The following is a 72,089-nucleotide window of genomic DNA, read 5'->3' as shown; positions in this document are numbered from 1 at the left end:
AAGTGAATGAGGTGTTGCTTCTTATGGATGAGGAAAGAAAGTTGTTTCTTGAGATAAAATCTACTTCTGGTGAGATGCTATGAAGATTGTTGAAATGACAACAAAAGATTTAGAATATACATAAACTTACTTGATAAATCAGCGGCAGGGTTTGAGAGGAGTTACTCCAGTTTTTAAAATACTATCAAACAGCATTTCATGTGACAGAGAAATCATTTGGAAGAAGAGTCAATTGATGCAGCAAACTTTACTGTTGTCTCATTTTCAAAAAATTGCTACCGCTACCCCTGTCTTTAGCAACCAGCACCCTAATCAATCAGAAGCCAGCAACATCAAAGAAAGACTTTCCACCAGCAAAACCTTATGACTTGCTGAGGGTTCAGTTGATGGTTAGCACTTTTTAGCAATGAAGTATTTCTTAATCAGTGTATGTACATTGTTTTTTTAGATCTAACGCTATTGCACACTTAATAGACTACAGTATATGTAGTGTAAACATAACTTTCACATGCACAGGACCAAAAATTCATGTGAATCACTTTGTAGTGACATTCACTTTATTGCGATGGTCCGGAAACAAGCCTGTAATATCTCTGAAGTATGCCTGTATCAAATAACTAGGAATAAGCCTAACGAAGAACATAGAAACCTTTAGACTAAAAACTAAAAAATATTGGTTAAATAATTTTTATTTATTTATGAATAAATGGAAACACAAATAAATGGAGACTTTTAGCAATTTAACTGATTGGGAGATCAATTATTGTTAATGTATTGATTTTCCAAAATTAATTTAGGTTTATTGATTTCGATTCAATAAAATGAAAAACAAAATTACAGCAGAGTATAGATGATGTAATACAGAATTGTACACCTAAAATTATGTAATTTCATTAACAATTGTCACCCCAATAAAAAAAATCAAAAAAAAAAATTACAGCAGGGATTTTTATTAAAATAGGTAAGCTGATCTTTAAATGTATTTGGAAATGCAAAGCACTTAAATTATACAGCATAATCTTCAAAACAAACTATAGAACTTCAAGAGTCATGATAGACGGACAGTTATCATGGAAGTATGATATTGGCATAAAGGTAAATAAATAGACTAACAGAACAAAAAGCCAAAATATAGAGTAGCAAAATGAATTCCCTTGATTTGTGGCCCCCACATCAACACTATTTAAAGAGAAAGGATTTTTTTAACTCACTTAATCATGCTGAAACAATAGGATATTCATAAGGAAAAAAAGAAAACCTTGATCTCTACCTCACACATATAAAACTTAAATTGGAGATTAAACTTTTTAAAATGAATATCCTATTCCTAATTTAATACATAAAAATGATGTCTTGGTGATACTTGTATTTACATTTCTTTAAATACTAATATAATTTAACTTCTTAAATTTTTTATTTGTGTACATATTTTTTTTCTTTATGATATTTTTCTTTGAGGTTCTGCTTATTTTTCTATTAAGGCATTCATTAATTGTATAAAAGCACTCTAAGATTAAGAATATTAACCCTTTTTATTATATGTGTTACTAACTGATAGCTTCTGGTATTCTTATCTCTCTAAAATAATAGATACATTTTAGTTAGGGAAATGTATTAATGTTTTTCTTTTATGCCTAATGCTGTGAGTGCATACTTAGATATTCTTTCTCCAATGTAATGGAAAAAGTACATTTTCTTCCCATATTTTATATTTTCATTTTATGCATCTTAATCTAGTTAAAATATTAACTTATTGTTTTGTTAGAATTGTGGAAATAACTTTATGTTAAGCAATAATTAGCCAGTTATCTCAATATCATTAGTGATATTTCCAATTTTTTGAGATGTCATCTTCATCAACTTCTAAAACTGTATGTATTTTTTACATCTATTGATGGACTTCCTATTTTATTCCTTTGAGATTTGTATGTTTTTAACTATGACTATGCCTGTACATAAAATATTATTCATTGTATGAAAGGGACAGAGAGAATTGAATCTAGCATTAGTTAGAATTTAAAGAACAATGTTAATAAAATTGATAATAATGACATTTCTTCTATTGTGCCTGGCTAACGCTTCTGGAAATTATTAGAAGAATCATATTTCTAACTCATACAAGAGAGATACAGAATCCAAAGTCATGCTTCCTCTAGCACAGCTTTATGACAGCAACATGACCACAAGATAAAACAGTTAGCATATTAACAATACTTGACAAGTACAAAAGGTTTCCTGTGGGCTTTCTACAGTCTTGATTCATCCAAAAAATGTAGGTAAATATATGGTTGGAACTTTGTTATACAAACAAAATAAAACAGAAAACCATACCCCAAGTTTATTTCTTTTAATACCACAGATTTCACTATGATTCATAGAGCAATACAACATAGGCCATACATAGTGTAGACAGATATCTTCATGTCTCTATATGAACATAGGTAACATTTTAAAAACCAATGGCCTAGACTAATTCATGAATCTTTTGCTGCTGCTTTTCAAAACAGGCAGAAGGGAATAACAGAAAGGTAATTAAAATAATGGAAACTAAAGATACTCCCATATACATAATTGGAAATTTCAATTATGGTTTTAAACACGTGGAGGGTATAAAAGGATAAAAAGTAACTTAAGGAATATATTCTTAAATGGCAGAAAAATGAGGGAACACCTTCATCCTTGAAAGGGTTTGTTGTGATACTAACACAAGTACAATACATACTGAAAGGTAAATATATGTAATTTTAGTATTTCACGATGTGATTACAGGTACTAAATATACATGAGTTCTGACAGAGCTTTAGAAGTTCAAAAGTGAGATATAAAGAATAGATTTCGAAGTGGATTAAGAAATGTTATTCTAAGTCCTTTGAAACCAACAACTGGGGCAAGAAAATCTTTGCTTCCCTCAAAATATTCCCTGGATCCATCAGCAAAAGAGAGGACACTGAGATAAGAGGCACCTTTCGTGTTACAATCTAAGCACGTCCCCTCATTGTCCCATTTCTTTTTTTAATTTATTGCTTTTCATAGAACAAGAGAGCAGATGCTGCCCCGTTTGAATCCCATTTTAAACTGAAGACTTAGGTTTATATTCCCTACAGAAGGATAATAGGAAAGTATTCCAAGTAAGTTTTCTACAAAATGTTTATAAATTGGTGAAAAATAATAACCTTCTGGTTCTATGTACAATAATTCTTATTATACATGTTTATAGTTATTTCATTCATTCACCTATTCATTTATATATTAAAAATTGCTGTGGAATTCTCTGTATATAAACTTGGCAAGGCTTTGAGGTTATTAAATGTTTTTAGATTCAGACCTGTTCTGAAAGAGTGCATAGTCTAGTGAGTGTCTAGTGACCATCAAAAATGAAACTGTATGGAAACTAAAACAGTGGGCTGACTAAGCACGGGAGAGGGAATTATCAATGCTACCTAGAAAGGAAATAATCATAAATAGTCTTGGAAACAAAAAGATCAGGACTTGCATCCTTGCTGTGCCACTGTGGCAGGGGCACTCGTTATCAGCTTACTCATTTATAAAGTCTATCTTTACTGATAACTACCTCATAGAATTGTTGAAACTACATAGGAAATACAAAGTCCTTAACAAAATCCCCATTACATGATTTAAGTGAAAGCTATTTTTTTAATTAAAGTTTATTGGGGTAACAATTGCTAGTATAGTTACGTTGGTTTCAGCTGTATAATTCTGTAATACGTCATCTGTATATCACATTGTGTGTTCACCACCCAGAGCTATTTTTATCAATGGAGGCTGTCCTCAATTTCCATTTATTCAACTTTCATAACTATTTGACATTTTGCTTGTTTTACTCTGAAAACTCCAAATTGCATTTTAAGTATCCAAGTAAACCGTTCAAACCAAAGCTACCAGTGGGACAACAGATCAGCCAACCATTCCATTTCATCTTTGTCAATTCAACAGAGTTTGATACATTTCTGACTATTTAATTGTAACTTATCTTTAGTTTCTTATAAAAATGTGCTTAAAGTGGGAACAATGAAAATGCCAGGAAGTTACTAGTAATAAGAAGCCCAGTTCTCAGAAAATTATTGTAATTTAGGCATCTTTGGGAATCATTGTTTTACTTTTCTCTTTCTAACTTCATATTGCCAGAATAAAATTTAGTTTGATAATTTTGATAGTTGTGATATTAAGTGTTATTTTTTACTTAGCACTTATTTAGTTGTCACTATGTGCCAAATGCTAAACTAAAACAATAAAATCATTATCTACCAAAAAGGTAAATAATATCCCCATTACATAGAATAGGAAAATGAGGTATAGAGAAATTAAAATCTGCTCAATGTCACACAACTGTAAACAAAGAGATTTGAAGTCTGTACTCAAAACTAATATATTAAAGTAACTGCTGTTAATATTTGCTATTCTATACTCATCATGAACATTAATGGATCTGCTGCCTCTCACAGTCTCTAGAGATTAAAGCTTGTCTCCTAAATTTAGTTCATTCCTTATAATCAGAAATCATGTAGATAATATCCAGTCACTCATTGTTTCTTTACTAAATTTATTACCTGTCTGTATATACTCCCTGGAAAGTTTATTTAGTAAATAAGTCCAGTAAAGTAAAATAAATCTTATTTAGTAAAAAAAAGAAATTCCCATATGTTTATTTGTTCTGTTATTTCCAATTCATAAGATAATCTTATTATTAACATCCTCTCCACCAATAGTTTGTTGCTTTATGCCTACCAACTGATATGCTTATTGATTACCATATGAGTTAATACACATAAATATTACTCATTAATATCTCAATATACAGTAACCTTCTACTTTAAAAAAACCTGAAATAGTCCCTGGTCCAGGAGTTTTAAGCATTTAAGGGTTTAACTTAAAGTCCTACCACTTATGTTTTAGCATATACCAACGATGGTTTTTTATTTTCATCTTCTGTATTTCTAATCAAAAGTCTTTCCCAGATACTACCATTATTAAATGGCTAGGTACTTGTTTTGAACTTTTTTTGGATCTCATACACAATGCTGTTTTCTTAAGTTTAATTTCCTCTTAGTATTATTTGCAGAGTATATTCACCTATCAATTTTGATGTTCAAATTAAAGGAATGTTATCTTTCCATTTTTATTGGCTCAATAGGTCATATTCTCCATCATTTAGAAACATTTCCAGTTAATCTTTTTAATTTCCCATTTACTTTGTAGTTGCTTATAGACAATTAAGTCCAGTATGTTTATATTACTTGTCAGTTATCTTATATTTCACCTTTGTTAGTAGAACTCCCTCATCTCTCCATTGTGCATGTTGAGATTATTTGGCTAAGCAAAAGATCCTCCCTTAATATCCAATTTTAAGCCAACTTAATGAGCCCTGCCAGTTCTGAACACAACAGGGATTTTGGTATCCCATCTGGTTAAGTGGAGACTACAATAACTTCTATGATAATGACATCTGTTTAGAAAAATCAGAGTTCCATTAATCCAAACTCTCTTTCCTGTACCACTAACTCACTTGTCATGTGTTTTATCCTTATTCTCTTCATTCATAATAGCAAAGTCTTCAACAGGACTCCTTTTCTTCAATTTCCTTAACTAAATTCCTTGATAGACATAAAATAAAGCATAACATAGTTGAACTCATGTAACATCAAGTCCAGTTTTGCTCTTTTTGCTCTACTATGTTTATTTTTTGTCAAATATATTTAGAGAGTGATAACAATAACAACAAGCAACATTTGTACAGTGTTCTCTGTACCCACGTCTCTTAACTAGGTACTTATATGTATTATTTCCTTTACTCTTCACAATAATGTTAGCCTCTCTCATATCCATTCCACTCCTCACCCATTGTGTAGCAAATAAGGCCAAGTAGGGAAGACACACCATTAAAAAAAAATCCCAGAAAAACAAAAATCCCTGCCCTCATGAAGTTTAAATTCTCCCAATCCCTGAAGGTTGACCTACATGTGGACTGAGATATATGAGCCAAGAAATGTCTTCATATTATTTTGTTAAATGGTATGAGCACAATTTTACAGTGAAAACAGAATAAGGTTTGTACTTTATTTATACAGATATAGGAAAACAATGAATACCTTTCCTAACAAAAACAAAAATACTCTTTTATTCATGACAATTCAACTCAAAACTACTTTTAGGGCCTCTCACATGCCAGACATTGTGATAATTACTGAAAATACGAATACAGTGCAACAGATGTTCATGTTTTCAAAGAGAACACAGAAGGTAGCAGAAAGCAATAAAGGCCACTAAAGTAAGTAAAAGTAAATAAAAATATTTATCTCATGAACTAACACACAAATTTTTTTTACTATAACACATGAATATTATTCATTAGAAAAAAGCCTCGGTCTCTCTGATGTTATTTCCCTCTATGTTACACATTATTTTAACTGCAGAAGGGCAAAGTATCTTGTATAGAAGAAATTAGAATAATGATTTACTTATTTACTGATTTAATGATTTATTTACTTATCACTTACTAAAGTGAGTATAGAAACAGGAGAGAGACAATCTTTTCGAAGAAGACTTACAAAGTTAGAAAAAAAAAAGTAAATGGAGATAGAGACCGACAAGTTACAATAAATCCTATGGAAGCTACTATAACACATTGAATGACTAATGTTCAGAATTATTAATTTCAAGTCATAAAATAAAATGAAATTAGGACCAGTACATTACACTTAGAAGTCAGGAATGTATAAAGTACACTTTAAGTACATTTCCATTAAAATAAAACCTGACTTTTTAAAGGATTCAGCTTAAAGGTGTTAATCAGTCATGCAGTAAATATGACCATACTAAATATAAGATAGGCTTATTTCTAAAACTTAAATGATCTTAGTAATTGCAAGCATTCTCCTATAGCAGTATGTAACTTTGGAATCTTCACTCTAATTTCCTTTTACACTGATTTGCAGACATTTCCCAGGAAAGCCCCAAGAGCAACCTGGATCCCTTTTTGTGTGTGTGTATGTGTATATATATATATATATATATATATATATATATATATATATATATATATATATATATATATATATATATATATTCTTCCTCATAATCTTCTTTCTTTTACTGGCAAGTTTCTAGAAAGATTAGCTCTATTTGTTATTTCCAATTTTCTTTTTAATTTTATTATTATTATTATTATTTGTTGTTGTTAGTTCCAGGTGTACAAAACAATGCAATAGTTAGACACAAAGTGATAACTCCCCTCCCCCAGTCTACTACCGCTCTGACATCGTATATAGCTGTTACAATTACACTGACTCTGTTTCTTATGCTGTACTCCACATCCTGTGACTATATAGTTGACATTCAACATTATTTAGCTTCAACTTTATGTGTACACTGCAGTGGTCAGGCATCTACATCGTCTGTGAAGTCCATGAGACAAGTGCCCATTTGACACCCTACAAAATCTTTACAACAGGAGATTAGAAAGCACAAATTGGTAGCCACTGTTTCCAAATTCTAACCTACCTCTCCATTCTGAGCCTACCGCCCTCTGGATTCCAAACATCTTGTAAAAGGCATAAGTAGACTCCATATTTTTTTCTCACCACATTTCAACTTTCAGCAGCATTCCACATGGTTAACCATGTCTTCCCTAAAATAGGCTATTCCCTTAGTTTTTGAGATATAACACTCATGTTTTTGACTTGTCTCTCTTGCTACTCTCCTCCTTACCAGACTCATCCTCCTCTGCTTGTCTATTGCATGTTAGGTACCTTGAGCCTAGGCTCTAACCCATCTCTAGCTTTCATTTTATATTCTCTTCCCAGATGGTCTCATTGAACTATACAGAGATGATCCATAAACTTGAACTCCAGTCAGGCATCTCCTCTGAGTTTCTGACTCATAAGTTTTAACATTTCTTCTTGACAATCTCAAAAACATCACAAACTCAATATGACCAAGACTCTATTTATGATTTTTCCATTACCTCTAATAATTAATCACCTCACAATCCATCTAGTTATACTAGCCAAAAGATAGGACTATTTTCTGATATCACCTTTTCCCTCAACCCCCTAAACAATCCATCAGTGTAGTCTGTCAATTTACCTATTAAATATTTCTTGAATATTTCCATGTCCTTAGTCGTTCCACCACCAACTTAAGTCAAGCTATCTTCATCTCTGGCTCTTCTGCTATATCCTACTAATTTGTTTACTTCCATTTGCTCTGGCACCTTTCCCACTCATTCTCAAAAAAAACAACCAGAGCAATCTATTCTAGATTCTAGCAAATCAACTCCTATCATCTTCCTGCTTAAAATTCTCCATTACTTTCCATTGCTCATAAGTAATCACAACTCAGTATGATCTACTAGGACTTGCATGGCCTGGATTGCTATCCCTCTCCAGTCTTATCCTGAGGCATTATCACTCCTCTCCTTTCTGCTTCAGTCATATTGAGTTTTGTTCACTGCTATGTACACACACCATGGTTTGCTCTGTCACAGTGCTTTTGCCTATGCTGTTCTCTCAGACTGGCACACTAACTAACTAGCCAACTCCTATTTGACCTTCAGATCTCAACCTTCAGATCTCATTTTCTTGAGAAAAAGCTTACTGGACTTCTGAAATGATCAAATCCCATATGGTATAATATCACTGTATATTTTTAAATACTTGCCCTTGTTGCAATTTTACATTTGTTTGTGTGAGTATTTGATTAATATTTATGTCTCCCACTAGCATGTAGAGTACCCAAGGACAACTATTTTGGCTCACTGTATAATTTCAAGGCCCAATACAGTGCCTAGAGCAGAATTGCCATTCAAAAATAAATGAATAAATAAATGACTATCTCCTGCTTAGTCTGAATAAATAAATTCTTTCTTTGAGCTTCCACTAGCCCCCAATGTTCAACACTCTTTTCCATTTCAGATATTTTAAGTTACAGTATACCTTAAATAACTTTTAAGGAGCAATAACTTGAGAGAAAATGAATTTATTTGATTATGTATTCTTTATATTTGCTTTCACTTTTAATCTTGATTTTAGACATTTATACTTTCAGTAGTTTCTTCCCATGTATTGTCTCATATTTTAAAAAAAATAACACTTTTTGGTATATAAACAGTATCTCTTATGTGATTTACCTAAGAGTATACAACTAAAATATGGTACCGTACATACAGGTCTAGAATGCTAATTTCCTGACATCAAATTCAGTTCTGTTTCCTCTTACGGGAGTCTATCAATTATCCCACTAAAAGAGAGAATAGATCATAAGAACTGCAGATAATTCTAAAATATTATCTAGGTCAATTTACCCCTTTCAGGATCCACTCTTTTTCACTTAGGAGAGATATGAAGACAACCATTAGTCTACTTGGTTTAGCCCAGGTAAACTGCTCCCAACAGGTTTGGAAAGATACTTTTTGTGGCTTCATGAGAAATTATGTCCAGTATTCATGACTAGTCCTACCCCTCCCTATTCTAGTAGCACTGTGGGTTCTTCCATATTTTTAAGTGTAGGAGAAAAATAGAATATGGTGGTTTAGTGTATGACTTCTGAAAGGTTTCTGATTCTTTTCCTACACCAAACCTCATTTATCTGATTTCTTAAAGAAAAGATGTCCAAGATCAAAGTGGTTCAAATTCACTGATGCATCTCTCTTGAGCACAGATATTTTTAATTCAAATTTTATTTTTTATAGAAATCTTTCTAAAATATAGTTATACTTTATAGTTTTAATAAACTATATTTTTCTAAATGGAATGAAACTTTGGTGAATGTTATTATAAAAATCACAATGATTCTATACAATTTGCATAGCATTTTTTGATTTTCAATATTCTTCTGAATACATTTGTTACATCGTGATGTAGATCACAAGCTCTAAGATGGTATTACTATATAAAGGATATTTATCCCCGGAGGGTATACTCCTGGATTATTATGGACTTTTAGGCTATTATACTAATTATATTTATAACCCACCAGTCATGCATAATATTGGGAAGGGAATCTATATCTGGAGTAACACATGCAGAATTTCCAAACTTGTACCCATGCCTTTATTTCTTGTTTTCCTCTTAGTCACTATTTCTTCCATTCCTATTTTTGCTTCCCTCCACATTTGTTTTAGTATGTCAGCATGTGCTTTTTGTCTTTTAGTAGATAAAGAACAAAACTGAATGGTTCCATGGAAAACTAAATAGTCAAATCCTATGTTTTCCATTAACAATAATAATTTTTATAATGATAATATAGTTAGAAGCAAATTTCAAGCATCTAGAAAATTTATCCCCAATGACATCAGTCAAATGAGACATTATTATGGGATATATTTGCTCATACAACAAATATGTATTCAGTAGTGCTTCATGAATGCTTTAACTCATTACCTTTTGACAGCATATAAATTCTACATCAAATTTATTGTATTTGTTAAAATACTAGCGACTATATTTCATATGTAAACTGATATATCCACTGTATCTCTTTCCTCCAAAGCCTATTCCTTGAGAATCATTGATCACCAATAAACAAGGCTCTGCTCTCTTATGGAACTTACTATTTGGTTCAATAGTGAGACATTAGTAGGTGGACCTTTAAGAAAGGACAGGATTTCCAAAGGTGGAATGGTGGCAGACAAATATTCCTCACAATGGGATCAAGGTCCAAAGAAATAAAAAGTTGGCTGAGTTTATCAAATTGTTTGTAGAATGCAGGTTGCAAGAAAAATGATTTTATTATCTAAATGTTTCTCACTTTATTATCTAAGTTGTTTTGTTCTTCTTTGTTTTTATGAACAGTTTTAATAAGGTATAATTGACATTTAATAAAATTCACTTGTTTTAAATGTACAATGAAATGAATTTCAGTATAGTTATAGAGTACGATTGCCACTACAATGTAATTTTAGAACACTTTGAAGCTGTCTTATGAATACTTTATATTAAAGTGGTTTAAGATGGAATAAAAATTTTAAGGACAAAAACTTCTCCCTAACATTAATTGATTTCTAAATATATAACGTAGCACAGAAATATGGATCCAGAAAAAATTAATAGCAAATTATCTGTTTTTTTAAGAAAATCACTAAAATAGCACTTTGTATTTAAAGTATTTCAATATCAATCTCGTTAGACAGTATGCCTATGTTATCTAAATCATCATCCTACCATCCTTTTGCATAAATTATATGTGAATAATAAACTCTAAAATTGGTTTCCTTTAGATTTTAAGTTTGGAGTAAAAGCCAACCAATGATTTGAAACTGTCTTATGCCTGATAAGAGTGTCAGAGTATTTTCATGAGCAAAGTACTAGGAGTTGAAAAATTCCAGAAAAATGGTGGAAAAACTGCTGGTATACTTAAACCCACAAATGGGTAGGTTGATTTTAAAATGCGAGAATTATCAGAGATCTGGTAGTATTCGTCTTAAAGCTAAAACCCCAAGTCAGTGGCAGCATATTGATGGATTAGATTGCACGTCATGTACGTTTGCTCTTCCCAGGATCCAGCAACATTCTCATTTACCAAAATGGAAACAATCTCCCAAAAAGTGCATATTCAGGAGTCTTAAATTATATGAATCTCATTATGTCCAAATGACTATTATAAAAAGTTGAGTCATATTTTCTGAATGAGAAACTCTTTTACACATCAAATTCCAGTGTTTATCCTGGTAAGTTCCATATTACCCATTCTTTTACTCAACTCCTTGATATTAGTTCTATATCACTTTCTATATCCATTTTAAAGTCATTACAGGAATATGGATGCCTGTGTTTTGCACATCTGCACACATACGCATGTACTTGGTTGTGCCTTATAAATGCCCTAAATCATTGCTTCTCAAATTTTGCTGTGCATTGGAATCACCGGTGGAGCTTTAGCCACTACTGTGTCTAGGGTGTCATCCCTAGAAGATTCTGATTTAACTAACACTGAGATTTTTAATAGCTTCTGGTGATTCTGATAAGAAGCAAAGTTTGAGAACCACTGCTCTAAACTGCTTCTGAGGGAAAAAGTTTACATGTACTAGTTACAGGTACTAAGAACGAATTCTGCTCTGAATGCGATACTGAACACATGGAGGAATATATATTCTTAGTTTGAAAATGAGAGACAAGAGCTTTCTGAAGCAACAGCCGTCTTTGCCAACCTATAAGTCTTTGCCAGAGGGACTGATACACTTTCCATTTTCAAAATGTTTCTTCCTTGACCTTTTGCTGGAGACCAGATGCTTCATTATTTCTTATTATGAGTTTTACAGAGTCAGATGAGTGCTATTTGCATTGGCCTCCATCACTTCCTGGTTAGGGGTGGATTAAAATCCCTATACTACCTTTAGGAGAATTTCTCTGTTGGCACCAGCTATATTCAGGAGACCTTTTAAAAGTAAACAAGAAATCCCTTCTTAATACAATCTATTTTGGAAGATGGGATTTGTGATTGATTGCATTAATGTTATTATTTAAAATAAATGCAAAAGAGAGAAGAGGCACATAACATAAAGTACTAAGATAAGGTTTAAATTGATATTAAAATAAACATTTGAATTTCAGAATTCATTTATTTTGACTTATTGAACAATTTTATTTAAAAAAAAACAAACAAACACTTTTAAGCTACTAAATTTGAAGTTTTTCTGAGGCATCTTTTCTTTTTTTCCTGCCAACAGAATTGTCTGAGACAAACTGAGTGAACTATTTTGCTGGAGGGGATACTTTGCTTTCAAGAGGCATTCCTTTGCATCACGAAATATATCAAGGAAAGAAAAAGAATCAAAGACAATGCTAAAATTTGTGGCAGTCAAAAAAATTAGAATTAATATGGTCATGAGATCTCGTAACTATCCTAAAGCTTAAATCATGATTTTAAAAATAGTCTGTAAGTATTCAAATGTTAAAACATACAACCATGTAGTTTTCACTTTTTTTCCTTTAAATATTCATTGTTTTTCCCTTTGATGACATGTCAGGGGAAGAGAATGCCCTTTGCTGCTAAAGAACCATTGGTTAATTATCCTGACACATCTAACCTATGAGGTTTCTTTTTTTTTCTTTTCTTTTTTTTTTTTTTTTCAATAAGCTGGAAACCAAAAGGTAAAAAAGAAAATAAAAAATGAACTACATATAGGTCATTCCCTAATTAATGATATACATAAGTCATTTCCCCATTATTAACTTGTTTCATTTTTATACATTCGTAGTCGCTTTAACAATTTAAGGTCTAAATATTCAGAACATGCTTTCCAAGCAATTGTGAGGCAAGAAAAATATATCAAATATATGAATGTTCTTTTTCTGTTTGAGGCTCTCCACCTAATAGGTTATGTATGTGGGGGTTTTTTTGTTTGTTTTTGACATGGTATCTTATACCCTTAATAGTGTTTTGAATCGTTATTCTTAAGGAGGTTCTTGCCTGAAGGAAAAAAGAAGATTTATTCCTATGAGATTTTTTAAAGATATTGTATGGATTGTAGATGGCATAGTTTTACATTTATTGAAATTGTCTTTCCCCTTGGGTCTTGAGAAAATGTGCCTAAAGCTATTATCACATCTATCGACTCTGTGGGATTTCATGGATGTGGCTCTTTGTCCCAAGTGGCTCAAAAATGACCTTTATGAGTCAAAGTTCAAGCTGAGTGAAGGTTCTGAGATGGAGATTAGAGACCTGTCAGTTGCCTGAAAGAATAAAAGTGTAAAATCATATGTGACACTCAGTTCAATCACATCAAACACTAAGAAATGTTTACTGAATGAACTACACCATCCCTAATCACACTTTTCCCTTAAGTATCCACATTATCATGGCCCCAAACACTGAAAGAGGTTGCAAACGAAGAGCTGCTAATAAGTATGCACCAATTACAGCAGGCATGTGCTTGCACCTTAATTTCTTACAGCAATTATTTTTACTGTTCAAATAAATTTGACTTGTTGTTAGAAGCTCTCCATCCCATTCCTCCACTTCTTTTAATTAACTTTTCAAAATTAGGAGAGAAAATTCTAAGACATCATAGAACTTACTAAATATGATGGGAAAAGCAAAAGCAAAAAGAACGTTTACAAGAGGAGGATATAAAAATTTTCTTAACCACAGTGCTTTTAAAGATTAAGTTCCTTTTGTGCACAGTCCTAGATCTAATTTATAGCAGTGAAAAAAGAGGAGCTTAAGTGGCAAATGCACAGTAGGCAACTGTGAATATACCACTTATAATTTCTGGCCAGCGGATAACTATTCTGCTGCTGCAGACACCCCTCCCAGTGAAAATGAATTAAACTGGAGTAGAAATCCACAGTAGAAATACATCTCTTCCCCCTTCCTACCCCCCATGATGCTGCCACAGTTTTTTAATTTGCCATATCTTGGTTGTATATTTTTATTCTCTGAACAGCTGAACACATACTACATGCCTGATTGATGCATCATTTGGAAAAAATTAATGCTTATCGGCTTGTTATATTTACATGATGCAATATTGTATACATTTGGCTATTTGAGACTGATCTTTGATGGGAAAGAATAAATTAAGCTAATGAACTCTTTGAGATAGTAATCAAACTACTGAAAAAAACAATACTAAGATAAAATACTGAGAAAAAAGTACTAAAAACATAAATCTGGACCTTGGAAGTCCTGTTATCTGAACAGCTGCATAGTTTTACTAGCTACTCAAAACTAATTTTACTGTGGTAGTGTACACCCAAATATTTTCATGCATTGTTTTCCCCATGAAATAACTGTCAGATTATAATTGGATTCAGTATTGCCTGAAAGCACATGTGTTTCCTTTAACATTTATCTTTAAACAGATAAGGTAGAAACCTTATTTTTAGTTTATTTATTTATTTATTTTTTTTAATGCTTACACAGACAATAGATTTCCCTAAGTTATAATTTAAATAACTCTTGGTCTTCACTAATTCCAAATTGTGTAACATCATAAAATAATCTAATTAAAAAAGCAAAGGCCTCTACTTTACATAATGTATTCAACAACCAACAACTAAAAACTCCTGTGATTTCTTTTTTTTTTCTCTGTGAGGGAATTATATAGACAAGAGCTTAATTAAAGTTGATCTCTTTCTATTTTATATCTTTATAGATAGAGACCTGGAAAAATAAAGCTTAAAAAATTTATACTAATATATCAATCTCCACCACCTTGAAATGGTTCTATTTTTAAATGGAGGAAAGACTGTCTAAAATTGTCCTTTGTTCTCAAACTAAATTATGAACATCAATTAAATGATATCTAAAATGCTTAAATTATTTAGAGCATCAAAGTGTAATGCTCTTTGCAAAGTATAATGACTTTCTCATCAAAGTGTAAATTCATGATTATGCTTTCTTCTCTTTCAAAAAGTTCATGAATTTAAATAAAATATGTATTTTCCACCTAACAGTCAAGAGAATTACCATCAAAGGCAAAATTTAAAAATATGCGATAAATAAAATTATTTCTGCTTTATCAAATTATCAAGTTAAAACTTGAGAAATGTTATAAATCCTTACAACCTAAAGATTAGAGAAAAATCCCCTCCTACCTAAGCAGGCGGAGGGGAAAAGTAACCATTTTGAAATATGTCCAGAACTCTCTGTTTTCCTTTACAAGGCTTGCCCTCAAGGGAAACTGTTTTACCAGAGTGCAACTTACTGGGGTTTTACCAAATCCTAACTGCTCTGGGGAAAGACTGATACCCAACTCCAGCTTCTCTAGCTTTCAGTGTGGAACAAAGGAAACAACCAACTGAGTCTCCCTAAAAGACTGAGCCTAATCATAGGATCATAGAATGCCTCCCCGACCCCACACCTCACTACCACAACAATAGGGCTCCTGTGTAATCACAGAGGATTAAAGCTAAAAGAACTGCAAGCCTTAGCCCTTGACATGTCTCTAAGGAGTCTCTAGGCAAACCCAAAGACAGGAAGGAAGGCAAAAACAAGGACAGTAGAGGAAATTTCAGCTGTGACACTACAACAGCAAACAGTAAACACAGCCTAACTACTAGCTATATAACCATAAACCATACACTAAGGTCTATTTATGTCAGATCCTTTTGCCTGACACCCCATATCCAACTTTCAATTTAAAAAATCACAAGTTATGACAAAAGGCAGAAAACACAGAAAAGGCAAAGCAAGCATCAGAACTAGATCCATATATAGCAGAGATTTGGAAATTATCAGACCGGGAATTTAAAACAACTATTGACATGCTAAGAGTACTAATGGAAAAAGCAGACAGCATGTAAGAGCATGTGGGTAATATAAGCAGAAGATGGAATCTTTAATTATGAACCAAAAGGAAAAGCTAGATATCAAAATCCAGAAATGAAGAATGCCTTTAACAGGTCTCATTAGTAGACTGGACACGGCTGAAGAAAGAGTCAATTATTTTGAAGATATGCCAACAGAAACTTCCCAAATTGAAAAACAAAGAGAAAGAAGAATGGAAAGAAATGGAATAATATACCCCCAAACTGTGGGGAATATTACAAAATATGTAATGTATATCTAATGGGGAATACTAGAAGAAAGAGAGAAATAAGCAGAAGATATATTTGAAGTAATAATGATGGAGAATTTTTCAAAATTAATATCAGACACCGAACCACAGATCAAGATGTCTCAGAGAACACAAGTGGGATAAAAAAAAATTAAAAAATTAAAAAATCTATGCGTAGGCAGATCATTTAAACTGCAGAAAGACAAAGACAAAGAGAGGATATTGGAAGCCAGAGAAAAGAACATCATATCTATAAAAGAAACAGGATGAGAATTATACTGGAATTCTTTTCAGAAACCATGCAAGCACAAAGAAAGTAGACTAAAATATTTAAAATACGGATATGAATAACATCAATTTACAGTCATGTATTTAGTGGAATTATATTTTAAATATGAGATAGCAATGAAGGCTTTCTCAAACAAATAAAAATGCAGGAAATTTGTTGCCAGTAGACCTGCCTTGCAAGAAATGTTAAAAGAAGTTCTTCAGAGAAAAGGAAAATTATATACATAGATCAGAAGCTTTGATCTACATTAAAAAAAGAAGAAATAATATTAGAGAAGTAAATAAATACAAAGCTAAAAAAAGACATAAGATTTAAATAGAAAGAAAACATCCAACATCACAAAAGAAAACATCCAACTAGTCAGTAAACATAAGAAAATGTTAACAAAGATCTAAAACTATGCAGCGAGATACCATTACATTACTTCCCATCGAGCCAGCCACCCATTGAAAAAGCTAAAAGATGGAAATCACCAAATGGTAGTAAGGATGTGGAGCAACTGGAACTCTACACATAGCCAGGGGTGTATAAAGTGGTATACCCACTTTGAAAAACTGTCTGGCAGCGTCTATAAAAGCTAACTATATCCACTACAATCTAGGACCCTGTAACTCCCCACATAAGAATGTTTCCAACAAAATGCAAACATCAATTCACAATAAGGCATGTTCAAGAATTTTGATTTCAGCACTGTTTGCACTATCCAAAGTCTAGAAATTATCCAAGTGCCAATCATAACAGATTAGGTAAAGAAATTGTGGAATAGTCACACAATGGAATATAATGAAACAACAATAACACTTACTAATCAGGATGTCTAGGGTCACAGTGGAGGCTACATTGTCTATGTTTCTAATCAACAGTCCTGATCATTTTTATGCAGAGACAAGTTTGGCAAATGATGCTCTGGAAGCTGTCTTAGGGCAATGGTTCTCAAACTTCAATGGGCAGAATCATTGATGCTCATTTAAAGGGATAAGTTTAGATCTCCATCCCAGAAAATGTAATTCAGTATCTGTGGGGTTGAGTCCAGGAGTATGGCTTTTTATTTTCTTTACTTTGGGAAACATGCCTTAGAAATTGTATAATTACAGCCAAGGAAGGTCCAATCCAATAAGTAAGGAACCGGGTGAGGTTATAAAGTCATGGTAGGACCAAGAATGGAACATACAAGTCTCCTAACTCATAGTTTGAGGCTCCTTGTACAACACCCCTCTCTGTCCATGGCCACTCATTTGTAGTCCTTTATTCAGAGACTGCACACATGCCACATGTTCTCCATTTTATTTTATCAGTCAAAATCAAACATCACAATCCAGCTCTTTTGACACACGGAGACACAGAACTGAGAAATAGTAAAACCCTTTGGACAATTAGAAAATCTATTACTTTCAGAGGCACTCCATGTTTATTCATTTTCCTCTCTCTCCTAATAAGTGGAGTAGCTTCTGTGTGGTATTCTGCTTTCCGTGTTATGAGAAAACAATAAATAAAGTTTATAAACTCACTGGGGCTCAAGTCAAAGGTGAACTGAGAGAGCTCATTAGTGACCATAGTACTTAATTTATTTTCAAAAAAGGAAATCCAGAAAAGAAACTTCTCTATTAATTCCAACAGGGAATTTTAGTCCCACTAAAATTAATCATGGAGTTTATACCAACTGAAATGATTTGCAAAAATTTTTGTTACATTAGAATTCTGTGACATAAGATAATTAAGTCATCATTTTTACAGTATAAGGTCTTTTAAAAATATTTATCAAGATACAGAGTAATTAGGATAAAAATATTCTATCAAAACTAATATGAAAATTTAAGAAAAATACCAAATGTTGGTGGGATATAGAGGAACCGGAGCTCTCATGCTTTCCAGGTGGGAGTATAAATTGATACAAGCAATCTGTAAAACTGTACAATTAGTTTTAAACACATGTGTACCTTATGATGCACAAAGTCTGCTCTAGATATATACCCAGTAGAAATGTATATACACACACACATATGTATACATATATATACATATGTATATACACATATACATATATATATATATATATATATATCAAAATGCATGAATATTATATTCATAGTAATGCTATTCCTAATAGCTCCAAACTGGAAATGGTACAAATGTCTATCAATAAATTGGATAAATATTCTGTTTTATGTTGTGTCAAGAGATATAAGCAGCAATGAGGATGAGCTAACTACAACTAAAAATAATAAAATAGGTGAAACAAAAATTGAGTATAAATTGTCTGTCATGAAAAAATACATAACTTATGATTCCATTGCATTAAATTAAAGAACATTCAAAATTAATCTAGAGTTCAAAGTCAGGATAGGGTCTACCCTCGGGAGAATAATGACTGCAGGGAGGCCCACCGACTTCTGAATGCTGGTAATGTTCTATTTCTTCATTTGAGTGCTGGTTACATGTGTGTTCAATTTGTGAAAATTTAAGATGTTGTCATATACTAACGACATGCATTTTTATGTATGCATAGCATACTTTGATAAGTTGCTTTTAAAAACCGATAATACACATATACCATTACAAACAAAAGTCTTATAAATACATTACTGCAATAACTGGTCCTACACAATCTAAGATATCTGGGACTTAATTCCACCTGAATGCCTATTAGTCACTGGTTGATCAGTCGGGGGTATAGATCCACATTTATAATCGCAGAATGGTGGGCTTTAGGATTACATAGACTTGGGGACAAATCCCTGTTGAGTCTTTCTCAGATTTGTAATCCTGAGGAAGGTAAATAATTTGAATCTTAGTTTCCTCTTATGTAAAATGAGGATCATGCTATTGACCCCATAGCATTATTGAGAGGGTTAATGGAAATTATTAAAGTATTTCATATATATCTGACATATAAAGAATGCTCAAAACCATAGTTATTTTGACAAGGAGAAACTTGTGAGAGTATTTCTGTTTATCTGCCAGTCTCTGCCCTTGGCCTCAATTAGCGATCCGTAACCTGAGTAAGGGCTCTCGGTTAGTGTTTTCCCTTACATTGTCTCCTTGATGATCCCAAACTGATACTCTACATTCTGATTTCCAAGCTACTGTCAAACCCTTACATATGTTTGCACTTATGCAGAAGAAATTTAATGTTTTTGTTTCTGAGGTTTTTTTATCCTTTTCACTATATTTTTTTCAAAAGTGTTTATTATGATAAATTTGTGCTTAGAGCCACTACTAATGAAATTAGTGTTCCTGGGAATCAAACACGCTTTTCCTGATGGTGCTATCCTAGCGAATGCTTCATAAACAAGCCGTTGAAGAGAAAGAGACTGGCTTGCCCACCACATGGAATTGTTTTTCATTCAGGGATCTCAGCTGTGTATTTGTTTAACCTGGTTCACCTCAAATACTGTGTGCGTTTCTGCTGTCACCTAAATGACCTTTCCAATTTTTTTTTATTTTTCATTTGTATTTTTAAAGTGCTTTTCAAACATGCATTGACAATCCTCCCGGCAGCCTATAAAACAGGTCAATGTTATTAGCCCCATTTTACAGATGAGGTTAAGAGAGTTCCCAGAGGTTACAGGTGAGTTAGTTGGCAAAGGAGCTAGAAATTGACATTTTTCTTGAATCTGCAGTTTTATCCACACAGGTTCCAAGGCTGCAGGGAAAATGCTATTCACTGTTCTGTAGACAAAAAAAACAGAATGGCTGAGGGTAAAATTTGACTGAATGTAAACCTTTTCCTCAACACTTTTTGTTATAATGGCATTTGCATTGTTATATTTCTAAGAAAAGTCTTATTTTTTATGTTCAGTTGCAATTTTATGTTCAGCTTTTATGTTTAGTTGCAATTTTACAACTAAAATATCTACTGATTTATCTACCTATTTATTATATATATATATATATATACATATATATTTTTTCTTTTTATCTCTCTCCTTCCCTCTCCCTTTAATATTTTAATCACTTTTAAATTATAGAGTACTCAGTACTCATCCCATATAATCTCAAAAGTGTCAAAAGCAAGTTATAGGAAATTATTTTCAGACATAAAGTGGTTGCATAAATAATAAGGACTAGTAGTTCTGATCCACTAGAATACTTTACTAAATGCTTGTGTAGCGGGATGGAGAAACTATGAAAAATAACACAGTTTTTCCCATCCTCCTGGAGGAGGCAGTTTCAAAGGGCATCGCTGAGTCTCCTTTCCACCCCAATTCCAGATTATGGAGGCACCTGAGTTGCAAGGAATAGGGTTACTGTATGCCAATGCACAGGTAGAATATTGTTTATGTATTGGGATTTTTTCCTCAACAAATAGCTATGTATTTCATTTAGTTATGAGCCTATTTAAAGATTCTCAATTGAATGTCTTGATTTCCTTAATTAAAGTTGCCTTAGGTAACCATTGTAATAAGTGTTTCAAAATATTTATGATTTTTACCCCCAAAATGTGCCCATTAATTAATTAAATGTGAAGTGATAATGTCATAACCTGATGACAAAAAAACACAGCATGTAACAGTAGATTAGATTTGTATGTAAAATAAAATAATAAAATAAAATGTGGGGGAGGGGCGTTGAGGGGCGGGTGGCGGGAAAAGACAAAGGAAGAAGACATTGCCATATATCTGAAGGCAAAAATTATTTAAAAATGATTTTTGAGTTTATATCAAATGTGAACCAATGGGAATGTGTGGCTTTTTAAGAAACTAGATTTCAAGTGGCTTTCTAGATAGGGAAATATGTAATAAAAAGCAAATGATATGTTCATAATTTATTTGCTAAATTTTTACACTAATAGATTTGTATAATTAGTATAATACTATGAAAGCATTTTGAAAGAAACACATATAAACAGCACAGTTTATTTATACTTACATATTAGTTTGGTGCAAAAGTAAAAGCATTAGTTTTTGCAATTATTTTTAACCTTTTAAACCGCAATTACTTTTGCACCAACCTAATACATTATCATATATAACAATGCTACATAAATAAAAATGCAAATAAATTTTTTAAATGTATCTCCATTGAAACGTTATTATATGAGGAGTGGTATAAGCAGCATGATGGCATGAGAGAACCTCCAGGTCTAGCCCCTTGAAATCACAAGTTGGACAGCTATAATTCAACAAAGAATTCCCTGCTCAACACACAAACATGTCTGAGGGATCGGCACATTGACATATCTGAAAGTGGGCATATCAAAGCAAAAAGGGGAGACTGGATGGGGAAAGGACAGAGTTGGGAGCCATACATGTAGTTTGACATTCCCTGAAGCCCCAGAGGACATGACAACAGTGAAGAGTTGGGGTGCAGTCCACGCTGGGCAAACTAGAGGAGCAGAACAATGAGATACAAGAAAACCAATTCAACAAGCTCAGGAATGTAATCAACCAACAAAAGGAGTATTGTACCTAAGAGATTGAAAGTATAATAAAGAACCAAACAGAAATTCTAGAGATGAAGAACTCAATCAATGAGATGAAGAATGAACTAGGGAGCTTAGGAAATAGAGAAAACCAGGTTGAGGAAACAATTAATAACACCGAAGATAGAAACAGCAAGTGTTGGAGAGGCTGTGGAGAAAAAGGAATCCTCATGTACTTTTGGTGGAAATTCAGATTGGTGCAGCCGGTATGGAAGGCAGTGTGCAGGTTCCTCAAAAAATTAATAATAGAATTACCAAATGACCCAACAATCCCTCTCCTGGGTATATACCCCCCCAAAATATCTGAAAACATTTATTCTCAAAGATATATGTGCTCCAATGGTCATCCCAGCTTTGTTTATGGTGGCCAAGACATGGAAACAACCAAAGTGTCCTTCAGTAGATGATTGGATAAAGAAGATGTGGTATATATACGCAATGGAATACTATTCTGCCATAAAAAGGTAAAATAGTGCCGTTTGTGCCAAAATGGATGGATCTTGAGATTATTATACTAAGCGAAATAAGTCAGACAAAAAAGTCAAGAACCATACGATTTCCCTGACATATGAGCTATAAAACTGAAAGCAATAAAGGAACAAGACAAATAAATAAACAAAAACTCATAGGCACAGACAACAGTTTAGTGGTTACCAGCAGGTGAGGGGGGAGAGGAGTGGTAGATTAGGGTAAATGGGATCAAATACATGGTAATGGAAGGGGAACTGACTCTGGATTGTGAACACACAATACAATATATAGATGATCTATTACAGAATTGTACACCTGAAATTATATAATTTTACTAACAATTGTCACCCCAATAAACTTTAATTAAAAAAATATAAATTTTAAAAAATAAATAAAAGGAAAACTGAGTAATAATAATAATAATAATAATATGCTATAGATAGGAAAATAGGAAAATTTAATGAGCAATTCGGGAGGTCCCATACTTAACTGACAGAAATTCCATAAAAAGGAATAGAAAAAATTGATAAGAAGATATTAACAAAAACGTAAGAGAAATAATATAGGAAAATTCCAATCTGGGTACATTAATAGGGTCAATTAGTAAATGGTAAAAGGCCCTCAGCAAAAAACTCTAGTCATGAAATTTCACAATCATGACAAAAATGATAATGAAAGAAAGAAAGAAGGAAGGAAGGGAGGGAGGGAGGGACGGAGGGAGGGAGTTCACAATCATGACAAAAATGATAATGAAAGAAAGAAAGAAGGGAGGGAGGGAGGGAGGGAGGGAGGGAGGGAGGGAGGGAGGGAGACAGAAAGAAAGAAAGAAAGAAAGAAAGAAAGAAAGAAAGAAAGAAAGAAAGAAAGAAAGAAAGAAAGAAAGAAAGAAAGAAAGAAAGAAAGAAAGAAAGAAAGAAAGAGAGAAGGGGTAAGAGAATGAGGAAGAAGGGGAAGAAAGAGTTAGAGAAAAAGGGAGTGAGGGAAGAAGGGAAAGGGATTAAAAAAGACATCTAGAAACGATTCAGGTGGAAAAAGAGAGAAAATACTACAAGAGCTCTATGAGAACTATCTGACTTTATTTGAAAGAATAATATAATAAAAAATGAGTATACCAGGAGAAGAGAAGGAAAATGGAACAGATATATATATATATTCTGTGCAATGGAACATTCTCAAGCATAAACCATATGTTGGGACACAAAACTTGTCTCAACACATTTAAGAATACTGAAACCATATCAAGCACATTCTCTGACCACATTTTGAAACAAAATCAACTTCAAAAAAGAAAGCTGGACAAACCACAAATATGTGGAGATTAAACAACATGCTACTGAACAATCACTGGGTCATATAACAAATAAAACAACAGATCAAAAGATTCATAGAGACAAATGAGAATGACAACATGATATATCAAAATTTTGGTGATGCAGAAAAATCAGAAGAGGAAAGTTTATAGCATTACAGGTCTAACTCAAGAAACAAGTAAAATCCCAATGAACAACCTAACATTTCACCTTAAAAACTAGAAAAAAGAAAAGAACAAATAAAGCCCCAAATCAGTAGAAAGAAAAATAAAAATTAGAGCACAATTAAATGAAACAGAGAACAAAAACACAATAGGAAAAAATAAGACAAAAAAGAGCTGGTTCTTTGCAAAGACAGACAAAATCGGCAAATTTCTGGCTAGAGACTCACTAAGGAAAAAAGAAAACAAGACTCAAACAAAATCAGAAATGAAAGAGAAGTGACAACAGATATTATAGAAATACAAAAGACCATACAAAAATATTATGAAAGGTTATATACCATCAAATTCAATATTTAAGAAAAAAGAGACAAGTTCTTAGAAATATAAGACCTTCCTAGACTTAATCATGAATAACTGGAAGATCCAAACACACAGATCAACAATAAGGACATTGAAACAGTCAACAAAATCCTCCCAAAATAAACATTCAGGACCAGATGGCTTCCCTCGTGAATTCCACCAAACATTTAAAGAATACTTAAAGCCTATTTGTCTCAAACTCATCCCAAAAAATTGAAGAAGAGGCAATACTTCCTAACTCATGGCATGAGGCCAATATTACCCTAATACCAAAACATCAAAGGACAAAAGTAAAGAAAATTACAGACCAATATCTCTAATGAATACAAATGCAAAAATACTAAACAAAATACTAGCAAACTGAATACAAGAATACATTGAAAGATAATACAGAGTGATCAAGTGGGGTCATTCCAGGGGTTCAAGGATGGTTCAACATATGCAAATCAATCAATGTGATATACCACATTAACAAAATAAAAGATAATAATCATATCAATGGATGCAGAAAAAGCATTTGACAAAATACTACTTCCATTTATGATTAGAACACTCAATAAAATGGTATAGAAGGAATGTACCTAAACATAATAAAGTCCATGTATGAAAAACCCTCAGCTAATATCATACTCAATGGTGAAAAACTGAAAACAGTTTCTCTAAAACGAGGAATATGAAAAGGATTCCCACTCTCACCATTGTTATTCAACAAAGTACTGAAAGGTTTAGCCAGAGCAATCAGGCAAGAGAAGGAAATAAAAGACTTCCCAACTGGGAATGAAGAAGTAAAATTGTCATTTTTTTGCAGATCACATAATTCTATATATAGAAAACTCTAAAATCTCCACCAAAAAAATGTTAGAAACAATGAAAAAATACAGTTAAGCAGCAGGATACAAAATCAATTTACAAAATTTACAAAAATCCATTGTGTTAATATGAAGTAAATAAAGAAAACAATTCCATTTGGAATTGCAACAAAAAGAATAAAACACATAGGAATAAACAAAGGAAGTGAAATACCTATACACTGAAAACAACAAGGCATTGTTAAAAGAAATTGAAGGAGATACAAAGAAATAGAAAGATACTCTGTGTTGATGGACTAGAAGAAGCAACATAGTTAAATTGGCCATATTTCTCAAAGCAGTATACAGATTTAATGCAATCCCCATAAAAAAACCAATGGCATTTTTCAAAGAAATAGAACAAAATAATCATCAAATTTATATGGAACCACAAAGATGCCAAAGACCAAAACAGGAACTATCACACTCTCTGACTTCAAATTATATCACAAAGCTGCAATAACCAAAACAGTATGGTATTTTCAGAAACATAAACACACAGACCAATGGAACAGAACTGAAAGCCCAGAAGTAAACCCATATGTTTATGGGAAACTAATTTTTGATAAAGGAGTCAAAAACATACATGGAGAAAAGACAACCTCTTCAATAAATGATACTGGGGAAATTGGAAAACCACATGCAAAAGAATGAAATTAGTCTTCTGTTTGAAACCATACACAAAAATTAACTCAAAATGGATTAAACACTTAAAAATAAGACCTGCAACAATAAAATACATAGAAGAAAACATAGGTACTAAACTTATGGATCTTGGTCTCAGAGAGGCTTTTATGAACTTGACCTCAAAGGCAAGGGTAGTAAAAGCAAAAATAAATAAATGGGACTACATCAAACTTAAAAGCTTCCACACAGCAAAAGAAACCATCAACAAAACAAGTATACAACCAACCAACTGGGAGAAGATGTTTGCAAATGATACCTCTGATAAGGGGCAAATATCCATGATATATAGAGAATGCATACATTTCAACAAGAATTTTTTAAAAATCCACTTAAAAATAGGCAGATGATCTGAACAGACACTATTCCCTAGAAGATAAACAAATGGCCAACAGATATATGAAAAGATGCTAGATTGCACTAGCTATAAGAGAAATTAAAATTATCAATAGTTGCATTTATCAATAAGACAAGAAATAACAAGTATTGAAGGGGATGTAGAGAAAAAGGAACCCTTGTACACTGCTGTTTGGAATGTAAATTGGTGTAGCCACTATGAGCAGTATGGAGTTTCATGAAAAATTTAACAATAGAGCCACCATATGACACAGCAATCCCTCTTCTGGGTATCTATCTGAAAATTTTGAAAAAAAAAATTTTTAAAGACATATGCACCCCATGTTCATTGCAGCATTGTTCACAGTAGCTAAAATATGGAAACAACCTAAGTGTCCTTCGATGGATGATTGGGTAAAGAAGATGTGGTACATATACACAATGAAATACTCCTCAGCCATAAGAAAGGATGGAATACTGACATTTGCAATAACATGGATGGAGCTTGAGAGTATCATGCTAAGCAAAATAAGTTAAGACAAAAAAGGACAAGAATAATATAATTTCACTAATATGTTAGATATAAAGCAGAAAGCAACAAATGAACAAACCAAACAAACTCATTGACACAGACAACAGTATGAAGGTTACCAGAGGGGAAGGGGTGTGGCAGGAGGATGACGAGAGTAAAGGAGGTCAAGTATGTGGTGATAGAGAGAGACTAGACTTTGAATGGTGAGCATACAATGCAATATATAAATGATGTATTGCAGAACTGTTCACTTGAAACTTATATAATGTTATAAAGCATGTCACCCAAATAAAATTAATTAAAAAAAAGAAATTAATGGAGACATAAATAAATAGAAAGACACCCTTCCCCTCTTTAAAAAAACACAAAAAGAACACCATCATGTTTCTTTAAATGCTAAATTAAATATTTGTTCTTCAATAATATTATGGGAAAGGAGTTTCTTAGTTTCTAACTTTTTCAGAAAAACTTAAATTTTGCAAGAGAGGTACTTAAATGAAACTTTCTGAAAATTTTTAACTTGTAATTCAACAATAGTCAAATTGCTTTGAACTTAATCTAGGCTAGGATAGGCCATGCTAACTTTCATCAAGTTTTCAGCTCTAATAAAATGACTTTTTCCTCATTTGGAATCCTCACTGCTTAAATGGAGTCCTTGTCTATTTACATTATGATGAAAATGATTAATTTTAACTGAGTACTCTCACCTCAATGAATCTATCAGTATTTTCATTCTAATTTTTGTAGATGCATAAGATATTCTATGAATTAATACTAATAGACTGTTTCCTTTTGATATCATAACTTTTGAGAAAACTCCATTTAAAAAATTAAGTGATGTGTAGGACAGATTTTGGAAACCAAATGAGCTGTTCCTTGTGATTTTGTTTTTCATAGTATTTGTTTCTCCTCATGTCAAATTGTTTTCTGATTTCTCCAAATTTGGGTAGTTGTCTTTATTATTTTTTAAAAAAACAAAAATTTGTCACACTTTCATGTGGAATCTGCCTTATCTTTGTGTGTTAAAATATGGATATTTCCTAATACGCCTTTCTTTGGGTTGCTGCTAAAAATGTCGATCATTTCTAAAATGAAATTTTTACTCTGTTAAATTAACTCTGCTTTCTTCTGAGATTTAGGTACTAAAGACCAAAAACATTGTAAAATGTGAGTTACTGGACATATTTTGGAAGCATTAAGCAGTGACTTAGCTATGACAAATTAAATTGGATGATAAGGTTAAGATTGGCCTTTCAGGAGACTAAACTGACGTGAGAACAAATTGGTATGTGGATGGTGGAGCATGCAGTTCAAGATTCAGAAACTCCATGAAGAAACTGTCTTATTGCTTTGCTAGGGTTGCTATAACAAAGTATTGCAACCTGGGTGATTGTAAAAAATGGAAATTTATTGTCTCACAGTTCTGAAAGCTTGAAGTCCAACAATAAGTTGTTGGCAGGGTCCTGCTCCCTTTGAAAACTGTAGGGAAATTCTTCCTTGACTCTTCCTAGCCTTTGGTAGTTTGCCAGAAATCTCGGGCATTTCATGGCTTGTAAATGCATCTCCTTGGTCTCTACATGGTGCTCTTCCTGTGTCTCTTCACCTCATCTTCCCTCTGAGTGTATCTATGTTCAAATTCCCCCCTTTTATAATGATTATATATTATATTACAGCCCACCCTAATGATATCATTTCAACGTGATTACCTCTGTGAAGGCTATATTTCTAAATAAGATTATATTCTGAGGTGCTGGGGCTTAGGATTTCAACATACCTATTTAGGGAGACAAAATTTATCCCATATCATTGTCAATGAAAGAGAGAAAACATTCAACTGATCATGAGAAAGGACAGTGTGGAAGATGGCAGGAACCTTGGGAAAAGAGATGAGAGCTGAGCACATACATAGGTAATGGTAGAAGCCAGATTTCAAGTACTGAGCCAGGAGAAGCAGTTTGTGACAACTTTTTGTAGAGCAGCTTTCCCTACAGGAGAAGCAAGTTTTTAAAGACACACACTTATTCCAGACACAATCCTCTCATTTTTGTAAGCAATATTTTATGGTCCATTAAATATATCCACAAGTCCTTTGTGGATTATGCTGACAAGAGGTAGAGTTTATTTCCCCGACTTGAATTGTTTGCCAGTGGTCTACAGCACAGCTAACATTGAATGAGTTCCAGAGCCCCAACCTCAAGAGGCCTTGATGTCTATACCTTTTTTTTTCTTGGAAATGTCCCTGAAACTACCATGGACAGAAGTCAGGCTAGCCTCCTGGAGGATGAAAAGCCTTGTGGAGAAGACCTGAGGCATCCTACGTGACAGAACATGAGTTCTATCTGCTGAACATGAATGAGACCATCTTGAACATTCCTGTGCAACCAGCCTGCAACTAAATGTAGTCACATGAATGAGTTCAAGTGAAACCAGCAGAGAAATCATTCAGCAACCCACAGAATCATGAGGAATAATAAATCTTTATTATGAGGTTGGTGCAAAAGTAATTGCTGTTTAAGAGGTTAAAAATTGCAAAAACTGCAATTACATTTGTGCTAACCTAATATTTAAGTCACTATGTTTTGGTATGATTTATTATGCAGCAATAGTTAACTGATAGGGAAATTTGTGCTGAAAGTAAGGTGTTACCTTAGTAGAACCTTAAATATGTGGCATTGTCTTCTAAACAGTGGTTAGCAGTTGGAAAGATAGAAGGAAATCTGTTTGTAGAGGTGGAAAAATGTAAAAGGGATTACTGGAGTCTAGAGAAAAAGTGACACCTAAAAAATTGTCATCTATGATAATTTGGAAGATAAGAAATATACCTGATAAGTTTATGGTTCATTCTTCATTTCATAAACTAGGACATTTTATATAAAATCTTGAAAGTGCCAATTGGCTTAGCTGAATATGATAAGGTACAAGAAGAGAGAGATGAGCTAAAAAAGGAATAGTTAGCTCAGTGTGCAAAAAGAATTTATAGAGAAAATATAGAAGGCCCAGGACTTGCTGAACTGGAGACTAAAATAATCTCTCAGGCCCAATCTCCTCAATTGGTAGAAATTCTCAAACTAAAATAATGTTTACGACCAAATATCAAATCAAGGGTGTGTAGAGAGCTTGAGCTGCCAGGTGTCAAAGTAGTCAATTAAGACAAGCCAAAATTAAAGTAACAGTCAAGCCTTCAATCAAGTACTCTGATAGTATAAACAAGAGACTAAATAAATAGAAGTGCTAGCAACCTCAGTCTTCCATTTTCCCCAAGGAATAGTGCCACATAAGGGTCAGGTGTATTAGGTAGATATGAGGAAAGATCTACCTGCTCAGGGAACCCCAAGTAAAAGTCTCTTGACATTTTATGGAGGAAGAAGAGAGGGAAAAGCTAGGATTGTAAAAGTACTGAGTACTGAATTAGAATGGAGACTATTATTTTCAAGGTACCTTCCTCCTCTCAAAGAGGAGGTATCAGTAGATACCTGAGGAAGGCCTTAGCTAATGGCCCCTGATAAAGAGGGCTCCAAATGGAGACATCTGGACTAAGAATACAGATGTACATGCAAGCGTCAGCGGCCAGGGGGCCTGAGATCTGGACTGCTTCGCGCTTCAGAGACTGCAGTACATGAAGTCTAGTGTTGGGAGGGCAGCTTAATCTACTAGGCAGGCCAAGTAAAGTCTTTGCAATGGCCTACGGTTGGGCCAGAAAAACCACATGTAGATTTTGGACCTAGTCGAACTTCATGGGGTGTGGCTATATGCCCTTTTTATAACCTTTGCAAAATTTCAGGTGGTACCTAGTAAACCCTCTCAATGATGAGAATCTTAAAGACCTATAGCAGCCTCACACAGAGTTCAAAGTAGAGGCGAGGCTATCTCAAAAAGAATCATGAAGGTGACTTTTAGAACTTATAATAAAGTCCAATTAGATCCATAGGAAAAATCACATTTTAATAGACTGGTACTGAAAAATACTCTGATCTTGGATTAAATGGGATAGAGACAAAAATAATATGAAACCTCTAGAACCCCAACCTTCTTTGGGTAGGCAGCAGTCAGAGAGCCCCTCAACTGCTAACACAGAAGTTTCTTATCTGAAAGGAAAAACAGTCAGAGAATGGAGCCAAGTTCCACTTCCAGGAGCAGACACAGACCCTCTCAAGGACTATTCCTTCTGGGCCTCACAGTGGGGATACTGATGGTGCATGCGTCCCAGAGCCCAGAACTGAAGAGAACTGGCAGCCCCTCCCTTGCTCTCTTGGACCAATATCCTGAGACTGTTTTAAGGCATTGACAAATATCTTTCTCACTCTTACAACAACCTTACAAAAGAAGGTTGGGGACCTAGCGGTTTCATGTTATTTTTGTCTCTATCCCATTTAATCCAAGATCAGAGTATTTTTCAGTACCAGTCTATTAATGACTAGTAGGCATTATCTTTATTTTACATATGAGGACACTGAGATGTTGAAATACTTAATGAGCTATGTAAGTAGCAAATGGTGCAACTGAGGTTCAAACACAGGGCTTTTTGGTTCAAACAGGTGTCTTAACTTTTTCTTTCCCCCTTCATTTCTTATGAACTGCCTTTTTCTAGAAAGGCACAGGATTGCTGTGGAATAAATGCATTAATAAATAAAGTTTTAATATATGTTTCTCTGTGTCATTATTCTTATAATGTCAGGCATGCCCGACATTAATCACAGAAGTGAATTCCTTCTAATAATGTTACTTTATTGCAAAATTGCTTGGTTAAAAAGTCTCGGAGGTTATATTTAACTTTTAATGAAATTTCAGTAGTGACCGTTACATCACAGCATTTTGTACCCAGTAACTCATTTAATCCTCACTTTAAACTTATAAGTAGAAACTATTTTATCTCTATTTTGCAAATGAGCAACTTAGGCACAGAGATTTTCAAAAGTCATAGCAAGAAAGTAGTAGAGAGAGATCCTGTACTGTGATTCACTATTCTATATCGCCTCCCAAATTGGCACTTTGGTAATATCATTACCAGTTTAAGAAGAAGAAAAACATCACTCCAAATATAGGGTAAGCATTTCCAGAAGTAGAATGTGTTTAATAAATTGCAGCTTATAGAAAAATTTGGAAATCTTTCAAAAAAAAAGGCTGGGAGGTTTCTACCACCATACGTTGTTCATGAAAGGGGTAGAGATATGGGTATTCTGATTATTCAATGCAGAAGGAAGCAGTGGGAAGTGATTTTCAGAGTTCTGATGGAAGTTGGTAACTAACTGCTCAAGGGAAGTGATGAGAAATTAGATAACGACTAGCCCATGAGTAGCTGAAAGTGTTTCTGTATGGCAGAAAGTTACTCACCCTGAGTCTATAAAGAATCCAATTAAAGAATTATTCTGATGTAATCTTTGCTATCAACTTGGTACACCTCAATTTTTTTAAACTGTTAACTTGTTTACTGGCTCATATTTTAAATACGATTGCATATAATTTACTAAACTCTTTTAAATCCTTTTTGAAACAAGGAGGGAAATAAACAATATGTAAATAAGCAAATATGTATATCACCTAGCTGCAGAAATACTTTTTTTGTCGGATTAAAAGTAAAATAAAATAAAGGGATAACTTGAATTGAAAGTAAGGGCGATAAAGGGAAGAAAAATCTTGGTGGGATCATCAAATGGAGCCAGGAACAAGAGCCCAAAAAAGTTCAAACCATGAAGACTTTCAACTGGTGAGCTGAAAATCTGGCACTAAGCTTTCTAACAGTCAGTGGGAAAATAGAATCCTGATCAGTTACACAATTTACAAGGTATATAAGATAAAATCAGAACAGTTGTTAGGAAAAGCAAAATTATTGCTGTTACTAATATCCGACAGAAATCTCTCCCCATAGTCCTCATAAAACCAGCACCATGTAATACACTGGCTTATATCCTCAAATGCATTTTTAGAGTAGACACAATGACAAGTTTCACAGTGCTGTTGGCATCACTCTTAAACAGCATTTCAGCAAAGGCAATCCTATAGGGGTCCATACACTATTATCCAGGTATGCAGCTGTCCTCTGATTTGGCCAAATCCAGGGGTAGATTTTAAAGTGTCTGGGGTAATGGATAAATTTCATCTTTTAAGCAACCCTTTCCATATATTGTTTCTGTCTGCAGATCTTTTTATAGAGATTGAGAAGCAATGAGTTTGAAATTACATTTTTTGGCAAACACTCAGAATTGAGTTTATTCAGCAATTCCACCGCTGGGTATTTATCTGAAGAAAACCAAAACACTAATTTAAAAAGATATGTGCACCCCTATGTCCACTGCAGCATTATTCACAATAACCAAAATACAGAAGCAACGAAGGTGTCCAATGACAGATGAATGGATAAAGAAGATATAATATATATAATACCTATATATTTATGTACATATATAGATTATATCTAATATCTATCATATATTAGGTTGATGCAAAAGTAAATGCAGTTTTTGCAATTATTTTTAACCTTTTAAACTGCAAGTAGTTTTGCACCAACCTAATATATACCACACACACACACACACACACACACACACACACACACACAAAGAATATTACTCAGCAATAAAAAGAGTGAAATCTTTCATTTGCAACATGGATGGACCTAGAGGATATTATGCTAAGAGAAAAGACAGAGAAAGACAAGTATTTTGTGATTTCACTTATATTTTTCAAAAGTGAACAAAAAAAGCAAAACAGAAACAGACTCATAGATACAGAGAACAAACTGATTGTTGCCAGATGGGAGGAGGATAGGGAATGGGTGAAAAAAGGTGAAGGGGAATAAGAGGTACAAACTTTCAGTTATAAAATATATAAGTAATGGGAATGTAATGTATTGCACAAGGAACTTAATGCACAGGGAATATAAATCAATAACATCATAATAAATTTGTATGGAGACAGATAGTTATTAGACTTATCCTGATAATCATTTCATAAGGTATATAAATGCTGAATCACTATGTTGTACACATGAAACTAATATTGTATGTATACTATAATTTAATGAAACAGAATTCAGATTATCCTACACTCATGGTTAAATATGAACCTACACCTTTTAATAAACAATTGATCTGGTAAAGGGTTTTATATTTCTTACAAAAAATAAAGTAAAGGGCCAGAGAAGAACTTATAAGTGCATTAAATGCCAATTTTTCTGTACTCAAAGATTAACTGGTGGAGTAATCCATAGCCTGTTCCAAAATTCTCAGAAAGTCTGTCTAATACACTGACAACTTGGTCATAGAATATTAGGCTGTTTTAGCTTATATAATGCTGCTTAACTTCCAGGTATTCTCAATAAAGCACCCATACAATGATTAATTTTCAACACTTCTAATAAATAATATTTTTAATTTTTTCTCAATCTGGATTCTGTTAAGAACAACGGGTTTTAGTTCTGGAAGGAAACAGAGATCACTTAATGCAATACAGAATTTAATAGATAATGAACTTGCATTCAAAAGATAAAATCATTTTTACAAGATTATATATTCCTGAAGAGTAACGAAATGAAAGGGAAAGCCCAGGTTTCTACACCATTCATCCATTGACTGCTCTGTAAATCCTTGGTTTCATGCCTTAAAGGGTTACAAGGAAACTCTGTGCTCCTTCCTCCAGTCTCATCCATTCTATTACCATGAAAATCGGTCTTCCAGGAGAGAACTTCAGTACCTCAATTCATATTTTCCCTCTTTTCTTTTCTTTTTTTTAAGTCTGGGTGTTGTATCACATTAAAGTTAATGTGATTTTCATGGCTTACTCTCTCATTACCTGGAGTAAACAGATCACTGCAATCACAATATTGCTATGAGTTCAATTACATGAAGAAATATGATTATCTGATAAAATGCTTCATTTGGTGAACAGAAGGAAGAAAAATATCCCCTGACCCTCAGCCAACAACATATTTTTACAATGACATACCAAATCAAGATGTGCAGATGAGAAATTATTTGATTAGCTGCTGTATCGTGAGTACTTAAACCTGTGAAAGCTGCCAAGTTCCAGCCTCTGTGGTTCCTGCTCTAAGTTTCTGCAGTCCCCTGGGCCTCTCGGTAACAAGAGCTACCATTTTGCCATCATCGTCACTTCACATATTCAGTCTCTAAAGCTCTGTTTGTTGTTTCATTCTGCTCTATGTTTCCCCTAGGAACACCTTCATTTTAATATAAATAGAACGTTTCATCATGCGATGGCAAAGAATCATGGATGGTATGACTCTCAATATTACAGGACACACCACATACAGATATATTCCAAAAGAGTTCTAAATAAAAAATAATAATAATGATCAAAGGGTATCAATATTATTTATCTAAATATAAATGCTATCTGTAACAGCTAAGAGTAAATGCTGAAGGTGAGGTGATAACATTTAGAGTTTGTGGCTGTTGCCTGGATATAGAAAGCAACTATCCTGTACATCCTTGTCTTTAAAAATCAGATTACCTCCATTGCCTTACCTGAAATGAGGGTCACTTTTGGATCCCTAGTAATTCTTTAATGCAGTAGTATTTCCTTGAGTTTAGGACAGTTAAAGTATTTTCTGAGAAATCTGAGACATGACAAAATTAAGTGCAACCCTGGCTTGCCTCCTCCATATTGACTGGGGTCGGAGGTGGGGGTGGGGGGGCACAATAATAAATTAAGGCGAGCTGAGTGATGCATTTTTTTGTTCGTTTTTCATAGTCCTGTCCTTCGTAAGTCATCTGAGGTTCTCAGCAGCCTTCCTACAATTTCTTATAAACAGTCTCTTGAGCCAGTGTTTCTAACATTGTTTTCCTCTCTGCCTTCTCCAGCCACAGCACTGAGCAGTCACTGGACAGGTGTTGCCACCACCACCCTGGAAATGTGACCGGTTACTGCCTCTGCCCTCCTCCTCTTTCTCACCATTCTGGAAGATGATTCTATTCCTAACACTGATTGCAACATAAACTCACTGCCTTACTTACGTTTGTAGTACATCTCCCCCTTATCCAATCCCTTTCAAATTTTTTTTTTTTTTTTTTTTTTTTACAGAGCAAAGATCTAGCAGGAGATAGAAGTAAACACATGGAAAGACAAGACCATCACACTTAAAAGGCTTCCTTTACAAAAATCCTGAATCAGCACCTCAGAAGACAGCACAGGCACTTGCCTTTCAAACTAAATTATGTTTTGTTGGGTTTTTAAAATATTTAATGTCTTTATTGTCCAAAACATGTGTGATCCAACAGTATAATTATCTTCTAACAAACACTCATACACATGAAAAATCATTTATGAGTCACTGATTTTTAAATAGTGCTTTTCTGCTCATTTTGAAAATAAAAATTAAACATTTTTTTCACTTTCTCTTCCATTTTCCATCTAACATCATATTTTAAATCAAAGAAAAAAATATATCATATATCCTTCTTTACCTACATTGTAGTCTAAGATAGTCAGTGCAAAAGGCTAGGGAACAAGTAATATGAGTCTAGAGTTTTGCTTTGTTTTGTTTAAGTAGATATTAGCAAAGCCAAAGTAGAAGAGTGCAAGACAAGGGACTTGTTATTTACTGAATGCTGATACTATGCCAAAATTATTCCATTTAGTCTTTATCTGAATCTTTCTAAAGAAACTTTGATTTTTGTCATGCTACCCTTGGACCACAAAACCGGTCATTGGAGGAGCCAGTGTTCAAACCCAATTTCCCTAACTCTATAGCTTGTGCTTTTTCTACTATATTGCACTTACTCCTGCAAAAAGAAAAATAAACAACAACTCTTTTCCTTTAAATACTTTTTTAAACAGAAATAATTCTTAAAGAGTAAAACCTAGCATAGAATATGGTAGAATTGTTTACTTCACATTTTATAGGCTATCACTTCTTCCTTACCCAGAACAGATGCTTTTTACTCTTAACACCCTTTGAGGTTTCTGCTTTAAAACAGTTCTTTATCTTCTGATAGATATTATAGCATTCTTCTAAAGATTTTATTAGAAATCATTTGTGGTGTATTGGAAAACATTGAACTGATATTTTCCAGTTCCTCTCATCAAGAGGTGAAATCCTTGTCCGAGCTGGCCTTGTGACTTGCTTTGACAAATAGAATGTGGCAGAATTGAGAATTCTAGAACCTTGGTCTCAGAAGTCTTGAATCATAAACCCACGTGGAGGAGACCCAGCAAGAGGTAGAATCAAGGCCTCAGATGGGGAGGAGGTCGTTTTAGAGACTCCAGCCACAGCTGAGCTGCCAAATAATTATTGCCACATAACTGCAGGAAAGACCAACAGAATTGTCCAGCTAAGCCCAGCCAACCTATAGAATTGTGGGAAATAATAAATCATTGTTATTTTAAATCACCAGTCTTTACAGCTATTTTTTATGTAGCAAACATTAACAGGCATAACATTTGTAGAGAAAGAAACTTTGGTATATAGTAGACACTCAGTAAATGTTAGTTTTGATCTTTTATTTCTCTATCTTTGTTGCTGTACAAATAGTAAATAATTATTGATTTGAAACAACATACATGGCCCTCTGGTTTGTAGATACCATCAAATGGACTCAGTAATTATAGCTGGCAGTAGACAAAAGAGTTATAATAGTAAATCATTTTTATAATATAAATGTGATTTTATACTGAGAACATATGCAGAATGTGTAATTTATGACTATCCTACCATAAAGAATAGAAAATAAAAGTGTTAAGTGAGAGAAAAAAATGGGATGAAAGTTAATGCTTTCAGAGAGTTACAGCAATTTTACTTGACAAATTCAAAGTTCACACATGGAAATATGAGATTTGGGCAAATAAAAAATGAGATGTTATAGCCAAAAGTGATCTGAGAGGTTTTTTTTTTGTTTTTTGTTTTTTTTTTTTTAATGTTAAAATATTTACAGTGTATTTCCTGAAAACTACTAAACTAGTCCCTGAAAGTCATTCCTGGAAATAAAGGAAGGTAGAAAAAAATAAAAGGAAGGTAGAAAAACAGGAAAGAAGGGAGGAGGAAGAAATAAAAAGTGTTCTATTTGGTTCCACAGATTCATATACAATTAGAAAATGCTGCATTTCATATGGTCTGACCCTCTTCTTGGAAATTCATAAGTAAGATACTAAATCCTGAGAAGACTTTCTCTAGAGAAACCTGCTTAATTTTACTAAAGCTAAAGATTTTTAACTTTAGTTTACAAGAGAACTTTTTTATTGTTATAACTATTAACATACTCTAGGATACACTTAAGGGCAATATTTTTCAAACTGCAGGTCATAAACCATTAGTAGTTTATGCAATCAATTTAGTACTCATGCCCATCATTTGAAAAACATGAAAGAACTGGGCTGAAAACATAACATGAAGAACTGGGAAAAGAATATAACAGATCAGAGCATAAAACACATATAAAAGGCACATTTTGTTTCATAATTTTTTTCTTTCTCCTATGTGTGTGTATGTGTGCCTCTGTGTATAATGCATTGTGATATAAAAGGTATATTTTTATGACTCAGGATAAAAATTTATTATTTTTCAAATTTTTAAATGGTGAATCTTAAAAAGTCACCAGGTGATGACATGAATATATTTTTTCAAAGAAATAACATTCCTTTAATATGTTATTCCAACTAACAATTAGAAAAAAATTTAGGCTATAATTAAATTCTTGAATATATAGTATCATTCTTTCAATAATGAAAGTGGTTATCTGATCATTTTAACTTTTCAGTTTCATACCACAACATAATTCTTTATTGACTTTGATTTAACAACCTGAATATTACATCATAAAAATGTAATAAGCATGTGCATCTCACTTTTTTATAAACTTTTAACTTTGTTCAAAGTGACCTACTTCATTATCTTTACCAGTAAATCTAATATTATTAATGTTATTAGTTATCTATTGTTTGGTTATTACTAAGATTATTTATCATCTTAGTATTTGCTTAAGATATAGCAGTTATTTTCCTAAACAATTTACATGCATGGTTTAATTCAACAATCCTATATGGTTAAGACAATTAATATCCCCATTTTGCTTCTTGAGAAAACTGAAGCTGAGATTATTTAAGTAACAAGCCCAAGATCACTACAAGAAAGGAGTGAATCTGAAGTTTAAACCTAAATATTTGCCATTAGACATTAACGCAAAGACTAAAATCTTTGAATAGGAATCAAATAACATGATTTCAAAGTGTTCCTTATAATTAAGCAAACTAACCTTAAAACCATTATAAATGATACTTAAACTTTTCTAGCTTTTGTTTATGATCCTATGATTCAGAAAGATCACTTTCTATTGAATAATTTATTTTGAGATTCCAACAAGACCTCACGTTAGTCTACTAATTTGATAAGTGAGTCTTTTTTCATCAAATCAGAAATGTTTCTGAACAACACAAATTCCTACCACTAATCATACTACTATTTTCTCACCTATGCCTCCAGTACCATAAAAACAGAGTAGAAAAGATGATCAATAAATTACGGGGAGATAGTATTGTGAGGGAATGCATTACACAGGGTCCCCTGAATTATACTGCCAGCATGAAGAGGCATTGTCAAAATCAACATGATGTCTAACCTTCTGGAAGTGAAGGGTTCAAATGAAGAACTGGAAAATTAGCCATAGAATTTGTGATTAGAAATTTTGAAAAGGGTATTCAAAATGTAGCATAAAGTATGGCAAGACATAAAAATGATTTATATTTTTAAAAAGTATAAATAACTCATAAACATATGAAAAGGGATTCAACTTCATTGGTGACAAAAGAAATTCCGATTAAAACTACTAACTAAGATATCATTTTCACCTACCAGACTAGCAAAAATACAAAAGTTGAACAAACATCTTTGTGAGACTCTCATACATGGCTCATACACTTCTGGAAGGAGTGTGAAATGGAAAACAAAATCCCATGGAGATTAAATGGAAAATATTTACCAAAACAACAACTGCATTCACTATCTGGAAATGTATTAACAGATACACTTGTACCTGAAAAAATAATATATGTACAAGTTATTTATTAAAACATTACTTCTTATGACTAAAGATTAGGGACAACCTACGTAGAATTAATGTAGGAACCTGGATAAATAGATGCTTGTGCATCTATGCAATGGAATAATTTGCCGCCATTTAAAAAAATGAACTATAAACACTGAGATGGAAAGCTCACTAGGACATATAGTTAAAACAAATATACTTCTAAGTGGAACAAACTCTAAGGCAAGAAATTAATACTTTCAAATGGAAGTCAAAGTATTCTACCAAGAATAGCTTATTATTTTTCACCAAATATGTTTAATCCGAAAATGAAAATAAAACAAATATACTGATTACAAAACTAGATTTGCATTTATCTTTTATTCTAGGAATTGTGGATATGCAAATGTTCCAATCCCTTAATAATGACTTATATTCAATTATAGGTACATATGTTCTAAGTATTTGATTAATAAATTCAGCAGTTACCCTTGCATGTTGTCAAGGAAACACTTGCATGTGGTCAATTCTTTCATATTTCCAATGTGGCATGAATTGGACTGGAAGATGAGAATTTCTTCTTATGTATTCTTCTCACCAAGACCCTACTTATAAAAATTGTCAAAGAAGCCTACAATTCATAATAGCTTGGAAATAAATGTGTTTTAACTAGACTAAAAGTGAAATGATTAAATAAAATTTTGCTTCAAGGACTTAGTAGTTCCAAAGAAAGACTGTTTGACATCCAATCATATTATTATTCAGGGTATGTGCTTCTCTCCAAACTATTTCAGCTATTCTGGGAGACTCATCAATGCTGGAAACAAAATAATAAATATTGTTCCAAATTTGGAATAAAGGATTCAGTTACAAACAAAGTGAACAACTAAATATATTAGAGTTTCAAATTTCCGTCATGATAGGTATCTGTTAAGATAATAGATTTGAGGCAAACCTATCATGATGTCAATCCCATTGCAGTAATATTTGCAATATATGATGAATTTGTCCTTGGAATTATAAAATCTCTCTTTTAGTCATCCTTCCTTACTGTATTTTACCTTGAAAATTAAAATGAATAAATCCATCTGATTTAGAATGTATTTAGATAATAATTAAGGTCTTGCATATTTCCTGATGCCTCAATGATGTTGTCATTGTTGGCAGAAGGCAATACCACAGATTGAACTTAGTAATCATGATATTTTCTTTGTCTTTCATTTTAAAATTTTAGGTTGAAACATTATACTTACATCTTGATTATAAGAAATACACAATTCTAGTTAGAAATTCATAAAAGGCAATCATGAAGCAATTATGATGAATGTCATGAACTCCAGAAAATTTTGTAGATATATTCATAAGGTTGTCCTATGTACAGAGACAATATGAGAAATGGGCATGGGGACCACAGAAGCCTGTGAACACACCTGGAGGTTAATGTACTTACTTTGTCTTCTTTTGCTCCATTTATACCAAATTCTTTTCGTCAGAGTCTTAGAACATGAAATTTAATAGCTATGGTGCAACATAAAAGTTCTTGGATTTCCCACTATATATGAATTGCCTGTTGAAATAATGTGACTTTATAACTGTTCAGATCTAGTGAAATTTACATCAAAATTACCTTAATCAAGCTCATTAGAATTTGTACGAACTTAATTTTTCAGAAGTAGATGATCAGTATTTATAGCTGTAGTATAGGCATTAAGAATAGTGCCTAGTACAAGCATAGAGTCAAAAATGTAAGCTAATAGGAATATTAATATGTCAGAATAAGACCTTTGAGTTCAATAGGCAATGCAATGAAGGAACTAGTCAAGAGAGGTTGGAACTAAGAATCTGGAAAGTAGGTGCATGCACTATTGTGAATCATGTGTTTGAGAATGATGCAGCAACTTGTAAAAAGTGAAAGTCAGAAATTGAGAATATTATATAAGTGATAGATAGCAGTGACTGGGGAGGTCCAGAAGTGATGATAACTGGCAAAATAGCATAGAGGTCAAGAAAGGCAGCTGATGCTCTAGGAATACAAAATCTGCATTTTTTTTATTTGACCAGTTCAATAAATATTATCTAAGCAAGTTCTATATTACAAGAAATATAGTACATAGACTGCCCCTAATCTTTGGAGGTTGAAATCATACCTAGCAAACCATGTGAGTAAAACCACAAAAATGATACTATGTGAACTGTCTACTAATAAAGCTAAGGAAGGCAAACTGGTGGTTAAAATTAAAGAGCTATGGGAATTTATGTGGTCACTGTTTTCGGTTAGGGATTCAGAAAAAGAATCCCAGCCTCCGAGAGGAGCTGTGAGGACAAGGAACAATATAATCAGCCAGGTTCAAGGATAAAGCAGTATCAAGGCAGAGAATCAAACATGGAAGGACAAGATAAGGAACCAAATGAAACAAACAGATTCAAAGTGGTAGCTTGGTCACAGGAATGACGCAAAAAACCCGTTACTAAACCAGAGGATTAACAATATGGTCAACTCCATGCTGTGCTAAAAAAGAAAATTCTCCCAAGCTGAAACAGAACCCTATAAAATTCTCCTCGTTAGAGACAACTAGCACCCAAATTTTGTATAGTTCTTTTGTAAAGGAGAATATATGTATATATCTCGCTGGCTCAAAGGAAGAATAACTGGATGAATAACTTTACTAAAAACATACTGGCATATAAGTTGATTTCTCTATGTCTAGAAATTAAATATGGCTTGTAGTAGTGCCATGCTGGTATAGTGCATTCAACATTTTAATCAGAATTTAGACAGAACAATAATAGACAAGTATGTTCCCAAAAAATCCTCACAACAAGATCAAAGCAATTAACATAGCAAAACGATACTGGAAATCAAAAAGGTCAGGATCTAGATGTAGATCTAGATAGATTGGTATATAGATATATAGATATTTATACGTGTCATATGTGTTCCTGGTAAGTAATACTGCTTCAATTTATATAAAATACTTAGAAAAAACAGTTACAAAAAAAAATACTTAGTTGATTTAATTTATTAGCTGACAAATATTAGTCAACCATATAATCATGAAGCCATTTAAAAAGCCATTTAATACATAAGATGTATTGATAGCAGTTGTTATTGAATTGATAACAGAAGACGTATTTCCAGACCAGGAGGAAATGCAAGATCTGAGATCCAAAATACAAGCTAGGTAACTTCTTCTTTAGAGCTAGAAAACTCTTTTGAAAACTTGGCATGTTGGGAAAACTGGACAGATACTAGCAAAACAAATAAATCAGACTACATCAAACTAAAAGGTTTTTTCACAGCAAAGGAAACCATCAACAAAATGAAAAGACATCCTACTGAATGAGAGGAGATATTCGCCAATGATATATTGGATAAGGGGTTTACATCCAAAATTTATACAGAACTCATACAACTCAATACCAAAAAAATGAACAAGCCAATTAAAAAATGGGCAGAGGAGAGAGATACGAAACGGCAGAGTAGAAAAACACTATGCCTGCATCCTTCCATGAACACATTAAAATTACAACTAAATTATAGATCAAACTGGATCTATAATTCATCTAAATCATCTGAAGTCTAGCCGAACAGAATTCCTGTGACTAAAAATATTTTTTAAAAAGCCACATTCAGACTGGTATGAGGGATGGAGAACCGGAACAGGCCCCAAACCTCCTGTGGTAGTTGAGAATTGGAGGAATATCTCGGCTACAGAGGTTCCCACAGGAGGAGCAAGGAACCCCAGACCCCACCCCAGGCTCCCCAGCTCAGAGTACTTGTTCAGGGAAGAGGAACCCCCACAAAATTTGGCTGAGAAAAACAGTGGGGATTCCAACCATCCGGGTGGGCCAGTAGGCTATGGAAAACTCAGACATTCTCTTAAATGGCGTGTACACAGACTCATTCACGTGCAGGCACTCACCTTGGGCTCTGTCAGAGGATTCAGGAGGCAGCAGAGACATACACAGAGGCAGACAGAGGTGTGTGGCCTCCAGGGGAGGACTAGAGAACAGTCAGAATTTTCCCTGTGTGAGGTCCTTCTCCTGGGCGGCCAGCAGGTGGGTGCCATCTTTCCTGAGTTGAGCCCACCCCCATAGGCCAAATCTGACCCTGATTGGCCTAGTGAGCTCTGCTGCTCTACCCTGCTGACTCATTGAGACCCCACCCCGCCCAACTCCTACAGTTCTTGGAGACAATTTCACCACCAGCAGCAAGCCCCACTTGCATTGCATTCTTTCTTATAAAACTATCTGAGTCTGACAGGCCCCAGGTGGGTAGCAACTGTCCTGGGTGTGCTCTGAAACTTTTGCTGAGTACCTCCGGGCTCAACACTGGCACCAAAGCAGAATTTACATTAACCAAGTGACCACAACTCTTCCCATTCTAGTGACTCCCTGACACTCTGGCTCACCCAATTTGCATACTGCTCGAGGCTCTATCAGCAGCTGAACCTTAAGGGAGCTGGCAGGTAGCAGCAGACCTTGAGGTGTCCTTGCTGTTTGAGGAGATACTACAGGCCCCATACTGGTGACAGAAGTCCTCGGTTCATAGTGTGGCCTCCACACACACCTCCAGGTTTAGCACATGCAGCGAACAACTGCAGATCCCTTTGTAGTCCTACCAGGTAGTCCCCAAACACTCACAGGCAGTGGTGACCTGGGCCTGCACCAGAGCCCCTTGCAAGAGGCCCCAGAACAAACACACTTGGAGGTTGGCTTCAGACCAGAAGAGAACACTGCCCAATTAGCCCCACAAGGGGGTAAACACAAAGGATGGTCTCAACAGGCATCACAGCCCACTGGGGCGAATCCCACTCAGTGGGGTAAACACCATGCACAGCAGGTCATAAGCTGTGGATGTGGCCAAACCCCATAGCCAGTCAGCCCAAGGGTCCATCTCACCCACTGCCATGAAAATAACATTCAAGGCTCAGCTATAATATGAGGGCACACACAAAGCACACAAGATACACTCCTGGAACACCTGGCTCAGGTGACCAGGGAGAATGTGCCAGGGCCCCACAGGACATCTACTACATAAGGCCACCTGGCCAAAACTGGGAGATATAGCAGATCTACTTAATACATAGAAACAAACATAGAGGCAGCCAAAATGAGAAAACAAAGAAATACATTGCAAATGAAAGGACAGGAAAAAAACTCCAGAAAAAAGAACTAAACAAAAGGGAGGTAAGCAACCTATCAGATGCAGATTTCAAAACAATGGTTATAAAGTGCTCAAGGAACTTAGTCAGAATTTCAACAAAGAAATAGCAAGTATAAAAAAGGACATAGAAACTCTTAAAAAGTATCAGTTAGAAGTGAAGAATACAGGTAACTGAAATGAAGAATGCACTGAAGGAATCACCTACAGACTAGATGAACCAGAGGATCAAATCAGTGATTTAAAAGACAAGATAGCAAAAACACCCAATCAGAACAGCAAAAAGAAAAAAGAATCTAAAAACAAAAAATAAGGATAGTTTAAGAGACCTCTGGGACAACATCAAGGATAACAAGAATCACATCATAGGGGTATCAGAAGGAAAAGAGAGAAAGCAAAAGATTGAGAACCTATTTGAAGAAATAATGACTGAAATCTTTCCTAACCTGGTGAAGGAAATAGATATATAAGTCCAGAAAGCACAGAGGTTCCAAATAGGATGAACCCAAATCGACCCACACCTAGACACATTGTAATTAAAATGGCAAAGGTTAAAGACAAAGAGAGAATCCTAAAAACAGCCAGAGAAAAACAACTACTAACTTATAAGGGAGCTCCCATAAAACTGTCAGCTGACTTCTCAACAGACACTTTGCCAGCCAGAAGGGATTGGTAGGAAATATTCAATGTGATAAAAAGCAAAGGCAGACAACTAAAACTACTCTACCGAGCAAGACTATCACTTAAAATCAAAGGAGAGATACAGAGCTTCCCAGGCAAGAAAAAGCTTAAGGAGTGACCTTTTAAGATGGGGCGGGGGATATATATATATATATATATATATATATATATATATATATATACATATACATACATATATATGTGTATATATATATACACACACATAGATTATGAATAATAAAATACAATATCTATATATCTGTCAACAATTACTTTCAATGTAAATGGATTAAGTGTTCCAATCAAAAGACATAGGAGGCCTGCATGAATAAGAAAACAAAACCCTTACATATTCTGCCTACAAGAGACTCACTTCAGATTGAAAGACACACATAGACTGGAAGTTAAGAGACGGAAAAAGATATTTCAGGAAAATGGAAATGAAAAAAAATTTTAAACTGGGGTAACAATATTTATACCAGGCAAAATAGACTTTAAAACAAAGGCTCTAACAAGAGACAATGAAGGGCCCAGTAATCCCACTTCAGGGTATTTATCTGAAGAAACCCAAAACATGACTTTGAGGAGACATATACATTCATATATTTATTTCATCATTGTTTACAATGGCCAAGATGTGGAGGCAGCCAGGATGTCCATTGATGGAAGCATGGATAAAGAGGAGGTGGTACATATATACAATGGAATATTGCTCGGCCAGGGAAGGAAATGTCTTCTTGCTATCAGTGGTGGCATGGATGGACCTGGATGGTATTGTGCTGAGAAAGACAAATGCAATGTGATTTTGCTTATATGTGGAACCTAAAAATAAAATTAACAACCAAAAGAGAAACATACCTTACAGATACAGAAAATATTTTGGTGATTGCCAGATGGGAGGAGGTCGGGGTTGTGGGTGAAAAAAGGGGAAGGGATTAAGAAGTACAAATTTGTTGTTACAAGTAGTCATGGGGATGTAAAGTATAGCATAAGGAATATTTTCAATAATATTGTAATAACTATGCATGGTGTCAGATGTGTACTAGATTTGTTGGGGCGATAGATGGGAGGGGGTTAAAGGTTAAGGTGAAAAGGTGAAAGGATTAAATAGTACAAATTGGTAGTTGCAAAATAGTCATGAGGATGTAAAATAAAGCATAGGGAATATAGTCAATTATATGGTAATAACTATGTATAGTGCCAGGTGGGTACTAGACTAGTCAGAGGGATCGCTTCTTAAATTATATAAATGTCTAACCACTATACTGTACACCTGAAATTAATATAAAACAACATTGAATGTCAACTATAATTGAAAAATTTTAAAAGGTGGGGGGAAAGGGAAGGGTAATAAGAGGTCCAACTTTCCAGGTATAAAACAAATGCATCATGGGGATATAATGTACAGCATGGGGAAGAGTCGATGATATTGTGATAGCATGGTATGGTCTCAGATGGTTGCTGGATTTACCATGGTGATCACTTCTTTAGATACATAAGTGTTGAATAATTATGGTATATCCCTGAAACTAGTATAATATTATATGTTAGCTATATTTTTAATAAAAATCTTTTTTAAAAATATTGGCAAAGGACTTCAATAGACATTTTTCCAAAGAGGACATACATCTGGCCAAGAAACATGAAAAAATGATCAATGCCACTAATCATCAGATAAATGCAAATAAAAAACACAGTGAGATACCACCTCACTCTTGTCAGAATGGGCATCATCAATAAACCAACTAACAAGTGATGGATGTGGAGAAAAGGGAACTCTTGTGCATTGTTAGTGGGATTGCAAATTAGTGCAGCAATTGGAACTGCTGAAAAACAGTTTGGAGGTTCCTCAAAAAATTAAAAAATAGAACTACCTTATGACCCAGCAATTCCACTTCTTTGGTATTTATCCAAAGAAATCCAAAACACTAATATGCACCCCTATGTTCACTGCAGCACTTTTTACAACAGCCAAGATATGGAAGCAACCCAAGTGCTCATCAATAGATGACTGGATAAAGAAGAGGTGGTACATATACACGATGGAATATTACTCAGCTACAAAAAAGATTAAAATCTTACCATCTACAAAAACATGGATGGACCTAGAGCATATTATGCTAAGTGAAAGAAGTCAAATAGAGAAAGACAAATGCCATGAAATCTCACTTATACGTGTAATCTAAGTAAATGAATGAATGAATGAACAAATGAAACAGAAACTGACCCAAAGATACAGAGAACAAACTGATGGTTGCCAGGTTGGGGAATGGGGTTAGGGGTGTCGGGGCTCAGTAAGAAAGTTGAAGTGATCAAGAAGTACAAATAGGTAGTTACTAAACAGTCACAAGGATGTGGGGTACAGCACAGGAAATGTAGTCAATCATGTTATGGTGACTGTGTGTGGTGCCAGGTGGGTTCTGAATTGATCAGGGGATCACTTTGTAAATTGTATGAATCTCTGACCCCTGTGCTATACACCTAAAATTAATATAAAATAATATTGAATACAACTGCATTTGAAAAATAAAAATTAAACATTAAACATTACTGTAAAAAATAAAATACAATAAAATGACACATTTAAGGGCATAACTACTCAGAATCCTATGAACACCTTAACACTTTTACATTTTAAATGTAACAAAGCTACATTTAGTACTAAACCGTACAATAGGATATGGACTGCAAAACCCCAGAGGAGTGGCAAATTCTCAGCAGGGAACTGTGCTTTTTGTAACAAACTGCTTCTAGACTGGACCTATACAGAAAATAAATGGCAAGAAGCAACTACCTAGAAATTGGATGGACAATCAGATACATTTTCTAAATCAAGTTGAGAAAATAACCTCAAAAGTAGATAGCTGAATGAATGAACGGCAAGTGCACCAAGTGGAGTGACAGAAGGTCTTGCTTCTCCTGATCATCGCCTATTAGCTGTGTGACCTTAAGCAAATCTCCCAACTCAATGTCTAGAAAGTGCCTGGCATGTGGTAGGTGCTCAACAAATGTGACCTGATGGAATTAATAAATAATCCTAACTGGTAGAGCATGAATTCCCTCAACTTTAAAGTGAGATGGTTTTATTGGATGACAATTAATGTAAACCCTGGCCCAAACTACCCCTAAGTCTCTTATATGGCTACGTGTTGCACAGACATTCTAAGTCCCAGGGCACTGAAGCCAGATGGAGTGGGAACTCACTTCTCACAAATGTGTTGGTCGAAGAGAACACAATGAAAACCAGGCCCAGGTTCTGCGACAGCCACCCTATAAATACTTTTGTTTGTGTGTTATTACTAAGCATTGAAGACTGCTTCTTGCCTACAGGTCTTCTCAGGCATACCTGCATGAGGACAGCCATAAAGCCTCAATTGCATAATTTTAAAATATAGGAACTTATGAACATGCTACTAGTAAAATAAGAGCAAAAATTTAAGTGTTTGTGCCTTTCTGTTTTTCTTCGCTTTATTGGGATACTTCATGTAGCAACCTGACTTTCATTCCCTCTCCTTTGAAATCATAATATTTATTTTCACTGAAACCATTTTCTTCCTGGTATGAAAATATACTGTAGTAAATAAGAATTAATACTAGTTAGGGGTTCAGTTTTAATGAAATTTTAAGACAAAAAAGTCTAAAAATCCAACATGATTCACTTCAAAGCATAGGTCAAATATCATACTCCTTAGGGAAAACGTTTTCCCACCATTTCTTCCTTAACTCCTTAAACATCCTGAAATTCCATTAAAGTTAAAATACTAGGTTTCACCTAAACCAATAGCTTTTCCTTAGCCTCTATTTAGTCTTCCTTTCTCCTCTTACTTCTTTCACCTCCTTTCCCATCTCCATCGTCACCATCCTATCTCCATCATTTCTTCCTTTGATTCTTCCTTTCATTCTTCCTTCAGGATTTTAGGCATGTAGTATTCTGGAGCACAAATGCCTGGGATCAAATCCTAAATCCCCCATTTAGTAGGTGTGTGACCTTGAGCAAATTGCTTAAACTCTTACAGCTCACTTTCTACATTGGTAAATGAGTTAATATATTTACAACATTCAAATCGTTATGTTGTACACTTTAAATTTATACAGTGATATATGGCAATTATATTTCAATAAAACTGGAAAAAAATACCTGTTTATGAAGTTTGAAGTCATGCTTGAAACATACCAAGTTCACAATAGATGTCTAATACAATAGTTGCTGTTATTTTACAGTTGTTTACTTCGCTCCTCTGGGTACCTTGTTCTACTCAATACACCACAAAGCCCCTTTCTCAAACACTTTTGAGGGTTCTGGGTTTACCTACCACTGCTCTTGCCTCAAATCATATCCGTACCTATATTTAGATGATCAAGAAACCATGTCAATGTAATCTATCTCCACTCAGCCCCTCACCCACCTACACCCTATACTGATTGATTGGTTTCTGAGGAGGGAAAGCATTCTTTACATCTGCCCTCAAACAATAAACCTACAAGGAAATAGCTATTACTCACAGCCATGTATCTATTTGTGGCTCCGATTCTTTAGATCACCTGTGTTGAAATATCACAATATTTAAGCTGTTAATTGAAGCACTCTGGCGTCTTGAGTTATTTTTACAGTCAACTTGAGATGACATGTGATATTTCAGATTAATGGAAGCTGTGAGTCAGAAATTCTGTCTCTGTTATGGTTATAACTTTTAACATGTGATATCTGTAGATCATGTGACCTGTATTTATTTCTAAAATGGGTGTTTGAAACATCGAACTTTTGTCATGGTAACGCTTTATACTAAATGAAAGCAACACTTTAGTCTCTCAATTTTTTTTTTCTGGTACCACATGTCTTAATGAAAAACAGGCATTCTAATGTTTTTCAGATGTCTTCCACAAGTCCAACATTTAACTAAAATAAGCAAATATCAGGTAAAATAGGTTTACCAACCTTTACAAGATTGTTTATAAAATGCTGATTATGAGTGAGAAAACAAAGAAAATCTATTTGTGTGAAATAATGTTCATCTACTTTTAAAGTTCCTACAACATGTGGGGAATAGATTCTTTCAAAGTGCAAAAAGCATTGAGGATCCCAGTGTACAGTAAGTGTGAACTCTCTAAGAAGGCAGCCTGGAGATCTTTTTAAGTGATGTGAGCAGAGAAGCCCTTAAAATGGGGCTAATTAGCTGTTTGATGTACTTGATAGAGAAAGATGTATGCAAGCAGAGAGAAAAGACTGCAAACACAGATATCCCTGATTGCACTATTGTCCAAAAATTTAATTAATTTCTTGAGGACTAGCTTTTCTATAACTTAAAATGGTTTAAAAGATGTACAGCTAACAGGTTCAAAGTGTTTCTTTAGCTAATCATTTGCACTGCAGGAGGCTGAACATTATAGAGCATTTTATACATTCCACAAGACATCCAAGAATTACTTTTACAGGCTCTGGCTTTCATTCTTCCTCTGTTTTGCGTAATGGCATTGAGAAACGTGTGACCTGACTACATCGATATGTTGTTCAAAGACCAAACAGCCGCCCCTCTGCTCTTCATGGCACAGAAGTTATAGCTGTCTTTGGCATGAAAATGCCGTTGGCACATATGTGTCGAGAGAGAAAAATCTAATACTGGTTATGGGCTCAGTTAAATATATTTTTATATAGTTTCAAACACAAATGAGTCCTTCAGCTAGGATTACATGTTTCTACAAAATACAGTTCATAAAGAAAAAAAATTTTAATACCGACTGTGGACATTCTGAATGAAAAGTATAACGGCGGTTTGTACACATACTAATAATCAAAACATGAACATGCAAATAGATATGAAGTTGTTTCCATTTATTTTAGTTTCCAAACACAAATTACAATTTTTGCTAACTTTGCTTACTTTCTCTTAATTAATTTTTATTCCCATTTTTGTGACTTTTACAAGTCATTACTTGAAAATAATTCTGCTGGTGTATTCAGGAAAACAGCAAACTTAAGGGTCATTAGCAAAAAAAAAAAATCACTAAGAAATAATCAACTAAGTATGTGAGGATAATTACCTTAATGTCTTACTTTCATATAAGCTGTAATGTCTTTAGAGAGTAATCCAAATTTACTAACTTTAGTTAGCACTCAAAAAATTTTTATTGAGAGGGACTTTCATTAGAGATACCCAAATTTTTTGGCAAGATCATGAATGACACAAATTCAATGGTTTTTCCATTTCCACACTGTTCTGATGTGTGAGTATCCATGGGAAAATTCATTCATTCATTCAACAAATATTTATTGAGGATTTACTAGGTATCCCAGATAACTGGTGATACATCAGAAAAGTAAACAGACAAAACTTTCTTCATGAAACTCACATGCGAGTTGGCAGGGTGGGGCGTTAAATAAAAAATATAAATAAGTCGCATAAATATCATATCAGAAGGCAATATGTTCTGAGAAGGGAACAGAGAAGAATATATTACCTGGGGCCTTGTGACCCCCTAGTGGGATGGGGAGATTCTGAGCAGAAGAGTAAAAGGATTTACCTTGCATTTTAAGACACAGTCTTGCTGCTGTGCTGAGTTTGTTCTAAAGTGGAGCAAGGGTGGAAATAAGGAGACCACTTTGGAGGCTATTACACTGATATGAGAAAGAGATGATGGTTCCTTGGGCCACCACTTCGTTGGGAGGGGAGAGCAACAAGCAAACAAATGGTTACAGTCCCCGGGGGGCTGCATAAGGACAGGCATACAGTGCTTTCCTTCTGTGCTTTTCATCTTTTGCTTTATCATCTCCTCTGGACTGGGCTCATTCAATTATCCCAGCCCATCAATCTCTCCCACTTTACTGCCTTCTTTCCGAAACAGGCTGAAGCTTCTCTCACTATTTTTTTTCTTTAGATTTTGTAAATATCAGGGAAGCGGTGATGTTTGAGTTGAGACTTAGAGAATGAGTGAAAGTTTAACAGGCAGATGAAGAAGAATCTAGGCAAAGACAATCACAGCATATAGTATGCAAAGTTATGAGGCTTGAAGAGGCAGATGCTCGGGGAATATTACCAGTTTGGTATTGCTGGAGTATGCTGGGGAGGGGAAGTGGGCAGTTTGAGAGCAGGTCCCCCATATCTCACTGATACGGCTCACAAGAGTTTCCTGCTGTGCTTTTACACTACAGCACAGGGTGGCGGGGCACGGCTTTTGTTGGCAAAAAAAGAGGAAGGTGTTGCCTTGACATTTTCACTCTGTATCAGGGCAGAGGAGGATGAGAACTGACTCTATCAGCGTCCAGGATGTCCCATCATGGCAGCCTCTTCTTAGAGTGCATCATATGAAATTGGAATCTTTGTCAAGAAGAGGCCCAGCTGGGAGAGAACAGCCTATTCCCTGAGAGGGAAAATTGTATTTACGCGTTGGTCTGACCAGAGCACATCAGGGGAGGTCTACTGGCTAAAGATGGGACTCCTCTCACAAAAATAATCCATTAATCCTTTTAAAGGCAGCACTACAAACCAATAACATAAGTATTTCAAGTACAGCTTTGGGACCGAAATTCAGATTGTAATTTTACCAAGAAGAGGAACTGGACTACTTTCAGGGGACACTGGTGTTCAAAGAAAGCAAATCTCCCTAATAAAATGCATTTTCTTAGGGCATTCTAGGCTCTAATACAAGATTTTCCAGGGGCTCCATTAACATATATGGGGGACACTGGGAAATTCTAAAAGGAGGAGTAATGCAACTGGATTTATATTTTAGAAAGATGCCTCTGGAAGCAAGGAAGGTGTGGAATAGACAGAGGAGAAGCTAGTTATGTTGAGACCAATAACAGGCTATTGCAAAACTTCAGACAAAGTGATAGAGACTTAAAAATGTATGGGCCTACTCATGCACATACATCAGTGTAATATAAATGCTGGCCATAGATAAGACGACATTTGGAAATAAATTCTGGAGCAGAGAACGTAACAGTGGGAAATCCTGCTAGCATTGAACCTCCTTAATAGTGAGAGGCTGAGTACATTAAAGTAGCAATTTATTTGATGGGCAATTGATATCTGGCAGGCTAGTGACAGCCTTGTTGCCAGGAGAGCATGGTTACAGTCTCAGCCTGCGACTTTAAAAACTTCACTAGGGGAAAAATTACAGTCGGGCAAGCAGCAGCAGGGCATGGCCTACGGCATAATATGCCAATAGCTAAGTCCCAGGGAAGACTGATTTGTGGCTTCTGAGCACATGCGTTGAGAGCCTCTGCTATTGACGAGTGTGACTCGTAGGGATGTAGATCTATTTTGGCTAACAAGAAAGCACTAGAGGTCTTCATTTAGCCACTGAGCCCATCTCCAGAGACTGTGTGCAGCTGTCTTTACCTTCTTACCAATCCACACATCAAAAGCTGCAGAATATATTTTCACTTTCAAAAAATGCAAACTGCAAGTGAGATAAAGTTGCCAAACTAGACTTGAAAAGGGGTGAATGATTACAGCACCATTCCAGATATAAAGAATAAATCATGTGAGCCCAGCCAGAATTTTCTTATATGTGTCAGCAAGAAAAATAACTGAGGGTCTGTATCCACAGAACATCCAAACCATGTTAATTTGACTAGAAAGGATTAAAACCATTTACACTGGACTTCTTACTTGAATAATTGTAAGCAGCACACTTCTGCAGGATTTCTCACTGATAATAACTGGTCATAACAAAATGATTAGTATATTCATATTAGAAACTCTCAAATAATTACTTTGCATGGGTTTTCACTCAAGCCATATAGATGAAAGCAAGAATACGTTTCATTTTTCATTTAATTTCAGCAAGTTCTTACTTTTCTGGGCATTTGACATTCCATGTAAAATAAACTCTGAATCTTTAAATGTTTTTTCAAATTATCAGCTCTTTTGACATTGATTCTAACATCATTGAGACCTTTCCTCCCAGATATTTCCCAGAAAGACTTACTCACAAAAGGTCATCGCTGTTTTCCAGCTTTCCAGGATCATTTAGTTCCAGCACTCTTGATTTGGGATATGTGCAGGTGCATGAAAAAGAGAGAAGGTTACCCTTTGGTAAGCTCTATTTAATTCTCTAAAATGAGTGAAAGGTCGCACTGGGGAAGTAGGCTCCTTATACATTTGAGGTAAAAGCCAGTGCTTTAGCTCTAAATTTCAGGTGGCCCAGTAACGATTGGAATGCAGGATTTGCATTGCTTCCTTTTCAGTTACCTCTAAAGGGAGATGCCACTTTGATTTGATTTTCTGAAATAATTGACACAAGCTCCTCCAGGGCTGGTCGCAGGACAGGTGCTGGATTGTCACATCAGTGACACATTTCTAGGCGCTGTCAGTTCCCTCGTTGGGAGTTCCATCTATGAGGGGTTCTACTTTGGCTCCAAAACTCCCAGTCCTAGAGGTGTCTCCTCATAGCATTCTTTCTCAAGTCCACGGAAAAATTAATATTATCTCACTTGTTCCTATGTCTAGTACATCATTGAACTGATTGCATATGCTGATGGGTGGTATCACAGTGTGCACCAAATGCTCTTTCATTGTCTCCCACATTGTTAAAAATTAACATTAAAATTAATTTCGAACTTATTAAACACTGCTATGTGATGCACAAACCAACAGATATTTATGGTAGAATAAAAGTCATATATAGATTCAACCTACAAATTCCAAACCTGAACTTTAACTCTAAAAGTGTGTCACTTCCCTTGTACTTATTTTCATATTTCAACATCAGTGCCACGTCTCATTTCAACACTTATATTAAGAAAATCCACGTTAACAGCTTTTCAAGCCCATTCATTTCACAGAAGTTCCAAAAAAGCTTAAAAGAATGTCTATTTCCACATGAGGAATGAGACAACACATAAACTAAACTTGCAAGACATGCATGCCATTTTACATACCTCTGTAACATCCGGATTAGACTATGACAGTGCTACCTCCTGAGGCAATTCTTAAATACCACCCAGGAAAGTCAGACACTGCACAATGCAGCAGCAGTCTGTCGATTTAGGAATGGGGAATATTTCAATTGTGTCTACACTATAACAGCAACCAGTTTATTCAGAGAACAATTAAAAATCTGCAAGATGAAATTTGAATATCTGGCTCCTCTAGAATGTAGCTCCTTTGGCCAACATTTTCATGTCCTCCCCCTATGACAATATTTACTTACGAAGCAGGTCTTGGTCCAGTTATGTGTACATCTACAAAGGCCACTGAAATTCTTCAACAAAGATCTTATTTAATTTGATGCAATACCTAAATAAAAATAAAATTCCCACAGTTAAGCATAAGTCTAATGGCCTAACTAAGCACATTTAATTGATTATTTATAAATTTAATTAAGTAAATAAAATATTTAAAGCTTACTCAGATGTACGATGGAAGTATGTAAAGGTAGTAAAGTCATATGGATGTTTTATGTGTAGTTTAGCAAAGGTTAGAGGTCAGAGGATTTGAATAGAAAGTAAACTTTTACTTATGTTTCCCTAATAAACATATCACCTGGTCTGTAGGCTTTCAGTACACTAATCTTTGTTCTCCTTTCTAAAACATCATTTCCTCTGCCCAGTGATAGTTGGGAACTAGACTTTGGACTAGGAAGCAGGAAGCTGCTCTCTTTTCATTTGTTATCATGTGAAACCAAGATTGCCTTACTTACCAATACTTTAGAAAAAATCCCAGTGCTGTGTCTATAACCTGTTCTTAAATGTCACATATCAAAATGCATTTACAATTATAATGCCAGCCCCAACAAGGCCACCCACGATTAGCATTTCTCATTAATATAAGATAGGTAAATTTAGATGAAAACAAATCTAAAAGTTGAGGCTTCGTTTTTTGTGTGTGTAGTAGAAACATCTATTATTTTTTCTACAATGAATCAACTGTATTTGAAAAACACATCATAGTCCAAGATATTTTTAATGTGAAATGTGCATAATGGTTTAGAGATGGGAGTTTTGTTTTAGGGGTTTTTATCTTTATTTAGAGAGTAGGGTAGTTTTTGCTGTGAAGTGTCCAGAGAAGGATTTGTCTTATGTTTTGTAAGAGTCAGGAGAGAAAATAAGTCTCTTTGACACGTGGGTCAATGTGTTAAATCCTTTTTTTTTGGTTCTGTGAGAGAAAGAGTTGAAGACAAGACTACGTTTAGTTTCCTTGATGCCAATTATTATTCTGTTTTCACCAGGCAATTTATACACAATAAAAGTAAAGTTATTTGACTGAACAGTCAGTTAACAGTATTCTTTGGAATATAAAGACATAATTATATGAAGAACTTCAAGATTATTAATCATTGAAAATATTAATATACATGAAAGAGTATGCTTTTTAAAATTTCCACTTGGAGATGTGACAACATCTTATAACTTATTCCGTTCATATTTCCTCAAGACATGCAGTGCCGTTGTGCTCTCTCACTTGGGCGACCACATACTATCAGCCAAACCAGAACCACTGAGAGTCAGAAGGGGAACTATGAGTTCCTGAATGACAAGTTAAACCAGTACTGCTGCAGGCAAACATACAATCAGTCTGTCTACAAATAGCATCTAGACTCCTCCAAATATATGCCTTTCTCACTGTAAATAATGTATTTCATTTTCATGTTAAACTTAAAAACAATGACCCCCAAATGCCACCTTAATCCAAAGAACAATCTTCATATTAACAAAACAAATTTCCAAATCTGTATTTTCTCAATTTTTATGTGCCATCATCAATAAGTATTTTGATTCTGGAAGACAATAAATATTTGTGAAGTTGAATCTACTTTTTATGAAATATACAGTTTAAGATTTAAAAACATATTTTAGAAATATTTTCATTGGCTTAACTATCTCCTGAAATTAAAAATAAAATCATGAAGTTAAAGCAATATTCACTCCTGAATTTTAACCAAGAAAAAAGGCAATTTTCAATCAGTCAATAGTGGATTGCACAAAATAACTTGAGGGACAGTGTGTGCAGGTGTGGAGCGTCTGTTTGTTGGAAGGTGGGTCCATGGAGAGAGACTATTCATTCAGTTTTTGAGTATATTTTAAAAGCAAATGTAACAGATTCTCTACTATATATTTTGAGTGTGGGTACTAATTTATTTAATACGTGTTCATGTTTCACATATATGAAAGTAACCTAACATAATGGAATGAGCCTGAGCTTTGAAATGAAATAGACCTGAATTTGAATCCCAACACAATTCTTTACTTATGTGACTTCGAACAAATTGGTAAAACTCCAATTCTCGTTTTTCTAGTTTGTAAAACGGGCATCATAATACCTATTTTAGAGGGTTGTTTGAAGATTGGTGACATTTAGCACAGTGCCTGGTTCACAGTAAGTACTTACTAAGTAATTATTTCTCATTGCTCAGTTGTAGAAAGATAAAAAAGTGTAATAGTATAACACGCTAAACAAAATTTAACTTTACTCGAATGATTCAGAAAGCATTTCAGGGTCTTACAGATTTTTGCAAAGCATTGTTATAACCATTCATTTTTAATACACCATAGTTTTGAGTCCCAGCTTTTAAAAAATGTGATTTTTAAAAGAGAATTCAAGAAAGGTCTTATTTCATTGTTTTGTAGTTTGGAATAATTGTATTTTAAACAAATTTCAAAAAGAGATTAGTTTAAAAAATTACAGGCTTTTCTCCTTAATCTGGTGGTAGATAAAACTCTGAATTAGGAATCAGTACAAGTGTGTTACAAGTGTTTGAATAATCGTAAGCAAATTAAAAATTCTTTTCTGAGCCTCAGTTTCCCCATATATAAAATGAAGTCTTTAAATAGGTAATCTTAAATAGGTAATCAAAATAAATTTGATTATCTTTATTACTTTTCAAGAAACAAACAAATCAGAAAAAAATTTCAAAACTATTATTTTATAGTTCTTCAAAAGGCAAGTATTTCTGGCACTTGCTAGTAACAACAGGGAAATAACCAGAAGCTGAAACACAGCTGATAAGAGTATTCATATACATTCTGTATTTTTTCTATAGACTCCTAGTGGAAGGGATAGAAGTTGGGGGGCAAACATGAACAATAGTGGGTCAACCTGATAAAAAAGGAAGAAAAGGAAGGGAAAGAGGGAGGGAAGGAGGGAAGGAAAGAAGGAAGGAAGGTGGGAAGGAAGGAAGTAAAGAAGGAAGGAGAGAAGGAAGGAAGGAAGGGAGAAAGAGAGAAAGGAAGAAGGAAAGAAAGAAAAGAAAGAAAACCACCATTAATCAAAATGGTCCTCACTGAAACTTCTTGATAGAAGACTTATCTCGCACCTTCTTGGTTAAAAGAATTAAAGGTCGCTGGTACAACCTTTTCCACATGTGCCACATTCCTCTCCTGCTAAAATCCTGCCTTCCGTGCTAAATTCAAAATTCTTCAGGAAATGACCTAGGTTGTAAAAGGAAGATAGTGTTCTATTTTGCCCTCATTTCCTGCAGAAAGTATTCATATGTTCATTTAGGAAAAAATATATATATATATAACATTCTCCCTTTAGAAAAAAAGAAAATACAGGTAAAAAATAAACCCCAAAATCCTATTCAATCACAAACACATTGCAGTCAGTAGTTGTACTTCAGACTACAAATCATAGTGAAAGCCACTTTCTATCTATCTATGTAACGCATAAAATGCCTTTTTAACTCAATATTGTGAGGAACGTTCCATTCCAGATTTGAAAGGATTTCCCTATTATTTTCTACCCAAAAGATTAAGTATTATATAATGATCTAAAAAATAGATACCGTCTTGTTTGTTAAGGAGACCTGTCTTACACTTTCCTAACATTATAGCCAGATTTCACGGTCACAGGAAAACAAAACACACATAATGGAGTGGTTATTAATTCAATAAATCCAGCAGCTCTCCTGCTCTGGGCAAAAGGCAAAGTTAAAAGCAGCTCTTCATTGATGACATATGGGACATGGCCGGGGTGAGGTAGCTGCTTTAGCACATCATCCACCACTTTTAAGGCTGACTGCACTCAATTTCTTAGACAATCTACACACCATTTTCAGTTCTGTACCTCCATAATTTATCACAACAATACCTCAAGCACACAGATCGGAGGAGGAAAATGAAAGCAATTTACAGTATCAAGATGAAAGTAGCTGGGTGGACAGAGAAGACCTACTATGTAAATCATATCCACAATTTCAAGGAATGTTGACATAATATTCTGGAATTAATTTTTTCCAGCATTCCTATGTAGGTCACACAAAGGTAAATCTAGTTTCTCTTCCCTACCTCCTATATCTGGAGTTGTTTATCAATATGTTAAAGAGGAAATTGATTTTACCTCTCCCTTCTACAAGGACAATAAGAACCTTATGTAAAAAACTTACCAATAACAATGAAAGGAATCAGTTGAAACATTAGCATGCAATCTTTATATATGTTTTCCAGTTAAAGGTCGTGGGAAAACAGCAATAAAAAAATTAAAAAAAATTTTTTTAAAAGGCAGAAGCACAGACAAATAAAGGATAGCAATCTATTTGAAATAGTAGTGTGGATTATAGTAGACTAATCTCATTACACCTTCCTTTAAAATATGTCCCTAAACTCGGCCTCAAATTCATGTAGTTAAACCACATTGATGACAAATGACCTTAATAAAGAACATTAGGACATGAAATTTTACATCATCATATAATGTATATTTCTAAAGTCTGTTTTTATACTCTAATGATAAGTTTGCTAAAACTTTCATCACAAAGTAGGCAATTAATTATTTCAATTTTCTTCCCCACCTGCCATTTCTTAGCCTCAGGGTTGATTGAATCACGACAAGGACAACCGGTTACAAGGTGGTGACAAAGATTTCAAGAAAGTGTCTCAAGACAAAAGTAATAAACAAAAACCAGGACATGCAAGAACATTCTAGAAATACTAGAAATACTCTGAAGTATTTGATTTTCTGAAGGTGTGCCAGACAGCGGATCAGCCCTTTAATTTAGATAGTAAAAGAAGAATGGACACTCAAAACTGAAAATCTTGTCAGCACACTCATTTGAGACATTTCTCTTTTTGTAAATAAAATAAATAAAATAATTTCCTGAAACAAACAAAAAAATAACTTGTTTATTGAAGATAATTTGGAAATTTAGAAAACAAAGGACTTCTAATCCTACCAATTACATAGATAACCTCAATCTCTAGCTCTAGTTTGTTGTGTAAATTACATATTCATGCTTGCTTGCTTTCATTTCTCGATTCATCTTTTTCATGTAAATGTGTAAGAACTGTTTTTATATTAATGATGTTAAATCTTTGTATGTCATATATATTCTAAGTATCTCCCTTTTTCCATTCGCATTCAATGCTTATGTTAAGTGCTTGATGCATATCATTTTATTTAGTCCTTACAAAAACCCTTATGTGGTAGTTACTGTGTAATAATAATAATAGTATTAATTATTATTATTGCTGTTATTAATACGTTTATTGTTATTAATAATTATGATGATTATTACTATGACTACTTACGAATCATAAAATTGAGACGTATTGAGGTTAAGTACCTTGCCCAAGGTCATACCTAGTAAATGGCAAAGCTGGTTTTTAAATTTAGACTTGCCCATCTCAAAGGACAGTGCTCTTGACCACTGAGTCTATTATCATTACAGATGTTTTTAATCTTGATGACTTATCTGCAATTTTATTGTTTTTTCCTTTCACTTTTATGCCTAGAAAAGACCTTTTCACTCTATAATCAGATACAAAGTCATTTCTAGTTTTCTTCTAGTTCTTTTATTTCTTTCTTTATATTTTACTCCTCTATCTACCTTGCACTTTATTTTAGGATATGGTATGAAGCATCTTTATTTTGACTAACTATGTAGTTAGTCAATTAATCTAGGATCTTTTATTTAATAATTCATATTTCCATGGTGCTTTGAAATACTAATGTACCACTATTAGAGATTTATATGTTTTGGCCACACTATTTTAATTAAGTGATAAGATCTAACAGTGCAAGTCACTCACTCATCTGTTTTCAACTGTTTTTGCCTTTACCTCACCTGTTTATTTTCTTATATAAACTTCACAAATGTTTGGAACATGTTTGGAAACACTTAAGATTTGGGGGAAAAGATGCATTAAGCTTATAAATAAATTTGAAGGAAAATATCTGTTTCCATAACCATATATTGTCCTTAATGACAAGGCAACTTATAACTAAAGTTACCTTTTTTATGCTTTTTGTGTGAATCTTAAAATCCTTAAGAAGGATTAATAAACTTTATTTTCTGTTCCACTTTGTTTACTTATTTATTGCCCGAATCAATTAATTTATGAATTTAGGCAAAGTTGATTTCTCTTTACCTAATATGTCTCTCTGTTTTTCACAAAAATATATTGGTTTTCATGTATTTAATAATTATATTTTAATAAAGATTTTACCTTTTTTTTCAAGTATGACAAAGCAAACTTAACTTTTAAATGTTACCTGTGGATTTTTTCTTACAAGTGGACATAACAGTCACTGATTTATTCACTTAAATTGTTAGTAGAAACCTACCATGTCTCAGGCTTAGAGGTTGGCTTAGAGGTAAAATAAACGTTGGCTTAGAGGTAAAATAAAAATGAATAATTATAATATTGAGCAGTAACTGAGTTCATAACACGTGCCAGACATTGTTCTAAAAGTTTTACCCACTTAATCCATTAAATAGCCCAGTTATCTATGTTATGTGTTATTATTAGCTTCCATTTACAGATGAGTGATTTCTTTACTTGCCCATTTTCATATGGCTAATAAGTGGTAGAGCTCTAGGATTTTAACCTACTGAGAATGAAGCCAGAGCTCATGCTCTTAAGCTCGATGCTATTCATGCTGTCTGGAGCTTCACAATTCAGTGTAAAAAACTAAAATGCAAAGCTACAATTCTAACTATGTGTAAGGTACCAGCTATAATAGACATAAAAAGGAAGTGCTTAACTACTTGGGAAAGTCAGGAATGACTTGATAAATGAAGTAAATATGAGCTGTGTTTTGAATGATGAGTAGAAACTCACTAGGATCACAAGGGAAAAGAGAATGTTTTAGGCAGAGCAAAGAGTATGTTTAAAGGTAGGAGGTAAGAAAAAGCACAGCTCATTTGGGGATAACCAGAGCACAGAGCACTTGTGGGAGAGCAGCAGAGGATGAACCAGAAACCTAAACAGCCCAGCTGTTCCATGTCCCTTGAGCCCCTTTAGGAATTTTGGTTAAATGTGAGGCAGGACTGAACTCATGCTCATTTTGTCATCCTGTTGAAGAATGTCCTGTATAGTAGTTACCATTACTTAACTATTACATCTTATTTCTCTAGAAATAATTACATTTATGAGACAGTGGTAATAGGGTCAATTGGAGAAAAGAGTGAGTACTATCTCTATAAATTTTCATCTTAATGATTCTATAGATACCAGGATTGTTAAAATCACAATACCACTTACTCAAATACATGCAAACATGTTACAATTTCATTGTCACTATAATCCTGAAAGGAGTACTCACTTACAGTCATCTCCATTTTACCAATAAAGAAACTGAGACTTGACAATAATGAGACACTTACTCAAAACTGGAAAGTTACCAAAATTACCTAACACTCATGTCATCTTGTAAAGCATATCAGTACCTTGTATGCCCAATAACACTAACTCTTAGGTAATCTCATGGAAAATGAGAAGCAAAGAAAATACAGCTTATGTTAGCTGGCCTCTTGTCTACTTAGGATTCAGCACCACCATGAACAGAATCCTAAGGAGGATAAGGTGTTTAAATCTTATCCTATTGAAAAGCCTACATTACACTGTAATTCCACTGGGGTGGGGTGAGAAGTTAATGCATTATTTACTGAAAGTTTTAATTTTTACATAGCCCTGTCCAACTCTCTAAGTTAACTAAATTGCTGTTTTGAAGATAATGGGGTTAGGGAGCAGGTAAGGAATCAAGAAGCTGAATGTCAGGCTATGAATGTGTTAACAGCAACATAATACACAACACATACAGCACAAATGTGAGCCAGGTTTTGTTTTAAGTGCTTTACTTAAAACAGAATATTTCATTCTTAAAATAACGCAATAAGGTAGTTATTGTCATTTTACCTATCAGGAAATAGAGGAAGAGATTCGCTGAAGGTCTTTGCCAGCTAGTTCATACTCTCAAACAATACTTCATTCCACCTTTAAATCAGTAACATGACTAATGTGAATACTAAAGTGAAACTTAAATGCTATTTTGTAAAATCTTGGAACATCCATTGAGGCTAGAAAATTGACTAAAGAGTTCTGCTTATGAAGGCTACAAAGACTAATTCATTAACTAGACCAAAATAATATTTGGGCCACTTAAAGAAAAATCTCCTAGTGAATGGAAATAATGTCCTAACCAATCACCTAATTACTAACCGAAAAAAAGTGTCCATTGCAAAATTGAAAAAGAACTCGAGGTTGTTCTGGTGCTGAAAGGAATTATGAAAAGCAAAAGGATTTCATCTAAATTATTATTGGTGAGGTGGCTTTTCGAGACAGGCATAGAGTATTTAAAATTAATTTCATGTCATGGTTTAATTACTACTGAATGTGCTCTTTTGAAAGTCTGATGACGAAGATTACACCTATCTAATTTCATGGCAGTATTAATCATTGAATTAGTTAATTAAGAATATTACAAAATCAATTTAAATTTTATGAGTCTCAGTGTGCAAATATCTTTTTTTTAATAAGTTCCTTCCCCCCTTCAAAAATGTTTTTGGGTAAGAAGAAACCAAATTTAGGAATAATAATATGTTGGATTCTGATTTATAGACTAAGTTTTATAGTATGTCATTTATTATGATTTATCGTTTTTCTGAGGATCAGTATCCTCATAAATATATTTATTTTGTTGGAGCAGCCAGTTAGCTCAGTTGGTTACAGCGTGGCACTCTGAACAACAAAGTTGCTGTTTCGATCCCCATGTGGACCACTGTGAGCTGCACCCTCCACACCTACATTAATGTAACTACTTCACTTGGTCCTGGAAAAACACACTTAAAAATAAATGAAAGTTAAAAGTATATGTATACACACACACACACACACACATATCATATATATATAACATAAATAACATAATATATATGATATATATAAATAACTATCAATATATATAATGAACTATCAATATATATATAATGACATATATAAATGAACTATCAAATTGAATTGTGAGGATAAAATGAGATAACACATAAAAAAGTATTTTTAAAACTGAAGTACTCTAAGTACTAAATACTGTAATTATTATTTTAAAATGAGGTGGGTTTTTCTCTCACATACATGAGAATATATAAAAATTCATGTTTGATTTTTAGGTACAAAGATTCCGAGGACTAAATTTCAAGGAAATTGAGGCAAGTTACTGGGATATTGTGATTTGTAATAAGAAATATATATTTGGTCTTCCTTTACTTTTCTGACAAAAAGCTCCTAAAACCAGTGGAATTTCCTAAGTGATAAGAGGCATAAAGATGTCTTTTTTTATGTTAATGATGTGATCTTTGGAAGTAGATGGGAACTGGTTGTCAGAGAAACCAATCTTGTGATTAGAGCATTGGAACTTTCTGTCTGACTCCCTAACTTCCTCTGGTGGAAGGTAAGAGGCTGAAAGCTGAATTAATCCCCAGAGGCCAATGATTTAACCAACTAGGCCTATGTAATGAAACCTCCATAAAAACCCCAAAGAATTGGGTTCAGGAAGCTTCTGGGTTGTTGCACAAATGGAGATGTCAGGAGAGTGTTGGCTTGAAGAGGGCATGGAAGCTCTGCACCATTTCCCCATGACTTACTCTGCACATACATCTCTTCCACCTGGGTGTTCCTGAGTTATATATACTCTTTTATAATTAACAAGTAATCTCATAAGAAAATTTTTCTCTGAGTTCTGTGAGCTGTTCTCACAAATTAATCAAACCTAAGAAGGATGTTGTGGGAACCTCTGGTTTATAGCCAGTGGATCAGGAGCACAGGTGACAGACAATCTGGTCTTTGATTGGCTTCTGAATGTGGGGTGAAGTCTTGTGGAACTGAACCCTTAATCTGTGGGATTCAAGGCTTTCACCAGATGCATAGCGTTAGAATCAAGTTGAAATGTAGGACACCCAACTGGTGTCCAATAATTGCTTATTAAAGGGGGGAACACCCCCATGCACACATTTAAATTGGTACCAGACTCCATTAGGTAGTTTTCACATGCTCCAAGATTCTAGAATTATCCTCATTTCTTCACCAAACTGGAATGTAAAACTTTCCAATTTGTTACCTCACAGACAAGAGATGACAGCTATTAGGCAACTTCAAATGCTCTCTGATTTCTTCTTTATAAGTGTGAGTTGGATCTTTGTCATAGAAGTGACATCTTAGTGAAGATTCTTGAAAAGATGTGTTATTCTAATTGAAAGCCATTTTTTTCCTTTTACATATGATAAGGCCAAGTTTTATATAGGCAAAGAACAAAGGGCATATATCTGCCTAAATAAAAATCTGTCACTACCAACCTGAATTATTCTGAAGTTGACTGTCATACAGACTCAAAATTCTGAGGTGACATTACAAAGTTAAATATATAACAAGAGTTATATAAATATAACAAGAGTTAACAATTTGAAGAAATAAGTTTTATTTTAGGTGATATATTTTATCTTTATCTTATTTTATCAGATAAAAATGTAACATAAAAAACGTAAATATTATGGATAATGCCACCTCTTTCAAACTAGAGCATGTCCCTGTTTGCCTAAAATTTATTTCCATCAGATACCTTTTATGCAAAGAAAATTAAGATGAAATTAGAAAATTAGGTCCAATGAATTCTTGATGGCATAAAAAATAAATCAATAAACTAGGTTTTGAAGCATGTGAGAACAATCATTTGTGGTATTTATACAACACAATAAAACTAATTGTTTTATGAAAATAAGTTTCTGAAGTAGCACCTTATCAACCTTATCAATTCAGGTTGTACTTCTCTTGACACAAAATCAAACTTGTAATAGCTTGGATTTTCTAGAGAACTTGAACTAAAAAGAGGAGAGAGAGAGAGAGAGAGAGAGAGAGAGGAGAGAGAGAGAGAGAGAGAGAGAGAGAGAGAGAGAGAGAGAGAGAGAAGAGAGAGAGAGAGAGAGAGAGAGAGAGAGAGAGAAAATAGATAGAAATAGGAGAGATACTGATTTATTATAAGGATTAACTCATGCAGTTATGGAAGCTGAAAAATCTCAATATTTGCAGTTGGTATGCCAGAGATCCAGGAGAACTAATAGTATAGTTCCATTCAAGCCTGAAAGTCTGAGAACCAGAAGAGCCAATGGTGTAAGTTTCAGTTGGAGTCCAAATTCAAACGCAGGATAAGGCTGAAATCCTGGCTCAAACACAGGCAGAGAGTGAATTCCCTCTTAATCAGTCTTTTTATTCTATTCAGCACTTCAACAAATTGGATGAGGCCCATCCACATTGGGCAGGGCAATCTGCTTTACTAAGTCTATTAATTCAAATATTAATCTCATCCAGAAACAACTTTACAGACATACCCACAATAAATGTTTGATCAAATACTTGGACATCCCTTGCCGCAATCAATCTGACACATAAAATTAACATTTACGAAGCTTATGCTTGCAAGGAAATGTACATTTAATGACACACAATTAAATGAACATCACATTGTGTAGTGGTATGTGAAGGTAGTAAAAGGAACTTACATATGTTAGTTAGGTCTTTGCTTTTAAGGCCATTGAGGTGAGTTTAGCCAGAGTGGGCCATCTGCAAATAGACTTTAGTCAAATTGGGGTGTTTAGTGCCCCAGGTCATGTTTGCAAATCATTCGTGGAGGTTAAAAAAAAAATCACTGAGCTACATTTACTCACAAGATACTGACAAAAATAACTACTTGATGGTCCATAAGAAAGTGCAAAGGATTTTAAATTTATCACTCATTTTTTAACTTTACATAAATATTTTTATTGTTGTTATTTTGTTTTGTTTTTCCTGATGGCCTATCATATGCTCAGCTCTACATGAAGTGTTAAAGATTATGAAGTGTGACAGCCAGTAAAATATTTAAAGTAGAACCTGATGAGAAACTGAAGTTTTAAATTGTGAAATTGAGATGGGAGGATAGCAGGGTGAGAAGGGGCTCGTTGTCAATGCCTTTTCCCCCATATTTTTACATGGAATGTTATAAATATATAGCAAAGAAGAAAGAAGGTGAATACCTATTTACTTATCAGCTAGATTCTATTATTAAAATTCAGTAATCTCAAGGGTCTTGGTATTTTTTGTTTGCTATCGTGTCACAGTTTTCCGTGTCTTCATAAGTTGAGCAATTTGAGGGTGTATCACAGAAATAGTGAATGTGATGTTGTGAAACCGTGGATTTTAATATAGTCCTCCAAAAAGTATTGATGTTTATTTCTCAGCAAGCAATTGGACTCCAACTGCAAACACCATCTCAGGCAGCAGCTCCAATCTCATTTCAGTTTAAACTTTAGCTGGGCTTCTTGGAATCTGCTCTGTGCATGTTCAGGACTCAGCCAGAGACTTCTGGAGAGTTTGTATGCAGAATGTGGGGTATCGTCTCTCCTTCCCAGGATTCAACTCACACTTTCCAGTGGATCTTTTGACATAAACACTATCGTTTTATATTTTAGCTCACAAGGACTATAAGGTTTCTTTAGTTTTAGTCACCATCATGGGTGCTAATCTCAGCCTGCCCTCAAGCTAAAAAAACATTAAAAATGGGAAACTCATCCCATGCTGGATCCTTCTTCAAAGTTTTAACTCCCCTACAGAAGTTGCCTGGTTTCCTTCATTTTCTAGGACCTTCAGACTGTGTTTTTGTTTTTGTTCAGGGTATACCAGTGTTATCTGCAAAGACATGTGGGCCTATTAGGCACTTCTGTGACCACAGTGAAAGGACAAATCACAGTCATAGACTCTTGGTCAAAGCATACACTCTCAGAGCTGGTTAGAAAGTAGGTACTGGCACATACAGATATGGTAGGTAGAAAGACAAAATTCAAGACTCTTACTCGAGATCTTGAAGACAATATGGATTATACTATGACTCTAACAATGGGCAAGTGGACCTTCTCAATGTCCTTATAAAGGAAAACATAGCATGCCTCAAGAATAAATTAGATATAGATACTTGAACATATATAAATATAAAATTAACTTTGTTTATATTTTTGTTTTTCTAAAGACTTGCTAAAGGTTTGGGGACTAAATAATAATCTTTGTCTCTCAGGCAATTAATGTATCCATCACCTCAAGCCACAAGACTAAGTTCTGTGACTACAAGAATTGGTTTGCTTTGTTTACCTCTGTATTTCCAGTGCACAGTGCAATACCAATTACATGGTCGGTGCTCAATACATAGGTGTTCGTCGCTCAATAAATGATAAATGAAAGTATAATGACAAAAGCACAGTATTTGGAGGGGACAAGTTTACATTTAAATCCTAGTTCCACCAATGACAGTTTGTGCCAACTTAAACATTTTAGTTACCTTATTCTTAGTTGTATTATCTAAAAAATGGGGATAATAATACTCACTGTCCTGATTACACTTATATCAATGGATTGTGAGATCAACTGATCTGACTCAAAGCAGCATAAAAATGGACTCCTATTTTTACTATCAATCAAACATTTGTACTAGAGATACCTCAAGCATAAAACTTGCATTTACATAGGAACATATATCCAGTGAATATCTTACTAATAAAATGTCATGGCGTGTTTTTTTAGAAGCCTCATGAATAAACCATTCAATCTATCAGTAAAACACTGGTACGGGAACAATGAAATTTATTAGTAATAATTTTAAAATACAGGATACTGTATTCTAGAGTACTGAAGGAAAATCTACCCAGACTCTGGGAAAACTTTTGCCTAATCTGATCCAATGAACCATCCAGCCAAATATTTCTAACTTTCTCTCAGCTACATGAGTAGAAATTCAGGAGTAATGTAATACCAATCTTGATATTAAACACCAATGGAAGATTATCTATTAAATAGGTATACGTTAGGGTTAGTCATTGAGTTTCATAAATTATTTAATTTAATCCTGACATGAGAAAGGTACTATTACTGCTACTGTTGTTATTTTATATGTGAGAAAACAGGATGAGCAATCTGTTGCCCCAAATCATACACTATTAATCAGGAGAGCAGGGATTTGAATTCAAGAGTGTCTTCCTTTGTATTACATCTATTCTCGACTACGACACAGTCTCTCATTCAATGAAAGCCACGAGGTGAAGTTGAAGCTAATGTCGAATATGTACAAGGAAACACTGCATTTTATTCATTCTATTATCGTCTTTCCATTGGCATAAGTCATAATAAGTATTTGAAATATAATCACATCAGGATCATTTAGTGGCCCAAATGGTTAAGTTGCTATACTTTAAAAAATAAAAACTATACAGAACATTTTTAGATTAGTGGTTTTAATTTAGTATAATACTGTGTTATTGATTGCATTTCAGAATTATTGATTGTGATTTACCAAAAAGTATTTATTTTGGTGCACCTTCTTCTTCCCAAGTTTAAAGAAAGATTTTTCATAAAGCCATACGAATCAGACAGCCTGAGCAGTTCAGTTTAAAGAAGTGGCCTGCTTAACTAATGTCTCTATTTGCCTTCTTCAAGTTGTAATTTATCAATTCCTAACTTTATATGTATGAAAATAATATGAACAGGTTACCAGAAGTGCTTGAAAATAGCATATATTTATTATAACCTTCAAAAATAGGAAATGAAAAAGAAGAAAATTTTGTTTCTCAAAAATTTTCAAGAAATAGAAGGGAAAATAAGGGAAAAAAGTTATTTTTCAATAATCTCCACAAGAATTCACACTATATGTCTATCTTATTGGATTTCCTTGTTCTGCAATTGATTTGTCAAGATTCTTATTTTGTTAAAGGAAATATTGGAACTTGAATATGAAATTATTCAGATTCCACTAAGCTTTTACTTGAGTACTGGCTACAGCTCTTAAAATGAGGTTAGCTTCAATTTAACAACCCACTGTGGCAGCATCTATTCAGGGAAATAGGCTTACAATATAATTTTGCTTATTTCCTACATATAATTTTTAAATAGTTATAGTCCTGAAAATGTGTAAATTTCTAACTTAAATTATTGCATCATTATTATGTTTATGAACTTTTAATTGTTGTAAAAGAGTTTCATCAATCCTGTCTTGAATAATAAAAATGTCAAAAAATTTTAGAATAGGATATACATGACTAAAAAATTTGGCTATTCTGAAATATTGCAAGTGTGCCTAAAAATATCAAATCTAACAAAGAGGTCATAGAAACAAATCACAAATAAAGACAATGTTAAAAACCAAGTTATGTTACTACTAGCACCAGGGAATAATCACCTGTGGATCAGATTATTAAAATAAAGTCATCTTATTTCAAAGTTTAAAAAATAAAATTGTTACTTTCAAATTTATCTATAACTTATCATTTTCAAAGAATTATGAGATTCTTTAAATAAAAATAAGTTTATCTTCAAACTTCAAGAGAATTAGTATTCTATATTGATGCATAATTTTATATTCTAATACCTGTGACCAAAATTAAAGGTAAGTGTAAATATATTTTTATTTATATTTTATTTTTAATCTTATCAAAAAACATTAAATTCTACTTTATGTTCATTTTTGAAGCAGCTTATGTCTAAATTTATACACCAAATAGCAAATGTAGAACCAAACAAAGTAGGATCACTTTACATTGTTTCAATTATAAGATTGTCAAAGTTTTCATTAAAGAGCTCAGAATGTTAAGTAGAAAAATGGAGATTACAAAACAAATGTGGACTACATAGATAGAAATATATAGACAAATACATGGAAATAAAATATGTAGATACCTCTATATCTGTATTTATCTATTTGTCTCTATGTCTGTTTGCAGATTCAAGAATTTCAGAAGGAAGTACTACTGAAATTATCAGTGATTATATTTGGATGGTGAGTTTAGGTCTGTATTTTATTTTCTAAGTTATATATAATATAATATATAAATTACATATTATATATTATATATTCTAATTTTTCTATAAGAAACATACACTCATTTTGCATAGGAAAACATAATGTTTAAATTTATCTCATGAGGTTGCAGCAGTGAATACATCCTTATTATTTGCAGTCATATTCCCTTGTGGCTGTAGCATGAGTAATGAAGTAAACCAAATGTCATAGTGAAACTTACAATAAAAAAGTCTTCTATAAAAATCTCCATCACTTTTCCAATATTACTGGGAAAAATAAAAAGAAAGGCATTTATTCAATAATGTCCAAAA

This window comes from Rhinolophus hipposideros, assembly GCF_964194185.1.
Source record: "Rhinolophus hipposideros genome assembly, chromosome: 1".
In the NCBI taxonomy this organism is placed as follows: Eukaryota; Metazoa; Chordata; class Mammalia; order Chiroptera; family Rhinolophidae; genus Rhinolophus; species Rhinolophus hipposideros.
The sequence above is the reverse complement of the archived record's forward strand: the minus strand, read 5'-3'. Positions refer to the sequence as shown.